Below are 72089 nucleotides of genomic sequence, written 5' to 3' on the forward strand. Positions count from 1 at the left end.
AATTTTTTTGCAATATCTAAAATAATGATAATTAGCTAAGTTAACCAATTCTATAAAATTGTTACCCAAATCTATAAAGCAGCATACTTCTTTATAATTTTAGATATAGGTCATAATCATCTTTGAATCAGAAATACATGGAATTATCCTAATTAGCATCTTAAGTGGAAGTTAAGAAAATTGCAAAAATTATGAAGGCAACACTTATTAGCTTGGGTTTTTCATAAGACTAATGAGTGATATTAAAGCAGCCCTGATCTATATCTGACACTGATATCTATTAACATTGCTGAGCGTGGAAATTTGAGTGTCTCTGTCAGCAGTACCGTTACAAACACCAGTTCAGTTACAATAGTTTTTCACATTTGTCCTTGAAATCTGCAGTGTGTTGAAGCAGATGAATCACACTTGAGGCCACTTGAGTGAAGAGTGAAAGCTGGGAGTGTCCCATTAAATGCTAAAGAAACAACTTAAGGCAACTGGACTTAGAGCAGTGACAAGGATAAAAACATATTAGAGTAAGCATTCAACTGATCTTTTCAGTTTACTCTTTATATTTTTACAGACATGAAATATATTGCATTATTTGTGCAATATTTTGAATTTAGTTTAAAAAATAGTTTTTAGATTAAATATCAGAAATCCAATCCATTTGTACTATTGTTCATTGCTGTGTCCCTTTGACTGAAGAAATATAATTGAATTATTACTGATTCTTACTTATGTGATTATGTCGTCCTTATTTCAATGGAGTTGAAAAGCCACATAGAACATTAATATAAACACCTTTATTAGAATTATTTTGCAGTTTTTATTTAAATAAAACCTGACACTATATAACATCTTTCCTAACCATGGGACATGCCAAACTAGTAAGCTACCTTTGAAGTCCAGTAAATGTGGTAATGCACATGAACAACATAAGGCAAGGCAATTTCATGCAGCATGTGAACGTGTTTGATGTTAATACCAACAGCAACAGATTCTCATTCTGTAAGGTCTCCTTTCTGCACAAATGCCGATTGACCAAGTATTTCATGGATTTGGATTTGGTTTCAGTTTTCCCAAGTTTACCATTAGTGTTTAGTTCTCAGCTTCAACTGACAAATTGACAATCTGCAAGTTGACAGGCTGATAAAGTAGCAATCATCAGCTATCGTAGAGACATGATATTAATACAATATGCAATGTAAGTAGCCTATTTCCTGCATTTTGTGTGCGGTTGTAAAACCATTCCTGCTTCTTTCTTCTCAGTATTCTCTATTTAAAGTCTTTGCTCCTAGTTTGTCACTAGTTTTATTGTCATTTGTACCAAAATAGAACAATGAAATACTTACTTGCAGCAGCACAACAAGGTTGTAAACCTAGAACTTAATAGAAACCAAAAAAAAGCTCAATAAATAAAAAGCTCAATACAGTAAACCCTCATTATAATGGACCATAGGGGGGAGATGGTGTTCCATTTGCCGACTGTCCACTATAACTGAGTAAGGGATTATCATTGTATAAGTAGTAGAAGCAAACAACTACAGTTACTGGTTAGTACACAAAAGGACACAAAGTGCTGGAGAAACACAGCAGGTCAGGCAGCATCTCTGGAGAACAATGTCTCTGATCCAGACGCTGCCACAGACTATCGGGCTGGAATTGGAACAATTACCATTTCTCAGACACTATGATTAACGCTCAGTGCTCAGTCAGTACCAGAAATGCATCCATTTGTCATATTGAGTCAGGTCCCCTGCCATCAGCCAAAACACCTTCCTGAGGTTGGCCTTAGGCCATGGGGTTTTTTTTAGTTAAGGTCTCATTTGGTTGGCGACTGATCACAGGAAGTCTGTGGTGCACTGCTTTCGTATTTATCAGGAACACAGCAGCCACTCCCGAGTTCCTTGAAGTGGGCCAATGGCACACAATCAAATTGATGGCAACAGTTATTTATCTACATGTGGGTGGAGCTGCAACCTGCAACTATTCCCTGACTCTAGTTCACTTTGGGCCTGCTTCAGTCATAGAAACATAGAAAATAGGTGCAGGAGGAGGCCATTCGGCCCTTCGAGCCAGCACCGCCATTCATTGTGATCATGGCTGATCATCCACTATCAATAACCCGTGCCTGCCTTTTCCCCATATCCCTTGACTCCACTAGCCCCTAGAGCTCTATCTAACTCTCTCTTAAATCCATCCAGTGACTTGGCCTCCACTGCCCTCTGTGGCAGGGAATTCCATAAATTCACAACTCTCTGGGTGAAAACGTTTTTTCTCACCTCAGTCTTAAATGACCTCCCCTTTATTCTAAGACTGTGGCCCCTGGTTCTGGACTTGCCCAACATTGGGAACATTTTTCCTGCATCTAGCTTGTCCAGTCCTTTTATAACCTATAAGTCTATAGGATTTCAAGCATATACAGAACACACATTTAATACCAGAAACCTTCATTAACCTTCCTTGGGCTACATGGTCATTCTACGGACATGTTTAGGGTCTATAGATACATACCTGGGCTGTCAAGGATGTCCTATGCTCTGATTTCATTAGCTATTGAAGTTTTTGGGATCTAACCCAGTTTCACTGCTGATGAAAACAAAAAATAAAAAGCTTTGTCACCTGGACCTTTGGCAGATTCCTGCTCTATCTTTCACTCTTGCTGCTCACTATTCTTCCACTCAGATTTTAATGGGCCTGTCCCACTTAGGCAATTTTTCAGCCGTCTGCCGGCGACTGACGAGTTGCCGGCAGTCACCTGAAAAACTGACAATTGGAACGGTGACTGTCAGAGTGGAACACACACACACAAACACATCGTTTCCTTCACCAGCCTGTTATCCAGGCGGGGGACAGGGCAAGCGTTGGGGGGCGCTGTCTAAAAAATTCACACGGTGCAAAGCCAAGGTGAAACAGACACACACCGTGATGAACAGAAAGGCTGGCGCTGTAAAAAGACAGCTAACGCACAGTTTACGGTAAGTCCTTTAAAAAGAGAGGGGGAGAGGGGGGGAGAATGGGGGAGAAGGAGTGGAGACAACTTTTAAGAAGCCAGGGATACACGGCTGTGAAGCTCGGCGGACGTAAACTTAACCGGTCGGTTATCCTTGGTTCTAAAAACTACTGTTTACCTTTTTTTTCCCCAATGAGTCAATGAAATTCACGGGTCAGCACCAGCTACAACCTACGAGAACCTTAGATCTCCTGGTAACCCATTAGGACCTCCTGGTAACCCAGCTACGACTCGAAAATTCTCGCTACTCTCCATGGCGGCTTCATTCTGGTCGCCGCTAATTTTTCAACATGTTGAAAAGGTCATGGTGACCATAATGAGGCCATGACTAGTTCCCGGAACGCGGGAACTCCTCACGACCATGAAGGCGACTTCCCGGCAACCGCCCACGAACACATGGCGACCATGTGGCGATGACTAGAATTAAGTCGCCAGTTAGAGTAGCGAGAATTCTCGTGCCATTGGTGGGTCGCCATGAGGTCATAGTGGGTTGCCAGGAGGTCGAAGGCTGTGGCAGGTTCTCATAGGTTGTAGCCGTCATGACCGGTGAATTTCATTGGGGGAAAAAAAATGTAAGCAGTAGTTTTCAGAACCAAGGATAACCAACCATTAATGTCTGCCGAGCTTCACCACCATGTACATCTGGCTTCTGAAAAGTCGTCTCCACTCCTTCTCCCCCCCTCTCCCCCCTCTCCCCCCCTTAAAGGACTTACCGTACACTGTGCTTTAGCCATCTTAATTACAGCGCTAACCTTCCTGCTCATCGCGGTGTGTGTCTGTATCACCTTGGCTTTGCACCGTGTGAATTTCACTCAGACAGCACTCCCCCCACTTGCCCAGTCCCGCGCCTGCATAACGGGCTGGTGAAAGAAGTGATGTGTGTGTGTTTGTGTGTTCCACTCTGACAGTCGTCGTTCCAGTTGCCCGTTTTTCAGATGGCTGCCGGCAATTTGCTAGTCGCCTGAAAAATCGCCAAAGTGGGACAGGCCCATTAGTCTACGATCAAAATAATTAAAGATCAAATAGATGGCAAATATATAATGTTCAGAATCTCCTGGGATCCTGCTTATAATTAGCCAGAAAAATTGCTGATCTTTTAGCAGTGCTTGTTGTAACAGGCCAATATGATGGGTGAACAAAGCCATTCCTGCAAAGTTGTCATGGGAGATGGGAGGACTGTGTGGCAGAACTTTTGATTAGTTATCAAAACTAATGCAAACATATTGTTTACCATTAGTCTCTCAGCATCTCTCCTAGAATTTGCCAATATCATGTTGTCAACAAAGGAAGGTTATAACTAACTGGAAGCCTCATGAATTTTAACACACAATTGACGTATCTTCATGATATGAGTAGTTGAATGCTACTGGGGAAGGTATTTACAGTCCTGGAAGTACCTCGTCAAAAATGATGGATAGCGATTACATCTTATTTCACAAGTGTGTTTATGACCAATGCGTATTAAATTCAGATATCTTATCCTAATGATAGAATCAGAAACTCATTTTTCTTTGCGAGTCAGGTTTTTATACCTCTGCTCGTCAGAAGAGAGAGATGGATTGGGCAGAATAAAGATGGAGAGCTGCTGTATTTGATCTGCTCTCCTTCAATCCAAGCTAAACTATAGCAGTGGTGTGAAAGCTGCTTGAGGTTTCATTCTGAACTTCAGTGAAAATGGAAGCACTATCCAGAATCATGAAAAGAAAAGGAAGCTATGAAAAATAATGTGACACTTGGTAAGTAATACAAGTGACCTATAATTGACACTAGTGCGTATTTTTCCAGTAAATAACTAAGCTCAGCATTTGTAATAGCACCGCTGACTGATTCACTCTGGCTGCTGCAAGCAGCAACATTATCAAGCATCAGTGTCAGACATAACCAATTGTTCTTACATTAGGAACAGCTTAGAACTGTCTTTTGAAATCAGTGTGCTTGAGAAAAGGGCAGTGACATCAATGGGACTGGGGTTTATTTTTTCCATTTCAGTACTGTTTTAAGATTTTGCTCCCCCTCACCCCCAACCCCCCACCCCACTTTCCCCCCACTCCCCCCCCCCCCCCCCCCCCCCAACCTCTAACCTCTTTGCTCCACTGACAGGTACACTATATTATTGTATCTGACCTGAAGCATTAACTCTGTTTCACTTTCCACAGATGCTCCCCGACCTGCTGAGTGTTTCCAGCATTTTCTACTTTTATATGTTCCCTTGAATTGTAACCCTATAATAGAAACTGCACTGAAATCAGTCAAATTTAAAATATTTTACCTTTCACACATTTTTATGAAAATCATACTACAGCACAATATTTAAATACAGGCTTTTGTGCAACTAAATATATCTGGCTGGTAGTCATACCATCATACAACACATAAGCAGTCTCTTGCAGAGTCATGTAGCCATGGGCCTATACAGCACAGAACCAGACCTTTCAGCCCAACTCATCCATGCAAACATAGTTGCATAACCAAGCGGGTCCACTTATCTGCATCTGGCCCATAACCCTCCAAACCTTTCCTATCCATGTACCTGTCTAATATCTTTTGTAGGTTGTAATTTTAACTGCCTCTATCACTTCCTCTATCTGCTCAGTCCATGTATGCACCACCCCCTGTGCCCTTAGATCCCTTTTAAATCTTTTCCCTCTCATCTTAAACTTATGCCCTCTAATTTTTGGCTCCCCTATTTTCGGAAAAAGACATGGCTGCTCACCCTGTCTATGTTCCTCGTGATTTTATAAACCTCTATAAGGTCACCCCTCAGCCTTCTATGCTCAAGGGAGAAAAAGACCCAGCTGCTTCTCGTCGCTCAAACTCTCCAGATTCAGTACCATCCTCATAAATCTTATTTGTACCATTTCAAGTTTAATGGCAGCCATCTTATAGCAGAGTGAGCAATACACAGTCCTCCAAATGAGGCCTTACCAACTACTTGAACAGCTACAACATGACATATCCAAATCATTGGTATAAATATAAATATAAATCACATATGAAATAAACAGATCCCTACGGCACACCACTTGTTACAGGCCTCCAGTCTGAAAAACAAACATCTACCATTACTCTCTGTTTCTTACCTCCATGCCAATTTTGTATCCAATTGGTTAGGTCACCATTTCAGACCAGTCTACCTTGCTGTACCTTGACCAAGGTCTTGATAAACATCTACCGCACTGCCTTCATCAACCCTCTTGAGCATCTCTTCAGTCAAATTGGTTTGACATGATTTCCCATGCACAAAGCCATGTTGACTATCTCCAACCAGTCCTTGCCTTCCAAATGCATGTAGATCCTATCTCACAGAATTTCCTCCAATAACCTACCATCATTCTCTCTGCCCTGTTGTTCCTGGGTTTTTCCTTGCATTTTTCTTAAATAGAGACACAACATTAGCCACCCCCCAGCCATGGTTATCGATGATACAAAAATCTCTGCTGGAGAACCTTCAGTTTCATCCTAACTTCCCACAATGTCCTTGGATATACTTGAGTAGGTCCTGGAATTATGTTTCACAATGCAGTTTAAGTCTACCAACACCTCCTCTTCTTAATTGGGGAATGTCTTCAAGACATCACTATTACCTTTCTTAAGTTTACTAACATCCATGTCTTTCCCCATGGTAAATACAGGTGAGATAATTCATGTCATATATCGTCCATCTCCTGTGCCTCCACCCATAGACAATCTCATTGATCTTTAAGGGCCCCTGCTCTCTCCTTAGTTATCTGTTTGCTCTTAATATTAGGAAAAACTTTGCCTATCAAGTCCATATGAACATCAAGCATCCACTTACACCAATCCCAGTTTCCTTTTAATTCTCCCCACATTCGTATTAACTCCCCTCTCAACTCTACCACTCACCAATCAGCGGCCAATTAACCTGCCAACAGATATGTTGATGTGATGTGGGATGGGAGCAAAGCACTTGGGAGAAACTCATGCGGTCACAGGTTAACATGCAAACTTCACCCAGGCCACACCAGAGGTCAGGATTTAACCTGGGTCGCTCAAGCTCTAAGGCAGCACCACTAATGCACCAGTCTACTCCAGTCTGCTACTGTTAATCCACTGTCAAATGTGCCTTAGGAGTGTGATCCCTTTGTGTAGTGTAATTACTTATTATGTACATTTTTTCTTCCTACAAAGTGTTTCCTGGGGTTTGCATTTAAACATAATATAATTAGTTAAATCAAATGCGTTGCTAACATTTCCCTGATGCTTTATTTACCTTAGTGTACAACAAATAACCTTGATTGAAGTGTACATTAACAGACTGGTTCTGCCTTTGTGTGAAATAGACTGTTAGTTCAGTACAGATTGCCATGTCAAACTTTGAAGAGGCCGTTCATAAAATTTCTATAAGAACAATATTTATAAAGCAGTTGGAGAGATTGGGTCAAAATAACGGTTCAACTTTGACGTTTGTTCGAGTGTAATCATGAAGCAAACCTGAACCTTTCCAGACCTGATTCGAACTGACCTCAAGGATTAAATTTTATTTTTTAAAAAGCTATGCTGGAAAATATGGAAGACCACAGGACCAAGAGAAACATTGGCCACTTTTCAGATCAATCAGCTTTCTGAGGAAACATTGACTTTGTTTCTCTCTCCTCGGATGCTGCTGGACATGCAGGGTATAACCAACATTTTCAGATTTTATTTCAGATTTCCAGCATCTGCTGATAGCTGATCTGACCTAAACATGTCAAACATATTTGGGCGCTGTGATGTCAGTTTGGGCTGTGGGGTCAGGTTAGGTGTGGGAGTGATGATGTCTTTTGGGGTGACATTAGGGGGTGAGGTCAGGTTGAGCTATGGGGGTCAGATTGCGGGATGATGTCTGGTTGAGTTCTCAGGCTCCAGTGTCAAGCATTACCTTGGGAAATAGGAACTGCCTGCTGCACTATCCGACCTCTCGTGGCTATTTGTGGGCAGTCCACCCGAGCACGTCACAACATCCTGGGCCTTTTGTCCAAAAGAGTCAGCCCGGCCTGATTCAACTCGAGCCTGAGGATTTAGAATTTGCTTCTGAAGACAGCTGGGTGGCACGCTGTTGCAGCGGCAGAGTTGCTGCCTCAAAGCGCCAGAGACTCAGGTTCGATCCTGACTGCAGGTGTGTCTACACAGAGTTTGTACGTTCTTCTTGTTACCGCGTGGGTTTTCTCCGGCTTCTCCGGATCCCACACACCTAAAATGTATCTGTTTGTAGATTAATTGGATTCTGTAAACTATAAATTGTCCCGAGTGTGCAGGATAGTGCTAGTGTGTAGTACAGGGTGATCACTGGTTAGCGAGGACTCGGTGGGCTAAAGGGTCTGTTTCCATACTGCGTCTCTTAAGTCTAAAGTCTGAAGTGGAACCTGATGCAAAAAGGCTGATCCCATAGGCTCAGGTTAATGACCAGGACTGAAGAAGGGTCCCAACCCGAAACGTCACCTATCCTGACATGCTGCCTGACCCGTTGAGTTACTCCAGCACTTTGTGTTCTTTCACGCGATAGACCAGGTGGCTAAAAGAAAGCCCTGTGCATGAGCAGGGGGTTTAGCTTCTGTTCTTCTCGGTGCACCTACTTCTGGCCACTAGAGGGGGGATTGGATTGAAAGCAGGACGTTGCCTTTCTGCGGGAGTGTGACCTGAGAGACCAATCACATCCTGCAAGGCATGCTTCCTATCAACTGGTGAAGGATCGTTAAAGGCAGCGTGTCCCACTTTTAAAGCTGAGACAAGAAGCAGAATGCTGGAAGGTTACAATAAATTAACATAATAAAAATGACTCAACAAATGCAAGCAAGCACTCCATTGACTGTGGCTGCTCTGACTTTTTCAAGTAGAACTCATCTTTTAATTGTACTTTATAATGTAAATCGCATGAGGAATTATCAGCAACCCTTTGAACTAAAAATGTGCTGATTATTAAGTTAATTGACCATTCACAATACTCACAAATCAACCGGGATTCAGTGAAAAAACTAGCTCAATATACATGAGCTGAAGTATTCGACATTACCAAGCATATAATTGTGAAGGAGATCAGTGGGATGTGTGGATGTAAGATCTGATTGACTAGCACAAAGGAATACAACTAAAGAAAAAAACACACGCATTGACTTTGAATCCCAGTGCAAGTATTGCAAAGTGAAAGAGTAGATTTATGTGTTAAATTGAGCTGCGACATGTATGTGAAGTGCAGAACTTTAACTCCCTTAAGTGACCTCCTTTAAGGTTAAAAAATGATTTATACATGATTTCACAGAAATATGTCCCTGGGCCTCTTATTAGGACTTGAAACAAGTCAGTCTGTGCCATTCCCCAACTCCTTTTATTTCCACATGAAAGTGATTAGAGATGTTTATCTGAGCCAGAAAGCTGGGGGCTGGAGTTGCTTTCATCACAGAAACCATGGAGATGTCAAATACATCAGAAACTACCAGAGACTCAAGTCATTAACCTGCCTCCATTTTCCCCAACCATGTCACTTGCTGCAATTGCATATATTTGCAGGACAGGAAATAAAACTTCCAGATTAAAATATTATAGAGAACAGAAAAGTTGCTTTCCCATGATTTGTAGCTCCAAGCCAAAATATGAATGTGTTTTCATACTTTTATCCTGTATGTTGTTATCTGAGTTGACAGTCGTATATTAAAATCTTACCATGATGGCTCACAGTTGCAAAGGCTATGTGCAAGAATGCCTTCAAAAGAACATATGTAGGAAACCCCTTGGGTAATTCAATCAATGAAATCCCTTTATCTGACCTTTAGAACTGTTTTCAACTTTCCAAAGCATTCAAATCAGAAGAGACCATTCTGGATCATGCTTCTTTCTAAAGCATAAAGAATAAACAAGCACGGGCTTGTAAATCACTTTTAAAAACAAACACAGACTGCGACTCAGAAATGTTCTTAATGTAAATCAAGCTACATTGTCCTTTGTCTTTAAATCACTCTTTTGGAACATTCACACAATAAAATGCCCTCATATTCAGTCAGCAATATCTCTTTCAATGTTCATTCTGGCTGCTACTCCACACACGAGGGAAACCTGAAAACCCTGTGGTCTCAAGTCATCAGCAGGGATCTAAGGATGATCAATTGCTCTCTGGAAGATGCTGTGATTCTTTCTAGCGTCTTTGCAACCAAGAAATTAGATGCAATTTGTTTTCACAACCCGCCCCACCTCCTACTTTGTACGCTGAGTATATAAACCTTAAATCTAAAATGATGGAGCATCCATTCATAGTAAAATATGAATTCCTATTAAATTCCTCAAATGAAGTTGAAGCACAGTCCAGCAGTCTAATAGTGTTATATAATAGATTATTAAGTTTCATTGCAATTAACCAAATTTAACAAATGTAGCATCATGATGAATTTGATTTGATAAACCCTTCTAATTTATATGTATAAAAAATTATTATCATTTATATAAATGTTTAAAATAAACAGCATTATATGAAGCATGCACACATAAGCTCATAGAGTGCTTCATTTTCCAATTAAAGAAAGTGATGTGATAGGAATAATGGATGAACTTCCACATACTGCATATCTTGGCAGTGACATGAGTGAAAATCTGGTTTAAAATACAAATCAGATGAAAATCACAAGAGTAATATCTTTATCTTTGGTGCAATCAAAACAATATATTTATCTGGACAGACATACTTGAAGTAACAGAATTATGTATCTGTTGTTGGAGTGGCAGGATAGGGTCCAACACTGAGGCTCGTACAGTCTGTAAGGAAATGGCAAAAGGGCAAATCTCCTGCCTCAGATCACCAATGGCAGACACATTGCTGAATGAATCTGATGTTTTCAGCCTCTCAGCCTCTGAATTTAATGAAGACTCGTGTTATGCAATTATACAAATGTTACAACTGTTGTAGTCAGGCTGCATTTGGAGTATTATGAGCATTTCTGGGCACCCAACTATAAAAAGGATATCATTCATATGAAAAGGGTGCAGAATTGACATGAGGATTAACCAGCACTGGAGAGCTTGAGTTATAAGGAAAGATTGAATGTTGGGATTCTTTTCCCCAAAACGTAGGAGGTTGAGTTGTGACTTTGCAGAGGTGTACAAAATCATGAGATGTATACATAGGATGAATGGTCACACTCTTTTTCCCAGTCAAGGGAAGGGTAAAACAAGAGCGCATAGATTCCATGTGAGAGGGGAGAAATTTAAAAGGTAGCGACTTTTCCACACAAAGGGTGATGGGTATATGGAAAGAGTTGCCGGAGACAACTGTAGAGGTGGGTACTATAATAATGTTCAAAGACATTTGGGTAGTTACATGGATATGAAAGATGCTAAATGCATTTTGTTGTCTCTGTACTGTACACTGACAATGACAATTAAAATTGAATCTGAATCTGAATCTGAATCTTTGGAGGGATATGGATATACTGCATTGTTGGCAAATAGGCCGAGCTCAGGTAGATGTCTTAGTTGCCATGGATGTTGATGTTTAAATAATTAATTGAAAGATACATTGTGCAAATGGGCCCTTCAGCCCACTGAATCCACACTGACCATCGATCACCCATTCACAATAGTCCTATGTTATCCCACTTCCTACACACTAGGGGCAAATTACAAAGGCCAATTAATCTATAAACTCGCATATCTTTGGGGTCATGGGAGAAAGCCGGAGCTCCTGGAGGAAAACCGTGTGGAAGAGAACGCACAAACTGCGAACCCAGATCTCAGGTGCTGTGAGGCATCAGCTTTACCAGCTGCCCTTTTTGTGCTGTGAATGACATGCTATTCATGATCTCTGCCACAATTTGCAGTGACTTTATTGCTGTTTTATACATGCCATAACTTAAAAAATCGACCAGCTAATTATTATGACTTTGCCCACCCAATAAAATCAATAGTGAGGTCAAGTTTGATGAATTAACCACATTGGATCACCTTAACCACTTAGGCCATTACAGAATCGAAGCAGAGGACTCTGAATCAGTGAAATATTCAATCGTTCATCAGGTTGCCTGAGGGGAACATTTTTACTGACTTGTAGGAACTTCACTGAAACCTCAACCTTAATTAAGTAATAAATTTACATGATGTGGCAACCAAGCATGTTCTAATATCCCCAACTGATATTATTTTTATGTTTTTTTTATTGAGCTTATGCATTATGCACAAATTTTACTCATTGCTAAAATATGGCTACGGATCAGATGTACCTATGGTTTCCAATTTAAGATCAATTTTATATAATTAAATGTTTGGTTTTGTGTAACCACGTCATTTGAAGTAAGCCTGATCTGCATATACTTGGCACACAAACTGTGACCTATACCCTGTTTTTCAGTAGCTTGTTGGTCCTGCTACCTTGGATCTATATAAACTATTGGCCAGGCTGCTCCCACTCCAAAACTGGAGTCACTGCAGTGAATTGAAATAGTAAGATTAAACAAGAACTTACCAGTTTGAAGTTTGATCTTGATTTTATGAGGAGTTACGATGAGCGATTACGTGAAGAAGGGCCGGCCGTCTGCGTGCGCGTCAATCTTCAAAGCAGCGTTGTTAAATCACAGATAAAAAGAATACCTGAGAATAGTAAGATTGAAGAAACTAGAACTTCCATGTGACCTTGATAATATGAGGGTGGGAGCGGTGGGCACGTAATCGCTCATCGTAACTCCTCATAAAATCAAGATCAAACTTCAAACTGGTAAGTTCTCGTTTAATCTTACTATTTTACTTCGGAGTCACGTGAGTGACTACGTGAAGATTTCAAAGCTCTGTGATTTTACGCCGGTTACGAATCCAGGCATCACACACTGAATGGATTGACCATGGATGCGTGTAATCATTAAAGCATTCAGACATTACGTAGTTAAGTAAGGACACTGATGCTTTAAATGAAAGAAAAGTTAAAAAAAAATAGTTACCACTCCCAACATTGGGGGGAAACTAAGGGACAGAACTTAAAATGGTACGTGCAAACACCCCCAGTCCGGTAATGGGTTTGTTATAAAACCGGTGGACCGTTATTTCATTCGTCCATCCTGCAGCCACTAGGATGTTATCAAGAGGCACGTCCATTGCTCTTGCTGCCGACGTAGATGCAGCCCTGGTGGAATGAGATTTAACCATATGAATGTTCACTCTGTTACCGCCATTACCCCCTTTGACCATCTGGAGATGGTTTGTGTTGGCACCTTCTGGTCTGTTCTGAGCCTCTGTGGTTCTCCGTACTCTCAGATAGTGGTGTTAGTATGTTACCACACACACAACCGTAGGTCCTCTGGATATGCCAAGAACTGGATCTCCATCCCTGGCATTCCTGGCCTGCTCTGTTTTATCAGGTTCCTGATTAGGAATGTTATGTTGTTCATATTGGTGGTCATGTGGCCCAACCGTAGCTTGCAGTGTCTGGACTCTTTGTCAGCATACCACCTTCAGGGTTAGTTATAGGCGGTCACCACTGTCAAAGTAGGGTTAGTACCACGCTCACATCCCATGTGTCCGTGTACCTTGGTCTTAGAGGTATTAGATTGTAAATTCGCTTCATGAATTTTGTTGTAAAGGGGTGCGTTCCTATCGACCCGTGCCCTGCTTGCAGCATCAGATAGGAGGAAAGTACGCCTCTGGCACTATTGATTGCACTATAACTTTGTTTATAGTTATAGTACAGAGTTGATAGGAAACTCCAAGACATCTGTTATCCAAACTGTGTTGTATTTGTTCGGACAGTCCTATGCCTTGAAAAAGCCTCCTCAGAATCTGCAGACCAACAAGTTAATACGTTCGTGTAGTGGATGGTTACTCCCTGTAACTGGGTTCACTAGGAGGTCCCTGCTCTTGGTTACAGCCATAACTGGCTGGACTATAGTTCCCAAAATTTTTGGGGACCAGGCTTGAGTAGGCCAACCTGGCACTACCAATATGCATGTGGCTTGGTCTTGCTTGATTTTGGTCAAGCATCTGTTTGTGAGACAAATTTGCGGAAAGTATGCATAAACAATCCTCCCCTGTTGAGGGAGAAAGCATCCACTGCCTTACCCCTGGATCCAGCTCGCAGGACACATATCTGGGTAACTGATGGTTTAGTCTAGATACAAATAGATCAAAATATGGTATGCCAAATCGTGTAGTTATTTCGTTAAATACTGTCTGATTCAACATCCATTCTGTGTTGTTATTAAACATTCGTGATCCAGCATCTGTCACCGTGTTATATCTACCTTGTAGATTTCCCAAATATTCCTCTTGATACACCAGTGCCAAATGAGGTTCGACAATCTATCGTAAGGTACAGATTTTACACCACCCTTGTTAGTGGATATGTGCCACCGCAGTGGTGTTATCAATCTGCATATCGCTACAGAATCCCTTGAGTCCAAATTGTGCCCCCAACAATTCTGGGTAATTGATTCCATGTGTTGGGGAATTACAGACTCCTGCTCATTCCATCTGCCCCCACAGCTCTAGACTGTGTTGGTGGCTCCCCATCCTTAGCCGCTAGCATTTGTCTGAAGAACCCTCGATGGCTTTCAAGCAAATTTACTTTGAGCTTTCTCACGTTCGTTATCCACCGTTGTTATTCAACAAAGGCCTCTGCTGGCAATCCATAGTTTTGCCAATTTTGCCTGCATGGAATCTGAGTGTCCGTTCCTTTGCTCGCTGTAATTCTGGTAATGCAAAGGCCCGTACGTACTGCTGGAAATGCAGCTACTATTTGCCAATTACACTCGCTGTTTGCCTGATAGATGGCTAGTATTTGACTATCAGGTCATAGCAGGCTTGATTAATATAGTCGTTTGCCCCTGGGCAAAGTCACCAACATATTTACTGTTTTTGATAGTAAATTCTAGGTAATCAATTACCCTTGTAGGTGTCAATTTTGATTTAACTGGATGGATGAGGTAACCAATTCTATCAAACAGGGTTTTGGTTTGCTTTGACTGATGCTTCTGCCAATTCTTGGCGACTCCAAAATGAAATTGTCCAAATATGCCCTTGCTATGTGGCTCTGAGACCTTTGTAGACCCAGAATTGGTTTCCGTAGTTTTGTCAATAGTCTAGGAGCTGATGTCAACCCATTTGGCAGATCCATACCATCCAGTTAAACTTCAAATATCTCCTGTTCTTAGTGAATAGACACCGAATAGTATGCATCTTTGAGGTCGATGCATGCCATGTGACCGTTTTATAGGTAGCTCCTATAAAACAGTAGTTAACTCGTAACAAATTTACTGTTTCTAAAAGTCTATACTGCACAAATGAGTTACACCTGGATGAAGTGACATCCTCCATCTGTCCTGAATGGCAATCCTGCCCAAGAATACTGGGCCTGCCTCGTAGACAATTCCAGTCCGAGTTCCAAGTCTGCTTGGAACCTGTGTATGTTGTGGAGTAAAATTATCACGTTATTATATGTTTTTAAAAAAACAGTTCTGAAATGTCATGTTATTGTCATTTTGAACAAGAACACAAGAGTAAATTACCAACGTGTAACTGGTCCACAATCCCTTGTTTCAGTAAACCCAGACCCACCTACCTCCATGGCTACCGGTGGTCTTGTGGTAAGCCCAAAGGCCCCTGATGCAGGTTCCTTTTCTCTCCTTGATTGGGAGTAGGACTGGTAGGAAGTGTGGATTCCATGTTTCTCCCGACCTCTGCTTGGGTCTGGTCTGAAACCTCATCATACTGAGCCTGCCTTGTAGGACAATTCTGGCCATTATTTTGAGTCTGCCTGAAAGACGACGCTGATCATATTTCCGTGCCCAGCTTTCAAGCTACCACCGGATTCAGTGAACCGCTTACCCCTTATGGAGATGTGGGGTGTGTTGTCACCTACTGATGATTTGCTTATCGTCATGTGGATATTCTGCCAACTGCTGGCTCTTGAGGCCATATGCATGTGCTTCAGTATATTCATACTTTAAATTCAAGATCAGTTACCTACTGATCATTCACACTCCCCTCCACTGAGGTTTGTAGGCAGTCCTGAAAACAGGTGCTGCCGCAGGCCCCTGAGGATACCTGTGCTAATATGGCCCTTCCAGTGGACCTAAATGAGATTCTAGCTTTGGTCAGACTGAAGTGGGCCATGAATGCTCCTCTCTTTAGAGCAGGAGACATTTGTGCAGCCCTGAAAACAGGTGCTGCTGCCTGCGGGTTCTCCATAATACCCGGGCTGTCAAGAGCTAGATTCCATCCAGGGAAGCACCTAGTGGAACCTAGCTGATTGCAGAAGCACTTATTTTCTGTTTGTTTGTATGGAAGCTTATTATTCCTTTTATGTAAGGCATTTTGGTGTTGACTTAAACAATGCAATATAAGTAAAACTTACTTACTTACTTCCTTTCTTCTGCTTGTCCCTGGGAAGGTTCCCCCCCCCCCTCTTCTTTGTACTCTGGTTCAGAGTGGTTTCTTCCACATGTGGTTCTCCCTCCAATGGGGAAGACATTGGGCTGTCCCATGTGCGAGGCTCCCGGCACCAGCACTGCTGTAGGCCGTGGTGATACTGCTCCCTCCTTTGGAGCAGATCATTGTTGGAGCAACTTCTCCATAAGTTGCTCCATGTGGGAGAAGTTGTCCTCAGATGCTCTCCATTGAGAGAAGATATCCCTCTTCCCCGGACTCATCTGAGTCAACGGGTTCGTTTGGACTTGCGGGTGGCATTACGTCCCGCAGGACAACCATGGAGCTCCTGCTCCCGCGCAAAGTCTCCTGCCGATTCTGCTGTTGGCGCTAATGTCGGGAACAAGACCGTCGCCCGCTATTTGGAAAGCTGCGGTCTTCGGCAGCCGACATCCCCGCGGGCCGTCTCCTCGACATCTGGGCTCTGAAAAGAAAACTTCAAGCCTGAAAAAAACGCAGGTAAGTGATTCAACTTTCCTTACCTGCTCATCCCGACGGCCTGGGAGGCTCAGTGCCTGCCAGTCCGTCGTGCGTGTTGCGTTCAGACTAATGACGTGCATGCAGACGGATGGCCCTTCTTCACGTAGTCACTCACGTGACTCCGAAGTAAAATTAACTTTGCAACAGAGGATTGTCATAGAGACATAGAGTCATAGAGTGAAACAGTGTGGAAACAGGCCCATTGGCCCAACTTGCCCACACCGGCCAATATGTCCATCTACACTAGTCCCACCTGCCTGCATTTGGCCCATATCCCTCTAAATGTGGCCTATCCATATGTACCTGCCTAAATGTACCTGAGCATTTATTGCCTACCCCTGATTCCTGTGAGAAGGCGACGGGGAAATGCGACCTTGAATCACTGCGGTCCTTCTTGTAAATACTGGAGGGTGTGGAGTTCCAGCATTTAGGCCCATTGCTATGACAGGAATGGCGATAGGTATCCAAGTTAGGATGATGTTTAACTCAAAGGTGGTGATGGTCCAGTTCAGACCGTGGCCTGTGGACTTTACCATTAAGGGCTCGCAGTCGCAGGAAACTAGACGGGAGCTCCAACGATGCAGAGGGTGGACCTGCCCCTACGTGGGATCCGATCACCGGCGCGGGGGAGCTGACATCCCCCCCGATGCGGGAGCTGATCCCCCCGATGCGGAGGGCCCGACCGCTGGCTACAGGAGTCAAGATCATCCCATCAATGGAGGGATCGAGGCCCCCGAACCACGGGAGAGCATAGAAGGGAAGAGATTTGAACTTTTTTCACATCCCACCACAGTGAGGAATGTGGAGGAGTCACTGTGGTGGATGTTTATGTTAAATGTATTTTGTGGGTTCCGTTGCTTTTTATTTGCAAAACATATGGATAATAAAGTATTCGTGTGATTGTGATTGTTACTGCCTTTGTCCTTTTCAATGATAGGAGTCACAAGTTTCAGATAAACTATTAGCAAACAAATTTGTCCATTGAAGCAACACAGTATGATTTCTAGGGTGAGCATTTAGTTGTAAGTCATTTTCTTTCTTGCAAATATGCTAAGTGAATCTGCTTTGCTGGTTCCGTGCACCAGCTCTTCTTATTTAATGCTGCACATGTTCAAACTGCTTGATTTGAGTAGCCGTTAAATCTTATTAATTCCCACAAATGAAGCTTGGAGGATATCATTAAATTCTTCCAGCCTTCAAACAGCCTCAAGCGGAGAGAGATGTGAGAAGAAGAAGAATCGAGAGGGTCTGTGGTGTCGTGAACTTATGGGAAACTAGCAAGAAGCCCCAGTCAGAGATCAGCAGGAGTTGGCCAACAAATTCAGAGGTAGTAAAGAGTAGGGAGATGGTGTAAAGCAGGTGATAGAAAATTTGTTTCACTTCTTTCCCTATTTTTACTAATGTCTGAAAAATTAAAATTCAGAAACACAAGGAACTGCAGATGCTGGATCATAAAATAATACACAAAGTGCTGTGGGAACTCAATGGGTCAGGCAGCATCTCTGGAGAACATGAATGGGCGATGTTTCGGGTCGGACCATTCCTCAGACTGATTGTGGTGGGGGGAGGGGAGAAAGTTGGAAGAGAGGTGGGGGCAGGATAAAGCCTGGCAAGTGATAGATGAATACAGGTAAGGGGGGGATTTTGATTGGCACATGATTGGACAAAGGCCAGAGATGAAAGGCAAAAAGGTGGGAGGTGTACAGAAGAAGTGCAAATTGTGAAGCTAGAGGACTGAACCCAACTTGGATTTGCACCCATTTCTCTCCTTCTCCCTCCAACCTGCCCCCTTCTATCTATATTCCTTCCTCTGGCTTTATAATTCGCCCCGCTTCTATGCTGTCAATTGGGCCATATACATCAAATTTACGCAGAACTTCAAAACCTCCTGAAGTTACTTCCCACCTCCCATGCAAAACTCTTTCATAAATGGGTAAAACTATTAAGACCTGTTCCCTTGATCTTCTGGTGTTGCCACTTCTTATGAAGCCCCGCTAGAGAAATAAACCCTTTACTGTGTGTTCCATTTCACTGCAGAGATTACCCCTAAGTAAGTTCATTAAAAAAAGCAAGCACATCTTCCTAATAGATACGTGGATTTATGAGTACATAGTGAGCAACAAAGCAAACTAATTCTCTGCAGTAACATTTCTAATTGAGTTAAAGAAGCAGAAATAAAATAATTGTTGATTTATGTTTCCCATAAAAGCCCCCTGTCACTCCAGTTGCATGACGCTATTATGCTTGCTCTCTGCTTTTATTTATTTCACAATGTTTTGCTTGTTTGTTCTGATCCAAACTAATGCGAGCTGCTCAGGTGGATTCCCCTCTGCCTGGACAGGGAGCTCCATGTGGGCTTCAGCTTTGCAGAACATTCACAAAAAGAGGCGCGAACTGATAACCGCAACTTCAGACTCCACCCATCCTACAGAAATCCATTCATTGGCAATTAATATGATCCAAGACCATTTCCCCACAAATCCAGACGCAATGACTCAAGCACAGGATTAATTCTATGTTAAGGGAGCAAAAAGGCCATTCTTCCATGATCTGTATGTGATATTCCTCAATAAAATGAATATATGAGGTTTGAATCTTCATGTTTAACATCACAATCACAATCGCAATAATACTTTATTAGCCAAGTATGTTTTGCAACACATGAGGAATTTCATTTGCCAAGTCAGTCTTACAAATAAAAGGCAACGGAACGCACAAAACACATTTTAACATAAACATCCATCACAGTGACTCCTCCAAATTCCTCTCTGTAATGGAAGGCAAAAAAAAGTTAAATCTCTTCCCTTTGCTCTCCCGCCGTCAGGGGCCTTGAGCCCTCGTTGATGGGATGATCTTGACTCCCATAGCTGGCGTTGGGCCCTCCGCGTTGAGGCGATCTGCTCCCGCATCAGGGGGGGGGATGTCAGCACCCCCTGTGCCGGACTATCGAACCTCGCATCGGGGCTGGTCGAACCTTCCACGACGTTGGAGCTCCCGACATCCACGGCTTCTCCCGAGACTGCGAGCTCCCGATGCAAAGGATATTCAATTTGTACTCTCAACAAGAATGCAATAATATTAAAACTAAATTTGTCATTGTCCAGATAAGCCAGGTCTCAGACTCAAGAAACAAATTATGGATGGGGTTGCTGAGAGAAAAACTCCACCCCTAATCCCCTAGAAATCGCGGTCACAGTGAAGAAGTTCCAGAAACTGTTTTCTTCACCAGGGTTTCTCCCTATATTCCTGTATACTCATGGATGCCTGGTGTAGATTCCAGCATTGGTAGAAGTGGGACCCACCTGTAGTTTAAGTCTTGGTCTAGCTTGGATCTTTCTCAATATTATTCTGTTTTTGTGCCATTATAAAGGGCAGCTTGTGATGTTAATTGGCCAGCATCAAAATGTGCTTTTTCCCATCATCTTCAACAGGCACCCAGAATGCACCCATGGTCCAGCAGGTGCCCTTCACTGCCATTTACATTAAGTGACTCCTGTTAGCAAATTTGGAATGTCTCCAAGCATCTCCTCTGCTTCACTTCTATTATTGGAGCATGTCCAAGGATTCCCAACTCCTTTGCTGTAATACTTTGTAAATTCCAGCCAATGTTTTGTCATAACCTGAATACAGAAGTTATCCTGCAGAGCAGGTATTTCAGAGGTTTGTTTGTACTAGCAAGCACCATCCATTCACTCATTTGTGTACTTCCCAACTCTTTGGAATACATAGTTCCTCAATCACTTCTAAGCAAGTATTAAGCCTTTTCCAAATATAAATTATTTGATTAAGAATGAGGTTTTGGCTCTGTCTGTTTCAATTTTTAAGCATAATTAGACATTTCAAAGGAACAAGTTTGCTGCCAGACATCTGGGTCTTTCATAAACCTGGATATCATAAATCTATGTCAGAAACACAAAATGCACTTGCCAGTTGCTACAGGAACACATTCACTGAGAATATTGAGGTGATTTAACAACAAACTTCAGGAAGGTTAATTTTCATGGGAATGTCCCTCTTGTGGAAGAGCCATGGAAACCCTTGGAAAAACAAGGTTAAAATCATATTTCTAATGATTTTCAAGGTTTTTTGGCAGTTTATCGCATATGTTGGAAAATCTCTGTGAGAAGTCATCCACATGGCCTGAATATTTAAGCAAGATTTGAATTCTGAAGATCTAAAATTATAGACTTTGTCCTAAAAAGTCCTAAAAAAAAGTAGATAAGAAAATAATGAATAAGTTTATTGGCCAAGTATGTACACATACAAGGAATTTGCCTTGGAACAAGTGAACGTCGAAAAGAAAGATTATTCATCCGACTAGATGTATTCCCCACCCAGTTATAAGCATTGTGGCTATTTTTCTTTTCCAGTATTTAAAAATATCTGAGTCCCCATTCAGTCATTCACTGTTAATAATATCCAAATCCTGCAACCTTTTCTAATAATACAAAGGCACCAGTTAGATAAGGGATTTCCAGTTTATTTTTATGCTTTTAAGAGCTCATGCCTGGCTTTCAAAACTACACATCAACGATGGAAATATTGAACATTGAATTCTCCAGTTTATGAATGACCCCCCTATCCCTCGCTCTCTTTCCTGTCGAATCCCTCCCCCCCCCCTCCCCACGCACACCCATTTCTCCCACCATCTCCACCCTCCTAATCTCCTTGCTCTTTTTCCTTCCTTCGTACACTCAGCTCCCATCCCTGGGTTTTGTTTCCTTTCTACACCCCCCTTTCCCCTCCTCCTGTCCCTTTCCACCTGTAAACCTCACTCAGTCTTTACAGTACTTATTACTCATCTTCACTCCTTATCTAACACCATTTTACTTCTAGCCTTTGTTGCTTACTCCATCCATCTGATAATCAAAACCCCACTCACCTATAGCCTATCCATGATTGCTATGGACTCTCTGCTTACCTCTTTTCGTCTTCCTGGCAGTTACCCATCTACTTTCTATCTGCACCTTAGGTGTGACCACCTCACGATAGCTCCTATTTATGAGGCCCTCATTCTCATGGACGATCCTGAGGTCGTCCATCTGCAGCAGCAGTTCCCTCATGTGGCCTGACAGGAGCTGCAGCCATTTGCATTTCCCACAGGTGACACTGTATGGTTCCCACATCCTGCAGCAGGAGCATACCAGTGCCCGATCTGCCACCCCACCGCACAAAGACCAAAGGGAAAAAAAATCACAAAGCAAGGGATTCCCTTATCTTGCCATCACCCTCCCTCGCTGAAGCTTCTTGAGTTAAAGCCTCAACATCTTCCCTCTCACAAACTGCACTTTACGTTAGTCCAGCCTTTCCCAAAATGAACATGCCCAATAGGCTAGAAAAAAAATAGTGAAGGTGCTGATTAATACACAATAGGACACAAAGTGCTAGAGTACTCAGCAAGTCTCCGACTATTCTGGACAGCATCTCCAGGAATCATCTCTGGAGAACATGGATAGGTGATGTTGTAGGTCGAGACCCTTCTTCAGCCCAATTAACTTCTCTGTCACACCTTCTCTTCTTATTTGCTTTTGTGCCTGTCAATAAGCCAATTAATTGGTGCCCGTTTGAACTTCCCGCTGCTGCCCTGCTCTGCCTCCTGGCTAGGAGCCGGCCCTTTGGTCAAACATTCTGCACGACCCTTCCACCCACCTGTGCATGATCCATGGTGATGGACAATGTACCCATCCGAGCTGTGGTCTTTAACTGAGTGATGAACTGTCACCAGCCTGCTTTTGACTGACCAGGCTTCCCTCCCTGTCTGCAGTGTTGTGTGTGTGCAGTATTCCCTACCTGTTCATGTGTTTGTCAAAATGCCTCTTTAACATTTATATCTGTATCTACCACCTCCCCTGGCAGCACTTTCCAGGCACCTATCATTCGGTGCAAACAAACATGCCTTGCATATCTTCTTGAACCTCCCTCCGCCCCCCTTCCCCCTCTCCTCTCTCACCTTAAACCTATGCTCTCTAGTTATTGATATTTACACCCTAGGTTTTTCTGTATATTAATGCTCCTGGGAATCCTGCCTTTTGTCATGTACTTTATTCTTGCATTAAACATACAAAATGCACTACCTCACACAAATCTAGATTTAACTTTATCTGCCATTTGCAAGCCCAAATTTCCAACTAATCCATTTCCTGCTGCATCCGTCCATGTTATTATCAATTTCACCAATTTTTGTGCCATCTGCAGGTACCAATTAGACCATTCATCCAAATCATTTATTTATATTACAAACAACAGAGATTCCTTGCAGAACACCTCGAGTCAGACAATGACCTCTCCACCACTAACCTCTGTCATCAGTGAACAAGCCAATTCTGAATCCAATTTACCAAATCGTCATGAATCCCATTTGGCTTAATTTTCTAGACAAGCTTACCATAAGGGATCGTGTCAAATGTTTTACTGAAGTCCACATAGACCAACATTAACTGTCCTTCTCACATCAATCATCTTCGTAATTTCTTCAAAAAACAATCAAATTTATAAGACAGAACCAGCAGCACAAAGCCATGCTGAGTAACAATATAAGTCCATGTTTTCTCAAATCCTGTTTCTAATGGCCTTCTTCATTAATTTTCTTACCAATTTAATTAAATTAATTAATTAATATTTTGTAGTAATTACATTTATTTTAATTGTTTATAAATGTCGCTGTTGGACCTGTTAGCATGAGCTGGAGGTGAGGCCCACTGAGGCCTCCTCTCTGGCTCACTGGATACATGAAGGATACAGATGGTCAGCTTGTCTAGCCCCCCTTCCCCCCACCCCCCCGCACCTGGGTGAGTCAGGATGGCAGGTAATGATTGGGCATTGGGATGGTACCAATATGAATCAGCCCATCGTTTTCCTATGTGAGTATGATGTTGGCACTATACTGTTTTACCATGCTCTCTCACCCTCTGTTCAGTCACTGCATTCCCTTTGATTCATCGTGGACTATTGTTTTTGTTTGTTTAGATAATGACTGGATGTGTAATTCTTCTAAATCACAGCATTATGTGCCCTGGCCCAGCTGACAAGATGGAGGCTTGAATTACCTCCACTCCAATGCTGCAGGCTGCTACCTGGAGAGTGTCAGTTCCCATAGCCACAGCATACCATGCCCATTACTCAAGTGAAGGACCTTTAGACCAACTGTTCCAGATTGTTATGATTAATTATTCTTGCATCACAATCATTTTGTTTGAATTGAACTGTTTAAAATAGGTTCCAGCTGTTCTCCTTGGCCATTGTTGTGATGGAGATGATTAATTGTGGTGTGATTCAGGCCGTGTGTGTGCGTAATTTTAAATGCTATACCAAAAATAAAAATACAGTTTTTAGGTCAGGATATAATTGAGGCTTTTTGACCAAATGAGGAAGGAATTGTAAACTAACATTTAGCATATTCAGGTATGATTAACTCTCATCTGGAAGAGCAATAAGTTTGCCCTATGTGTAAGATCATGTCGTTTGATGTCTTTCAGTGTGCAGTTTATATAGAACCCACTCCAAATAAATGTACGCTGCTGCTAAGCACAATCAAGCCTTTCTTGTTAGAGTGTGTGCTTGTCATTAATTATTTCTGTCTGTGCTTAGCGCCCTTTGGATATTAATACAGCTGGTTTAACATGGATAAATAGAAATGTTACTTAAGATTTCAGCTATTTTAATAGAAAATCCAATATGTAATGTTTGTGTATTTATTTGTGATATAAATTACATTCTATATCTGCCAATTTTTTTACCATTAAAAGATTTGCTAACAGAGAATAATAAGTAAATTGACTAACTGTATACTATATCCAAAATATAGCTACTAGATTTATTCTCCTAAATCTCTTCTGAAACTCTGCATATATTAAATTCTAATAGATGTCACAGAAAGCCAAAATCAATTAGCAGATGTTGTAGCAGTGAATGGTTGAAGTGGAGCAACAAATGTCAATGTGCAGAATCAGGAAGCCACTGGTAATTCAGTGCTGTATAACAGAGTTATTAATGTCTAATGTAACATGGCAGTAGCACATAGCACAACTCTGATCTTGTACATTTTCCTTAAAAGATTTGTGGTAGGTTTGATCGGCCCAAAACCATTAGGATTATTTATGCAGTAAAATTCAAAATAAGGCAAGCGACATTTTTTTCATTTATTAATTTGCAGTCAGTGCTTGGCTGAGCCATTGAGTGCAATATTAGATGTAATTATGCAAATTGCACACCATATCACCCGGAAATGAATTATTTGACCTTTGCTAACAAGCAATATTTATTTTCCACTGGATGGAAGTAGCACACAAGTAACATGGGTATGTTCTTTTAATGCAACTTTTATTACAAGGTCAAAAAAGTAAATGTATCTATCACTAAACATGTACTCATATGCCTGAGATTACATAGTCCTAAAGTAAAAAGACATTTTCAAAACAAAGAGATTGCTAAAGTACTGATGTTTTGGCTTCTTGACATTATCAATTAGGGAATTCTATTTATTGATTGGAGAATTCTATTTATTGATTGGTGACAATCATCCATGATCATAGTGAATGGCAGTGCTGGCTCGAAGGGCCGAATGGCCTCCTCCTGCACCTATTTTCTATGTTTCATTATGGGACACAAGGTGTGACCCTGTGTAAAGGTGATGAAACAAGAGCATTATTGGGGCTTGGAAGAAACCTTCACTTAATGTTTGAAAAAGGATTAAGCATTGTATTGGCCATGTACTATTGTTGAAGCATATGTCAAGTGGGCAGTGTTACTTTTGGTCAAAGCAATATTATGTGCTTTATGCTAATGCTTCGGATGGTTTTCTAGCTACACTATCTCTGAATCTTATCCACATCAACCAGAAATGGACCACATGTATAGACTCTTTGACCTAGAAATTAGTTTGCATAGCACAGTGGTTTTATGCTTCGCATGAAAGAATTCTGTTATAAACCCAACTTAATGCAGAGATCTCATATGACAGCAGTTGGTTCCAAGTCCATCTTACATTTGACTTGCTTACTCACAGTGACATGTAAATAATGTTACACTGCATCTTTTTAGTGACGAGTCTAGAGTGTTCTACTGTTATATGTACCAAAACAGAACAATGAAATCCTTATTTGCCACAGCAGCTTTGTTAACACAGTCTTCTTCGTAGGCTCCCTTCGGTCATGGCTCACCATGGGTGTCTCCAGGGTTGGAGGACGCCTGTGCATGACTTTATTTAATGTGGGGAGACTGGTGCACAGGCAGCCACCCCACGTTCCTTGACGGATCTGGGTCAGGATCCGTTGGCATGGAGTCCAAGACGACCGGAGACCCTTTTCTGCTGCAGCCTTCATCTGCCTTCCCAATCATTGTGACGCTCCACTAAGGTTAGCCATCATCCTCCGCCTGTTCCACCGTTGAGGTCTTGATTGGATTGCCCTTTGTCAGAGACCTTCTCCTCGATCTTACCGCCATGGGTGGCCCTACCAGGAGCATAACTCCAGACGGCATCGCTCTCAGGATCTCAGGTCCACATAAACTTCTCAACCACGACAAGGTGACAATCCATGGAGAAGATGTTGTTAACACAGTACTCAATGGATAATAAGGGGTGGGAGATTGCAACCTTCACTTAGTCCGCCCTGTTCAACAAATGGAATCAACCTAGTGTGCACAATCAAATAAGATCAAATAGAACAAGTTGTCCTACAACTTTAGGCTGCGGACGCCATATGCAAGAAGAAGAAGAATGGATAATATAATAGACAAACATTTTTAAAGTTTTTTATTAATATAGTGTAAAAATTCAAAGCCCATAGTCCCTAGTGCAACCAAGGCAGTTTGTAGTTCGGAGTTTAGTTGGAGTTGGTAGTGCTCAATAGCATGATCAACATTGTGAAGACCGCTAATCGAGAAAGTAGATTAAGTCTACTTCAATGCAACCTAAAGAGAAGCAACCTCACTAGGTTTAATAGCGTGAAGTTCAGTACATAGAGTTTCCTATATGAAAGTATCCTTTAAGTTTTCTACTAATTCCATGTCCCCGCTACAGCTTAGTGTCAGTCATTCCCAGTCATTCCACGTAATAGCCAATGGCGTCTCTTAATACACCCATCTAATTATGACCACCATCACTCCCTACCAATGCCCAAATAACTCCAATCTTTAATCAAGTTAGAGGAAGAAAGAACTTTGGTCACACAAAGTCTGTATGACCAATTCTATTGCTGATTGAGTGAGACCTGGTGCATAATGTAACTATAGTCTGAAGGGTCCAGATACAAAACTTGCATTGAGCCACCATGCATTATAGACTTATTGAAAACCTCTGAAATTCAGAACCTTTGGATAATGTTAATTCTTTTCGTACGTGGATTCTATCAGGTAATTCACTATATTCATATTTGTTCCTGCAAAGCTAATACAATGCAACTGTCTACAATATATAATAGATTATGTAAGTTTATATTAGTAGTAGACACATAAATGTGAATTATGTGGCATGGGATGCTTTAGGCAAAGGTCTTTGTAGAGGAAGGTCAACTCTGCAGATGATCTGGCATCTGATGTCACATTTTGGTAAATCACACTTCACCAAAAATGCCTCGTGCAAATCCCAAAGCATCTACAAGACAAAAGAACACCACGGCACGACAGAATGAAACGTTTTATCACTTGGGCTGGAAAACCTGAATAAAGCATGGGCAACGTGGGTCATTTCATCCTGTCCACCATCACCATTTGGTCCAGCACAACTAAACAACATACAGCAATAACAAAATATTTATTGTACACAGATTACTGTCAATCATCTGCCTTGGACGCTGCATGTTTACATGTCTTCAGGTCAAAAGACATATAATAGAACAGGGAAATATACAAAATGCTGGAGTAACTCAGCGGGTCAAGCAACATCCCTGGACAACGTGAACTAGCATCCGCTGTTCCTTTTTTCTACCAATAACAGAGCAGATTGTCTTCTTTGTCAATGTATTCTCTGTCCTTTTGGTGGCTGATCCCATGGGTGTTATCTCTATCACGTAAAAATCAAATGTCATATAAGTTTATAATAAATTGCGGCACAGTGGCGCAGCGGTAGATTTGCTGCCTTACAGCGCCGGAGACCCGGGTTCGATCTTGACTACAGGTACTTTTCTGCATGGAGTTTGTATGTTCTCCTCTTGACCTCCGTGGGGTTTCTCCGAGATCTTCAATTTCCTCCCATACTGCAAAGACATACAGGTTTGTAGGTGAATTGGCATGGTATAAATGCCATGGTATAAAATTGTCCCTAGTGTGTGTAGGGTAGCTAATGTGCGGGGGTCGCTGGTTGGTGCGGACTCGGTGGAGCCACCGGCCCGATTCCGCGTAGTGTCTGTAAACTAATACTAAAACTAAAACTAAACTAAATAAATGCTGGCAACAATACCCCCTTGAGAGTTAATTTATCACAATTGTCTCTAAGTGTTGAAGATTTATAACAAGCTGCACATATTGTAGTATTTTGTGCAAATCTGTAATTTGGAGATAATCTGAAAAAAACTGGCACAGATCAAATGGTGTAGTAGCTTATTTCAGTGCCAAGCAATTGAAAATCCATTTACCATGGAGTGAAACATAAGAACAGTAGCCAATCTATGCATCTATATATCATTGTATATTCTGCTACAGGTATTTGTCCTTGTGGCAACACTGGCTCAATTAATAGCACTCTCAACCTGAGTCAGAAGAACTATCGTTCAAGTTTCATTTTAGGCTACGTTTAAGTATCGAGGGAATGGTGCAATGCTGGAGGTGATCTATTAATTCAGATTTTAAGCCAAGGCCTGTTTGTTCCCTCAGATGGTGGTCACGGTGGCGCAGCAGCAGAGTTGCTGCCTTGCAGCGAATGGAGTGCCGGAGACCTGGGTTCAATCCCGACTACTGGTGCTGCCTGTACGGAGTTTGTGTGTTTTCTTCGAGATCTTCGGTTTCCTCCCACACTCCAAAGAAATACAGGTTTGTAGGTTAATTGGCATGATAAATGTAAAAATTGTCCCTAGTCGGTGTAGTAGGGTAATGTGCGGGGATCACTTGTCTGTGCGTACCTGGGTGGGCCAAAGGGCCTGTATCTCTAAACTAAACTAAAAACTAAATTAATGATCCTAAATCGAAACGTGAAAGAACGGGGCCTAAGCCTGTGTCCTGACCAAATGTATCCCTGACTAACAACTACTAAACGCAGGATACCTGGTCATATTGATGACCATGGATATTTGCTGGGTTCAACCATCCTGGCCCATCTTTCTACAATATAATTAACTGCATTTCAAAGTTTCTTCATCGTGGTACTCAGAATCCTTGAAAGGCATCATAGAAATGCAAATATTAGAAACATTAAAAAAAACATAGAAAAAATAGGTGCAGGAGTAGTACATTCGGCCCTTCGAGCCAGCACTTCCATTCAATATAATCATCCAAAATCAGTATCCCCTTCCTGCTTTTTCCCTATATCCCTTGATTCCATTAGCCCTAAGAGCTAAAGCTAACTTTAAATATTGTTTTACCCTGTGTCTTACTTTTTTTAACCTTTCACTAAGTAAATTGTTTTGGAGTTGAAGGAGTTTTATATTTTAAATTGCTTTATATACTCTGTTGTTTACTTGTTTCTAAGTGGCTGACCTAGAGAAATATTGAATGGGGCGTACTATACATTTGTGAGAGAGTGCGTTGAATTTACTGCCTCACTTCTGTGTGCTCTTCACGCAATGCAAAATCCCCAGGTAGTGCTGGAACAAAGTGGGCTGTTAAAATGGAGTTGATGTTCCATTTGCCCCTTGGCCAATGGTTGCTGAAACAGCAGCATCTCACATTTGGATGAGAAATATGACAACATTCTGGACTCACTATCTCTTCCCTGTCCGGGAGACCCGACCTTTTCCCTGTCGGGTCTCGGCTGTCGTTGGGGCCTAGCACCGTGGAGCAGCCTCCAACCTGAACGACCCGGGGGCTCCAGTCCCGGAGACTGCGGATCTGCGGACTCACCATCGTGGGGGTGGCCGGCCTCGGAGCGTGGGGAGCGGTGGTGACTCGCTGCTGCGACTCGACTCCTGGGGCTCGGAGGCTCCAGCAACGCAGCCGCAGGTCCGGTGGACTGGGACATCGGGAGCTCGCGGGTCCGGGGGGAGAGAGAGAGAGACCGCTTCCCGGAGCTCCCGCAACGCGACTTCTCCAGCCGGTGTCACGGGGTTGGAACGACCCGGACCGGGACAGTACATCACCCGGCACGGCTTCATGGCCGTGGGACTCACCATCGCCCGTGGGGGTTCCAACCTTGGACTTTCAGACCGGGAGCGGGGCCGTAAATCGCCCCGCGCGGCCTAAAATGGCCGTGGGACTCATCATCGCCCGCCTGGGGCTTGGACATCGGGAGAGACATGGAGAACAGGGGAGAGAAAAGACTTGCCTTCCATCACAGTGGCTTCACTGTGATGGATGTTTGTGTGAATTTAATTATGTGTATGTCTGTAAGACAGTGTCTTTGTTTGTATGGCTGTGGAAACAACATTTCGTTTGAGTCTCACTGGGGCTCAAATGATAATAAATTTGTATTGTATTGTATTGTATTGTATTGTTTCAACAATTGCAGATAATCAGCAAATACAACCTTTGCATCTCACGTTTCCAGCATTCAGCTATTTTCCCCTCTTTTTTTCAGCTGGTAGTTTTGCATTTATAGTTGTCTTCTCCTATGTACACCTCCTTCAGACCTAGCTTTTAACATCAGAAATAGTAGAATACACTTCCTCATGACCCATTGTTTGTTCCCCTTATCCTTTGATTCCTCTACTATGCAGAATGCAATCAAGAACTGAGCCTCCACAAACCTCAAGCATCCTCCAACCTCACTTTAGTTATTCACTCTCCCCTGCCTTCTACCCCAGCACGTCTTCATTCAGGCTCTTTCTTTTCCTTCCATCTCCACCCCAAACCAGCCTTATTTCTTTGCAACCTGAAACTTGGTTTCTCTCCTAAAATAAGTCCTATTTCCCAAAATGGCCACGGATTTGGTGTCACTCTCAGATGCCCCCCTCTGCAGCTATTTCCAGTAAATTAGTGTTGCATTTCAAATGCCCAGTATCATCCCATCAGTAGTATATGTTTTTTGAAAATGTTTTGAACTTTTGTTCTTGATGATATTACTTTCAAAAATAAATTAAGGAAGTAAATTGCTGACAGACACACTTACAGTCTGATTTAATCCTGCATAACCGAGTAGGATAATGTCCGTGATAGTTTAAATACCCTTGAATTTGCTTCACCTTGGCTGTCCAGCTGAATTTGGACAGGAACATCTAATGTTTAACATATCAAAGAGCATCCCTACCTACTGTAGGAATTGTTTTGAACCACAGACTAATCTGAAACAATCTTTCTTCTTTCTGTTGCACACCTTTTCATATTGAATAGAAATAATCACTGTAGAGAAGCGAAAAGTGTGTTCTATTTGGCTTTCTAGGCCTTGCATAAACTAGTTCAGTCTGGATTGTATTCTTCATTTGGAGTTTCTATCTATTCAACTAAGTCTGAAGCCAGCCTATCACTGTGTTTCTCAACATAGTCAATGGAGAACTGATCTTCTGATTCCAAACTCAATAATATAGATTAGATTTTACGTTTAATGAGAAATTAAGTCTGACCTCACTACCATTTGTATGGATAAAATGGACGTTACATGTTGCCTAAAAAATGTTATCTGACTGCAAGGTTAGATTGTCAGCATTTCCAAATAGTGAATCTTTCGCACCGTTTTATCTGTATTGCATTTTGTTCTGTAATTTAAAATATTTTTGTTATTCTCTCCAGGTTATAGATCACCCCAATCCACAGGTGAAAATAATACCTTGCCCATTCTATTATGATAGCCCAGAGGCACTGCGTCAGAGGAGCTGAGAACAATTAGACCTTCCTTTTTTTGCTCCTTGCCTCGTCTAAACATCACAACACAATGGGTCGGTTGGGAATCTCATTGTCTGAAGGATCCAGTATAAATGTATGACCTACAATGTGTACATTTGTATAACATTCTACTACATGTTTAAACAAGTGACTTTTCCAACTGATAGATAAATAATAGGAGGTTGATGATTGTAGAATAAAAGAAGGACCAATTATTTCACTCTCAACAATGTCATATTTGATATAATCTGCCTTTGCACCGTAGTGTAATTTGTTTAATTTTGTTACTTTTCCCAGTGGGTTATTTGCAGAAGACTAATTTACACATAATATTTACTTTGACTGCACATATTTCACAATACTCCACGTCATACATTTATTGTAGAATATATACTCCGTACCTTTCAATATAAAACTGTTGAAATAATTAAATATTATATATGATATGGTCTATTAGCCATGAGAGAGGCCAGGCTCATTGTAAGAAGCAGCATTTGCTCTCTCTGCTGCTTTCACCAACAATTGGAAGAAGCTTGAAGGAGGGGAATGGGGCTCTGGAAAGTAGATAGAGATAAGCAAAATAACAAAAGAACAACCCAGGACTTTGAGAGATTGGCTTTCTCTCTGAAATGTACTGCAGTGTAATGAACTGTATGCAAGGCAACTTGCAATCATTTGTATTGTGCAAATACAAGGTACTGCAAATGCTGGTTTACAAAAAAAAAGACACATAGTGCTGATGTAACTGAGTGTGTCAGGCAGCATCTGTGGATAATATAAATTGTTTCGCATCTCGAGCTTTTTTTCTCACCCCCAATTCTTTTCCAGCTTTCTCCCCTCCAACTACAATCAGCCTGAAGAAGGGTCTCGACACAAAATGTCATCTATCCATATTCCCTGGGGATGCTGCTTGAACCACTGAGTTACTCCAGTACTTTATGTGTTTATCAGTTGTATCATCATTTATATTACATGCCCTGCAAACAAAATGTTGTGACTGGTGTTCTGGAGATGTGAATTCAAATCCCAATTACAATGTAAGTCCAATTCTAATTTCAATTACAATTACAATGCATGTGCAATTCTGCACAAGGTCCACTATTTGTTTAGAAGCGATGCACTGAAAGTCAAATTTGAATATTGCAGTATTCTATTGAAATTCACTCTTCACCAATAAATTATAACTGCCTTATATGTTGATAAGAAATACATTTTCTGCTATTTGCCAAGTTGCCTTGTAAACCAGTGTGCACAATAGCTCTACACAACAGAATGCACTGCAGTAAAAGCAATATTAAACTGTTTTAATTTTCTGTCAACTTAACTAAATACCTTTTGTTTACAGTATTCTATACATTGTTTACTATTTTATTATGAAAACTAAGAAAACAGAATGCTTTATTCACATTGGTTTTATCCCACTATCAGAACAACCAGCATCCTTACATCCTTCATTATTCCCTTTATTCCCTAAAAACACAAAGCTTGAAATTATTATCAGCTATTTTTATTGACTTCCCTTGACTTCTCTCCTACTGTTTTCAATCTAGGTGGCGCTTTGTGCTTCAAGCATTGTTCCTTCAACCAGGTTCCTTAATTTGAAGGAAAACGTAGATTGACTGCCAGGATGGTTGAACACATGGCATAAATAAAATATACAAGAGGGCTATGGTTTAGGGTAAAATAAACCATCAGCAAGTCAGGCCTGCACAAAACAACTTACTCTCACCCTTCCAGCTTTTTAGTTATGTTCCTGACATTGCCCACTGATTTATTTTTCAGAATCCCGTTGCAACCCATAATGAAGTTCTTATTTAAAATATTCATTGAAACCTTGAAGCAAAATAAGAAATGAGTTGCAAGCAGAGGAGAGAAAGACGAAAAACAGATAAATAAATCTAAACCCAAAATCAATGTTATTTTTGATTTTTTCTTGGAAGTATCACAGAAAGTTGAACTTCTGCTATATATTAAAAGATTGTCAGTAAATGGCCAGGAAATATCACAGTGTCTAGTTGCAGAAAGCTCTTTCAGTCCTGCTGTAAAGAAAATTGCCCCAGGTAATGCAGCATATGTCAACCACTTCTTGCACAAATCCTTCTTACTATTACCAAAGGAAATGAGAACGAATGAAAGTATGTGTAATCCATTACAACATAATTTTGGCAGCTGCTATGTCAGGTCAAAGGCCACCATTGAACTTGGAGACGCAAGGCTGAAAATATACCCTTAACAACTTGATTCTCTAGTTCTTATATTAATTCTCTGAATGCCAATACCAGATTTAGTTGTTTAAATTTTTGGACACCAAAATAAAATGTTAAATTAAATGTTATTGCCAACAATAATTGACCAGAAAATGTACTGTTAAGAGCTCTGAATGACGGGTAGCGTTATTAAATATAACATATTGAAACAGTGGTTCACCTGGTATATATAAAATGTCAAACTGAGCGAGATTTTTTCTGCGGCTGAGTAAGTGAACTTTATTTTTCAATTTATTTTTGAGTGAGATTGTACAGACTTTTGTAGCAGGCCAACTGTTTCTGGGTCAATTTACACGATGAACAGAAATGTGCAATGAGATGCCTGCAAACTTTGTTTATTGTTGATGGGATAAATCAGGTCCAATTTATTGACAGTAAGCATATCAATTTTTTAGTTCATTCAACAACTTGACACGATCTGTAAGTTTTCAAAATGAATTCCCAAAGGGGAATTCCCCATTGATTACTTCTGCAGAACTGCAGATTCACTGTATGACATGGTTTCCACAAGATTTCCATTTCTGTTCCTGATTAGGGCAACGTGCAGCACCAGGAGAGAAAATCTACATTGCTGATCATGAGAAAGGCAAGCAGAAACAATCAGAAGGAACTGTGGAGCGGATCGAGAGAACCCATGGGCCAGATCAGGGAAATGCTTGGTACCAATTGGGAAAATATTTGCTGTCAATGCATAGGGCTCATCAAGACGATCTATCGAGGCTGCTCAGGAAAATCCACGGAGCTCAACAGGAGAGTCCTTGAGACTAAGGGGGAGAATCCAATGGGCTGATAAGGAAAACCCATAGACCTGAGTGAGATCATCCATGGGGTGCGAGGGGGATCAATGGGGCCCACTGATAGTAATGATGGAGCCTTTAAGAAGAAACCATGTGGATTCCTATGCACAGTTGCCGCCTGACCTGCTGAATATATCCAGCAGTTTCTGTTTGTATTTCAGATTTCTAACATTTGTAGAATATTTTTGCTTTACGTGCTTTTATGCAGCAACCCTGGCTTACACATCTTTCATGCAAATTCATATTACAAATATAAGATCTCCAACAAATCCATGTAACTGTGCAGCCTATAAAAAAAACTGATTGTTTCCTTTAAATTAATTTCATTAAGAAATATCCCTTCACATGTTCATGAATATCAATGAAAATAGGCAGGGAAGAAATATTTCAAATAACAGTGTCCATTCCACTAATCCTCCACCAGAGGTAAGTTACCGAAAATGAAAAATAAACTAAACTGGACCTTTTGCTCTGCTGTTTTCATCAAGTTAGTATTTTTCTTATGTGTATAATAGTCAACCGCTTGTGTGCTTTAAACAAATAGTACAAAATGAAGAAATTCATAAATCAGCAGAATCTTGCAATGTTGACCTCCAGTGTTACTGATTTGTGGGCTGGGTCTAACCTGGACAAATTGAATCTTAAGCCAACATAAAAATGGTGATAAACAGAAAAATAATGCAAAGTAAGCTACTGCACTGGTGGAAATCTGTAACGAAACCTAAGAATACCAGAAACACCCTAAAGGTTGAGCAGGATCTGTGGACGAAGAAAGAGATAATATATCAAATTGATGACCTTTCATCAATTTTGAAATGGGGTTGGATGTTACTCAAGTGGATTTGAAATTTTCCGATCTTTTGCACTGAACTCTTCCGTGAATAGCTCCCAGAATATACTTTTACAAATAAGTCAAGAAAGTGGAAACTTGACCTCCTCATATGTCACCAATATTATACAAAAGGTATGAACACAGTACAATTAAAATGGAGAAATCTGCAATATATCTGCAGAGTACTTTTAACAGTCCTTTGCTCAATGTGAAAGATCAGTGTACTACAGTATACAGGTAGTTGCCCTCGTGTTCTCTATAATTGAAGCCACAAGCAGGCTCACAGGCTACACCCCAGCATAACTTAAAATAAATTTAAGAATCAGAAGTGGGATAAACTGAACTACTCAGTTGTAGTGTATCAACTGCCGCATATGTTGCATATCAATCGCATGCAACCTATGGCCTGTGGAACCTTTTTAGCTTACAGTGTCTCATAATTTGGCCCAATGAAAGGTTTCATTGAGAGGGCATTATTGAATAGGATTGGGCCTTGTAGGAGTGCATGCAATCAGACACATGACAGGTAACCGGGAGGGTATGGATCAAGTGGAAGATGATGCGGGAATGGATCTCAATAAGATAATTGGTACTGTCAGGCAGAAGGGTGAGAGAGGCAAATTATGAGGATTAGTCTGCTCATTGACATGGGGCAGGTTCAGACAGGGTGATGATTCAGGGCTGTGAGCAGCAGTGGGGGATATCAAGGATATCTTCCCTTTTGTGTTCTGGTCTGAAAATGTCCCTCCGTCCACAAGTCTACGTGGATAGGAGACTTGTATACATCCAATGTAAGAAAGAACTGCAGATGCTGGTTTAAATTGAAGGTAGACACAAAATGCTGGAGTAACTCAGCGTGACAGGCAACATCTCTGGAGAGAAGGAATTAGTGACATTTCAGGTCGAGACCCTTCTTCATACTGATGTCAGGGGAGTGGGCGGGACAAAGATAGAATGTAGTCGGAGACAGTAAGACTGGTGGGAGAACTGGGAAGGGGGAAGGGATAGAGAGGGAAAGCAAGGGCTATTTGAAGTTAGAGAAATCAAGAAAGGGGTGGAGATGGCAAGCTGTGACCAGTAATGGGATCATGTTGGAGGTGGTGAAAATGTTGGAGGATTATATGCTCTTTACATCTAGTGTCTCTCAGAACAAGATCTGATGATTATCTTGAATTATGCTTGACTCCTTGTGTCACAGTCTGCCCTCTCCTCATTCTCATCCACTTCAGCTCCCAGTACTTTTCCACCGGTCCCTCCTTCTCCTCACCTGCCTGCCTGCCACTCCCCTCTCATCAGCCCAACTCTCCTCACCTTTTGCACTCAGTTGCCTCTGATCACCTATTAACCCGGTATATAGACTCTCCTCACCGTTCACACAGTGCCAGATTGTTCTCAGCATTCATGCAAGACTCTCCAGCGATTACCCGACTGACTACACGGATTCGAACCTGCTTGCCCCTGACCATTCCGTCCTGTCGTCTTCCCGGATATCACCTCAGCCTTCTGTCCACGGCCTTCGTCCCGTACCTCCTGGTTTCTGTCTGCCTCTCTCCTGGGCTGTTTGGTGTATCCCTGCAACGGCTCCTCGACTTCCTGCCTGGCTTCGACTCTCCTTTCGCCTGTCCCTCGCTGGTTTGTTTGCATCGTGTGTTGGATCTCCTGGTTACCGGACCTTCCGCTACCCCGACTACGTCTCCTGCCTGCCCCTCTTCGGAACCCTCGCTCAATCCTGAGCCTCTGTGTGAGTACGGTGTACCCATTCCTGTGTTACTACTCTGTGTTACAGTATCGTAATAAAGTTCATTACCAATTACACCTGCCTGATTCTGTGCTGCTATTGGGTCCAAGCTATACCCGTTACACCTTGCCTAATGCAGTTACAAAAATTTAGTACTCTCAAGAAATTGGCCATTTTAACCCACAGAAATAAAATTGTAAAGTTGCGATCAGTTAGAACATTAACTGTAGTGCACTGACTGTTCTGTACTAAGCCTAAAGTGATGAGTTTCCCTCAGTTTTACCTGCTAGTCTGTGAGGATGTGATCCAAACTCTTTACAGGATTTTCTCAGAGAATGTCTGTCTACTTTGATCTCGTGTTACCTTGAAGTAAAAGTTAATACTAGCCTACATTCCTCCTAACTGCTATTGTATGTGCACGTGAATACCGCCACTGACTATGACATTTTGTTTTGCATTTTAATAAAGAATAAACACCAACTTGATCTCTTTATGCACTGACCTAACACTCTGCAAGTGTTGCACAGTACTCGGTTGTCCTGTAAGCCTTGAGAACAAAGATCTAGGCTTGTGTTCCGGTTCTGAAAGTTTACAGGAGGTAGTTTTGGGTTCAAATGTTCAAGTTATTGTGTGGTACAGCACGGAAATGACCCTTCGGCCCACCACATTCATGCCAGACTTTTTTATCCATATACACGAATCCCATTTGGCTGCATTAGGACCATACCCTTCTGTGCCATGTCTATTTCAGTGTTTATCTATATGCCTCATCTATCTATTAATATATAAAACTCAAATCCGTCCGCCTGCAGTACGGATCCCTTCCTGCCTTTTGACTTGATCTCTATTTACTTGCACTGACCTAACACTCTGCAAGTGTTGCACAGTACAAGACAGGAACACTGAACTTTCACTGTCCTGTGAGGGAGGCTTGGAAACTTACATTTGGCAACAAAGATCTACGGGGCTGGTAGAATGTTGGGTTGGGGGAATTTTACAGGAGGTAGTATTTTAAAACTCTGGGGGGTTCAAATGTTCAAGTCAGATGTTCGGAATGGATTATTGTGTGCCGGTAATTGGCACGCCCAATCCAACGCTGATCTCCGAGATATTTTCCTTCGAGATTTCGCTTTTCTTTCCACTCCCACATTCGTGCCAGCCGTTTTTAATCAAATTTTTTCCCCCCCCCCCCCCAACACCCAAGTATTTCAAAATAACTGGCCATCCATTTGGCTGCATTAGGACTATACCCTTCTGTGCAGGGGAGCTGCAATCTTACTTTTGGGAACGGCTTCAGTTCCATTGGAGGAGACGGGTGCATGGTGGAATATTGGGTTGGGGGATCACACCATTGGGGGAGCAGACCCAACGGGTCTGCACTTGGTCTAGTAAACATTATAATTGTATCTGATTCCAGCATCCTCTCTGGCAGTGCTCTTCATATATCATCCATTCTATGTGTACATTTTGTTCTCGTCAAATTCCCATTAAAGCTCCTTCCTCCCACCTTTTCTTACACCCTGGCCATGATCATATTGAATGGCAGTGCAGGCTCGAAGGGCCGAATGGCCTACTCCTGCACCTATTGCCTATGTTTCTATGTTTCTAAAAGATTCTGGCTATTTCCCCAATCTATAGTTTTTATATATGCTTCTATCTACCTCCTCTGTTCTAGGGAAAACAAGCCTATCCAATCTCTCCCCATAACCAAAGTCCTCTAACGCAGGCAACATCCAGATGAATCTCTTCCACAATGTTGCATCCTATCTATAATGTGGTGACCAGAACTGCAGACAGTACTCCAAATGTAACCGAACCAGTGTTTTATATGTCTGGTCTTGTCTGTCCTCTCAGCTAGATGGTAACATCCTATGACACTGATTTAATGAAGAGCAGGGAAGTTATATTCAGTGTTCTGGCCACGATTCATTCAATTCAATGATACTTTACCCGGGGACAGTGAAATGCGTTATTTTGCATACTACCTGGCAATATTATATAGCAGACCTCACATAGTACATGTGTCACCATGTTTTAACAGAACATTACTGAAATAGATTCTCTATCATCATTTAACTGTTGTTTATTCCACATTACAAAAGAGGACAATAGGATAAAAGGGTCTTTAAGGCAACATGAGTTTCTAAAAGGCACAATATGAATTAAAATATTTATTTTTGAGAAATATTGGTAAGCTGTTACAGCTTCTGATGTAGGAGGTTCTAACACATTTTACGTACACCCTTTAACAGCAGTAAGAGAGAGAGCCTTTGCCTTGTCAAGCTGAGCAGACTGGTACAAATCTTCTTTTACTCCCAGCAGCTAACAAGGTCAGCTTTGTGATTTGCTGTTCCACTGTTGTTAATTATAATAGATCCACCCGAGCTGGAAGTCTGATTTTCTTTTTTTCACCCATTGTGCTACCTAATCCCAATTTTCCAGTTGCTTTCACTGCTGCTTGTGCAGGTAGAGCCATCGTTGTTCCTGACACATGGGGAACTGATTTACAATTTGCACATATGCTTTGTTTTAATTAATCCTTAATCAATCAAATTGTGATGCACTTCGTTTTTTTTCCCCTCAAGAAACCTACAATCGAACATCGCTAAAATACATTGTTAGAGTTTAAGAGAATGCTTTTGTTTCTTACAACTTTACTGAATTAGGTTGCTGTAGATGCAATTCAAATCTACCACAAGGTAAGTGTGTACAAAGGAACTGCAGAAGCTGATATATCAACATAATCAGAAGAAGGGTCCTGACCCATAACGTCACCCATCCTTTTTATCTGGAGATGCTGCCTGACCCACTGAGTTACTCCAGCACTTTGTGTCTATCTTCTACCACAGGGCAAACTCCATTTACCAGATATACTCTTTTGACATTTTTAATTCCAATGTCATTCAGGACCATGATTTACAAGAACTGGACTCAAAAACTTATCCCCAACTAACTTTTAGCCTATAGTTCCAATAGTTTCATCTTTTAAAAGGGTTGGGAGCTGGATTTACCTCGCTGAGAGTTAAAATAATGTTGATTTTCACAAGCAAAAAATAATTTTATTTAATTAGAACCTCCTGAAAGACTGCAAACCCAAAAGTGAAGAATCATATAATTCAGCTTCCAGCCGAGTTATAGTCGAGGTCACAAGTTGCAGCCTAGAATCGCTAGGAGACCTGTGAGCTGGGAGAGCTGTGGCTGAGCATTCTAGTGAGGCATTAATGACATTTTCAGGTTTGTGGCACAAGCTGCAAACTCCAGTTGACCGTGAAGTCCGAGGCCCTGGTACATTGGAACGGGTGTTGTTTATCTTCAGGATAAACACTATAAATACTGGGTCCAGCTATGCGGGTTCAAGGCCAGGTTCAGAGATTGTGAGTGCTAATGGCTAGTGCCATGAAGATGGTAGGGGCAGAGATGGGAGACTGTGCTTTGGATCATAGGGAAGAAAAGCCAGGCAGATGCGAGGCATTACACTTCGGGAGGAAAGGCAAGACGCTTAACAGCATTGAAGTACAGAGGGATCGTGAGGTACAAGTCCTTAGCTCCTTGAGAGTGGCAACACAAGTAGATAGTGGTAAAGAAGGTGGATGGTATGCTTCCTCTCATCGGTCAGGGCATTGAGAATAAAAGTCCGGAAGGCCTGTTGCAGCTTTATAAGACCTTGGTTAGGCTGCTTTTGGATTAATGCATGCAATTCCAGTCACTCCATTACAGCAATAAAGTGGAAGCTTTGGAGAGAATGCAGAAGAGATTTACCAGGATGCTGCCCTAAATTAGAGGGTTTTAGCTATAAGGTTGGACAAGTGTGGATTGTTTGCTCTGGAGCACCGGAGGTAAAGGGCGAACCTGATAGAAGTTTATAAAATTATGGGAGGAATAGATAGAGTTGACAGTCATAATCTTTCTCGCAGGGTAAAAATGTCAAAGACAAGGTAGCATAGGTTAAAAGTAAGAAGAGGAAGTTTGAAGGATATTTTGGAACACAGAGATAGTTAGATGCCTGAAACACACTGCCAGTGGTGGTGGTGAAGCAAGTATGGGGGTAGTTTTTAAAAGGTTATTAGAACAGCAGGTTAATTTACAGGGAATGGAGTGATGTGGATCATATGCAGGGAGAATGGATTAGTTTAACTTGGCATCATGTTTGGCACAGACATTGTGTGCTGAAGGGCCTGTCCCGGCACTGCATTGTTCTTTCTTCCATGTTTAAGTTGGGGGGAATGGTGGTTAGAGGATAGAAGCCTGGACCTTGGGAAGTAGCAGGACTGGAGGGGGGTGGGGTCAGATACTTGGCTGATGTGGGATTCAGGAGAGTTGGTGCAGTCTTGAGGAAGGGTTGATGTAAGAAGTGAAATAATGGCAAATAACAGTACTACTTGGCTGGAGTCCCTGTCCAAATTAGCAAGCATCGCCAGCATTTCTTGCTTTTGTCCTGATCCAGTGTAGCTTTGGCAACACCTAGTTGGCTCCATATAGGTGAATTGTAGGAGGACGTTTTGTGAGTTTGCCCGCAATGCTCCACAGGAATGCTGCACAGTCATTGAGATCATCTAACGTGGAATATCATATCCGGGTACAAGGATGACTCGCACGTACTTTCATCATCAACCTTGAATTTCCAATTTCCATCATCAACCCTGATATTAGTTTTTTTTTTAACCTTTGTTACGACCAAAAAGTAGTGATTTTCAATTGCTTTTTAAAATGTGTTAAAAATTGAATTTCCAGGCACATGAATTTTAAATGACTTGCAGAGGATAAATGAATTCTAATCTGTGCTTTCTATCAACACAATCCACAGAGGGAAAGCCCGCAAAATTTGTATTGGTTCTCTACTTAAGTACACTACAAAGCGCTCTTTTTGGATTTCTTTTATTCTTTAGCTGGGAGGTCAATATCTGATAATAATTTTAATAGAATAAAATATCTTCTGAATTGTAGTCCCTACAGATGATGCTGATGAATGGCTGGTAAGACTGGCCAATCAATCTGCTGTGCCATCCATCAGCGGTGACAGACAATGGCAAACGAGTGCCGTTTGCATCAATAGGACACCCTCTACAAGGTGTTTGAGCTTCATTTTTCTTGACAAAGACAAAACTCAGTGACAGGCCAAAGCCCAGCCATTAATCAAGTCATTCAGTAGAATCGGTATCCTATACCCACTACAATAAACAAGCTACCCCCTCCTCTTTTACTGGACAGCTGGTGTTTGCACCTTCCTTACAGATGCTACATGCACCTAATTTTAGTTAAAGCGCCACTGTCTGCCTTGTGTGACATTTTTACTTAATTCTGCATGGTTCGATTGAAGATGACATGTACAATATTTACAAAAAGGGGTTGATTCGGGCACATTGTCTAAATATTGCCTTACCCACTTGCTCTTTTCTCCTCTGGCTAAACTTAATGTCGTATCATCCTTTCTGGCCCGCAGTACCAAGAAAATACTTATTATTAAAGCTGTTTTCTTTGCAGTTGTAAATGTTTTCCCCAAAGAACTTGTGAAATCAATTATAATAATTTATTTACATAACAGAAACAAAGCAGAATTCACCAGAAGTTGAAATAGTGTGGAGTTGAGTTGCACTATCAATGTTAAACAGCAGACCTGCAGAGAGAGATTGTTCTGTACTTAATGCCAATCATGGTTGACATTGGAAGCCCCAATAGGTGATGGTATGAGTGTGATTAAACTAACCATTCATAATCATGGTACAACCTCCAACATGTTGTATTCTCTTTTATCGCTGATTCCAGGAACGCTTTACCTAACAGAGGTGTTTAATCAAAGGCAAACAAAATAAGGATTTAAAGTCCCTTTCAGCAGGACTATACCACTTGACAATTACAGAGCACCAGATGCCAAATTGAAGAATTACTGGCACTTCCATTGCACAAGGGCAGCTCCACAGGGGCTGTCAGCCTCAGCAATACTGACAGCCTCCCTTGTGCTTCCTCACAGCCGTCATCCTTAGTGTGGGATTACTTTTATCTTATGGACACAGGAGCTGCTTCTAATCACTTTACATCTCTGCTCGGAGGGTCAAATGCGAGCCCAATACTGCCGAGAGAGACCTGTACAAACTGTCACCTTCACTAGATAGATAAGCTGTTGGTAGGACATGGTGAACTGGAGCAAACAGCCAGCCATCAGCAAACACCATAAATATGTCAAAGTGCCAGCAGGAAGATGAGGCTTTGCACAGATCCCCAGCCCTATGCTTAATGAACTGTCAAGGCTTCAGTGTGGTGTTCATTTTCTAAAGCAGGCGAATCAGCATCATTAAGAATCTTCTTAATGTCTTTCTCATTTTTAATAATGTAGCTAAAGGCTACATTGTCATCCAATATATTGCTTTATCCTTGAATATTCTAAACCCTATCAAATGGTTTATGAGATCTTACGAATGACTCTGAAAAATAAGTTATCTGAATAACCAAATATTGCAAACTTGTATTTTTCATTTTTCAAAATTATTTTGATGAAGATCATTTATTTTTGCTTTAATATCTCTTTATAAAGTATAGTGACAAATCCATCCAATTCTGTTTGCTTCCATTTAGAGTATTAGTGTCAGGATGCCATAAACAACATTGAGAGCATGAGTTAGCAATCTCCATTATATAGAAGATAAACATCAAGAGGTTAGACCATGAATTGCTTTATAACAATATGTGCTGTAGTTTAAGTTGGCGAATCTTTACCAGTGGTGCCACAATAAGTTTGCTTAATTGTAAGATACCCACTCAGTGTAGCTCAGTACAAAAACACATTACACCATCCTCTTGCAAACTGGGAAGAATTTTGTGATTCAAACAAAAGGTCAAGTTAGAATTACGGCGGCAAAACAGAGTACATATGCTGGAACCTTGAATGATGATCAAACTGCTAGACAGGTCGGGCAGCGTCTGTGAAGGGAAATGGGCAGGCAATGTTTTAGATTAAGAACCTTCTCCAGACTGGAATGAGAACTTCTTCAAAGCGGGCCTACTTTGAGATTTCTCAGTAGAGCAGTCAAATGGAAAAACAAGAGACTCCAGATGCCGGATTCAGGAGTAAAAAATACCTTGTTGGAGGAACTCTACGGGTCTGGAAACATTGGAGGAGTGAAATAGACTGAGAACATTTCTGGTCATGATCCATCTTCAGGCCAGATCCACTGATTTCTACCAGCTCTTTGGTTTTTACACAATTTAGTGGTGCCTCTTGTTCCCCCTCTTTGATCACCTTTTATTTTTTCCTATTTTCGTGTTTATTTCGAGAGACTTTCTCTAGATTTCTACATTGCAGTTCTGTAGCATGATACAGCATCTATAGTTCCTTCCTACACAGTTCTGTAGCTTGTTTGTTTTTATTAACTTCAGTTGGTAATATTGAGATGTGTTGGATCAGGGATACAAATAGTGGATTGGAATTAAGCAAATAAATTATTGTTGAAATTGTTCAGTAATTCTCCTCCAAAATTTCTGATTAATGGAGTGCCCACAGATCATGTGGAGTAAAGGTTCAGACTCTGACCTTCAGCATAAACATAAAACATTGGAGCATTAGTGCCAGTAATGCACTGAATTCTGCTTCTGAAATTTGTTTCCATTGATTTTGGTGTAGAGTTCAAATTGCATGCATTACTGCAATCACATATTTAGCACATACAGCAAGTGTCAAAGGACAGTTCTGATGAAAGGTCATCAACTTGAAATGAAGACAGTGCTGGATTAACTCAGCGGATCAGGCAGCATCTCAGGAAAACATGGATTGGCACCATTTTGGGTCGGGACCTTTCTTCAGTCAGACCAATCAGTCTGAAGAAGAGTCCCCGACTCAGAACGTTGCCTATTCATGTTCTCCCGAGATGCTGCCTGACCCGCTGAGCTGCTCCAGCACTTTGTGTCTTTTTTTGTAAACCAGCATCTGCAGTTCTTTATTTCTACATCAATCCAAAATGGTACAGTGGTTTTATATGAGCCACAAGAAGATTTGAGCTACAAATGTAAAAAAATCTTTATTCAGCACTAGCAGATAATCATTAAGAACATCTTGTAAAATCTCTGTTTCAAAAGAATCTCTTAAATCTCAACCTACATCTTTTTTTTTCTATACTCTTTAAGCACAAAGATAAGGGTAAGTAATTAAAGTTTAGGCAGAACTTCAAGACCCAATGTTTGAAAAAAACATATCAACTTTCTGAATCAAGGAGGGAGAGAAATTTCAACTAAACTAGTAATTAATAAAAAGTCATTTGTATCAAGATTTCTGATGTTCAGGATGAAATATTCCCAGTACAAATTCAAATGTATACTTCTCAAATACCTGCTGAATATGCAAAATCCATCATCCAAATCTCAGTGAGGAACAAGTTGCTTTGGTGGAGAGTGATTCATTGTCTCATTTCACAGCATTCATTTAAAGGAGAAATGGTTGTACAAAGGTGGCTCTTAGACCACATTCTCAATGACCTAGCACAGCAAACTGAAACCCCTCCACTCTGTGACAACGTAGATAGTTTGAGATGTCAAAGATTTGAGTCCCAGTGAAGTGTACATTTATTTTGGTCTCCTCATGACTCGTATCCTAGCCAATTCATTCAATGACACAAGAATTTCATGGTCACGGCATTATTCATACCTGTCAATTGTTCTCTTAGAATTTCGATCTATTACGCGTGAATAAGTATTATTAACTTTCTCCTCAAAGGCATTACACTGGCAAAGGAATAATAATCTCCGACTCAGAATATTATATCGATTTGATTCTGAGGCTTAACTTTTATTGGTATTATCCCACAAAGACTATTCTGAATTCATTTGACAGGTATTATTAGAATTCTTGAAATCAGCAGAAAATGAAATGTGTGCTATTGTTCTGAGCCCTTTAGACCAGAGGGGTCCCAGGATAATCTTTGCATTACACAGTGTAACCTGATCACAGCTGTGGAAGCTACAATGGGTGAAGTATTGTGCTTACCAATTTATGTAAATTTTTTTCACAGAGTTCATAAAATTTAATGTTTTCAGGTTGTGTAGGCTTCTTTGGAACGTGTGCCACATCTTTGAAGAACAGAAGTTTCAGTGCAAAAGAGTAGCACCACAATTCAGATGAGACACTAAATGTTGGCCTCTCAAGGTAGATGTAAAAGTGCCTAGGTATTATTTGATGACATATTCACAATAGCTTGCCCCAACATTCATCAAAAACAAAATGATCTGATCATTTTCTTTCACATGCTTATGAAGCCCTGTTGTTTGCAAATTAGTTCATGCACTTCCAGCAACATAAGAAACATGATAGATCAGAAACTACCACATGGAATTGTTTTGAAATGTCCTGGGGCAGCAAAAGGAGTTACATAAAAGCATTTTTTTTTTTTTTAAAGGGTTTCTTTGGGAAATTTCCTAATTTCCTGCTGTTGTTCTGCAAAGGGATTGAATCAATGTGACAGCACTTCAGAGCCAAGATGGCTTCTTAAAGAATTAAATTAAAATAAAATATTTTATCGTACAAGTGTGATTTGATTACTTGCATATTGTTAAATATATTTGGTTAATAGTTTTAAATTTAAAATAGAATCTGAATTCAAGATCCTCTGATGATTATCTAACACACAAAGGTAAGTGTGAAAAAAATTATATTTAATTGTGCTGAACGGACTACCACAAACGTTTTACATCTCAAGACTAGAAATGCATGGTGATAAGTTTTGTAAGTATTATTTAATACACACCATCAGTAAAAGGCAGTGTGAGGTAATTGAAACACGAAAGAAATAAGAGTTAACAGAAATCCTCTTAAAGAAAAAAACTTAAATTTGTACTTATTTGCAAATTAATTATTAATTACAATTTCTGCTGTTAATGAAGTAACTCTGACTGCAATTTTAGCCAACTCAAAGCAAGCCTTTTCAGGAACAAATGTCTTCTGGTTGCCTTGTTTTGTTAGGTTTTAGCACCATCTGAATAACTGGCTCCGTAGGGACTTCTCTTTCCCCAAAAAATAGATGTTGGCCAGATGTAAACCAGGCCTGTCACCCTGCTTTATTTCAACAACTACAGCAATGCTGTGTTTAACACACTACAGGCACATTGTACACTTCCACGGGGATTAGGGTTTACAGCTTCAGTTTTGCATCTTCTTGGAGATGCAATCATGTGATCCCTGGCATATGACACCTGCTCACATGACATGAGCACATGGCATCTGTCTGAAGCATGCAAATGTAATTGCATCATTGCTCGGTAAGATTATGGGCCATCTTCCCTAGCAGATAATGCAAAATTAAAAATGTGGATTAAGATTTATTTCTTATTTTAATGTTAATTAATATGTGAAACTATATTTGTTTTACGATGCTTAACTTATTTCCTATCATTTGTAATGGAATGAATATGTCCAATGTTTAAATAATTACATGGCCAACAGGGCAATTGAAGTATAGATTTGAGAGATATTATACTTGAGGACAGTATTTCTTTGAGTAAGGCTAAAGCAATTTGACATTCTTGACCAAACATTTGACGAAGCCAAACTTTCTTCCCAGAAACTGGACAATGACATTTATTAATCTTTAACATAGATTTGGCCTTAATCTCCTGGTACAAATGACTTATGCCCTTCAGCTCAGGAATTTTGAGACCACTTGGCATTCTGGTTTATTTAATTAGTTTTCTCTGAGCAAGGCTGGATTAATTTAGCTGTTTTTGGACACTTGAAAATGGTTTTGCTCTCTTTCAGAAGTTTCAAACTGAATGATTCCTCGGTTCAAAGAGTTCGAAAGTCCACGCTTGCTCCAGACAAGAGAAAGGTCTCGACCCGAAACATCACCCATTCCTTCGTTTTTGTTTAACTCTGGGGAAAAAGGAGCTGGATTTTCTAGGATTTCAATACATGACCATGCAAATTTAAAAAGAGGTTGTTCTTCATGAACGGTGTTTTGTTTTTGTGACAGTACGTGCTGATACAGAATCCGGCAACCTCTAAAAGGTTAAATGTCATTATCTCATTTTCCGGCCAGTTGACAGGTATGTTTATAAATCGTATGCATCGACGCCTTTTTGTCTGCCAAAAAAAAGCACTGGTCACGTATAGCTCAACTAAACACACCATGTTATTTAAGTTGCCCTTCTGTTCCACCTGTAGCTAATGTTGTTAGCTACATTCAATTAGGCCAGGCCTGGTGCAGAAATCTGAACTGAACTTAGTTTTAAATTGACAATGTGCTGTGACTGGACCGTAAGAGAGAGCTGCTAAATTGAAACGTGATAAAACACTTATTATTTTCCATAATCACATATGAACAATGAATATCAATACCACAAATCTGTCTCATAAGAACTGTTTTCTACCTTTACTGCACAGCATGTTAGAAGTACTTCTCCTTCCCCTAGGTCATGCCAAGTAATTAGCAGGGCCACAACCTCCTAACCTATTCACTAAACATTCACTGCAGGGATTTTGGTGAGGACATTCCAAGGAAACATTCCCAAGATGAAGTTTCAAGGCAGTTTTAACATAAGAGTGTCCAGAGTCAACAGTATGGTCTGATGGAGTGACAGGTAAAGATAACTGATAGACATCGAGAAGATAGATATTTGCTGGCGATCACCTGCATTAAATGCAGATGTGATGGTGTGTGTATTCCACCTCTGCAATTCAGCTTTATTAACTTCAGAGGAACCATTTTTGGAAGTGCATTGCAATGGGTATTTAAAGATTTCTTGCATGACGAGAAGCAAGTCTGCAAAGAAATATATTTAGTTTAGTTTTAGATTAATTTAGTTTAGAGATACAGCGTGGAAATAGGCTTTTCAGTACAAGAAATCCGCAACGACCAGCGATCCCACACACTAAAGGACCCGTCCCACACGTGTCCTTGGCTCGCAAGTTACGCGACCACGTGGTCGTGTTGTGGTGCATGGGCATCGTATGGCCGCGTGGGGCCGGTCCCACTGAGAAGCGCGGAGAGGTATGGAGTTGTGCGCGACATTGCACGGGGCTCCGAAATTTTTGTAGCGGACAAAATCTTCGCGCGCCAACGGTCTGTCGCGTAACTGCTGGCCAAAGTGGGACAGGCCCAAGACCCTGGAGCGGCGCAACACTTCACCTCCAACAGCAGCAGAAGCAGACAAACGATCGCCGAGCTCAGCCTGGGGCTCACGGCCGTTGCGGTCCGGATCCGCCCACTTCTACTCCCAGAGACTTTCGGGTCAAGACCCTTCTTTCAGACTTAAGAAGAGTCTCGACACGAAAGATCACCCATTCCTTCTCTCCGGAGATGCTGCTGGTCCCACTGAGTTACTCCTGCATTTTGTGTCCATCTTCAAATGACGTCACACGCTCCAGATGACTGTGCAGTCGAATGAAGTCACATCAACATTCCAAGGATGCTAGATTATCACAGTAATATTGCAGCGATTCAATAATCATCTTTAAAAAAATGCCATATGCTGAAAATAGGTCGGGCAGCATCTCTGCAGCACATGGATAGGTGTCATATGAGGACTGAAGTCTAAAGAATCACTTTGTCCTTTATTTTTGCAAATTTAAAGACATTAAACACAAGGAGAAAAAAAATCTTCTTTGGATAGTGTCACAGATCTAAGTATCCAGCGATAACATCAAGGTTATATTTTGAAATTCAGGGAAATTAAGGGATATGGGTTTAGGCAGGAAAATGAGTTGCGTTAGAAGACTAACCATGATCTTACTGAAGGGAAAGAGGTTACTGAAGGTTCATGTGCTCTAGTTATGCTCCTTTTTCCTACATAATTAAAATCTTTTGCATCAATGACTGATATATCTTAAACATTGCGACATTCATTTCCTGGGAATATTATTGATGTAATGACAACCAATTTACTAGAGCATGATCCTGTGCCCAACTTTTGATGTAGAAACAATGGTCCTTAAGGGAACAGTTGGGGGATGTTCGATAAAGGACTCTAAGAGATTCTTCCCCCACAACACAACTGAGGAGTGTTGCGACCATCAGTTTCCATTCGAAATTCCACACCTTAGAGTCATAGAGTGATATAGCGTGGCAAAAGGCCCTTCGGCCCAACTTGCCCACACAGGCTGACATGTCCCAACTACACTAATCCCACCTGCCCCCATTTGGCGCATATCCCTCCAAACCTGTCCTATCCATGTACCTGTCTAACTGTTTCTTAAACATTGCGATAGTCCCTGCCTCAACTACATCCCCTGGCAGCTTGTTCCATACATCCACCACCCTCCCAACTCTCCCAAAATACTTAATTGTGAGACTCGGTGCTGACCAATATATTTTTGGTCTCTGTGGAGACCTCAAGGGTGTTTTTCACAGAGGGGATCTTATAGAAACTTACAAAATTCTTAAGGGGTTGGACAGGCTAGATGCAGGAAGATTGCTCCCGATGTTGGGGAAGTCCAGGACAAGGGGTCACAGCTTAAGGATAAGAGGAAAATCCTTTAAAACCGAGATGAGAAGAACTTTTTTCACACAGAGAGTGGTGAGTCTCTGGAACTCTCTGCCGCAGAGGGTAATCGAGGCCAGTTCATTGGCTATATTTAAGAGGGAGTTAGATGTGGCCCTTGTGGCTAAGGGGATCAGAGGGTATGGAGAGCAGGCAGGTACGGGATACTAAGTTGGATGATCAGCCATGATCATATTGAATGGCGGTGCAGGCTCGAAGGGCCGAATGGCCTACTCCTGCACCTAATTTCCATGTTTCTATGTTTCATTTTAAATGAACTACAGCAATGGTTAGCGTGCTTGGTGGGCTGAAGGCCCTGTTACTACACTGTATCTCTAAACTAAACTAAATAACATTGTGGCTTGGTATATTTCGGTTGTCATGGTCTCAGTTCTGGTGTGCCTTAAAATACGCCACCACAGTGTGGCCCGGCTTGCGGTAGTAACAACTGTAGATTGAACAAAGTGTCTTGGACAATTCAGCACATCCTCAACATGTGGAGTTAGATTGGGAGTGTGGTCCGTAAAACCCTGAACAGGCTGAATTTTGGTTGACCTTGTTTACATCTGATCCAAGTTAACATGAATGGGTTATAAAGAGATCCCCGGAAATATATTTCAACAAATAACCTAATCTTGTCTCGATTCAATTACATGAGAAGATGTGACTGCTTTCTAATGATGGTACATGCATTCAAAGCGATGAAATATGATCCTAGAAGGCAAAAAAATGTTACATTTATTCTTTTCACAATTGCTTAGTAAGTTGTTCCTATATTCCAAGCAAATTAAAGAACTGCACGATGATGTTACTTGTCAGCTTAGATAAGTGAATTTTTTTAAACACAGCCGGAGGATGGTGAAAAATGCTATCTTTAATTATTTATGAAGTTAATGTGATGAGTATAGAAATAAGATTAAATTAATGCATTACATTAGTTGCCACACTTCAGACATCTGCGAGGTTTTATATTTTAAATAGATTTACCATGAAAAATAAATCCGAAATGCTGTTGTGGTTTGCAAGGGAAGTACAGGTCAAGGCTGCCATTGTGGAACAGGGAGAACACTAGAGCAAAAATACCCATCAAACCAGATTTTCGAAAGGCTACTTGCTTCTTTAAATTAGCAAGAATCAGCAGTTCTTGATTACTGCATATTCAAAAGTAAAGAGAGTCAGAAGTCAAGAGTCAAGAGCGTTTGATAGTAAGATTAAACGAGAACTTACCAGTTTGATCTGTATTTTATGAGGAGTTACGATGAGGGATTATGTGAAGAACCCGTCCAGCACGCATGCGTGTATTACTTCAAAGCAGCGGTGTGGAATCATATGAAACACAATCATTGAAATAAACAGTAAAGAAAAGGAGAACTAAAAATACCAGTTGATCTCTATAATTGAGGGTGGGAACGGAGGGTATGTAATCCCTCATCGTAACTCCTCATAAAATACAGATCAAACTTCAAACTAGTAAGTTCTCGTTTAATCTTACTATTTTACTTCGGAGTCACGTGAGTGACTACGTGAAGATTTTAAAGCTCTGTGATTTCAAACCGTGTAACAGTTCATACTTCACTCGCTGCCAAAGTCATTCGAGGGAGGAAGTATGTTATCGTAATCGTAATCCTTCGCCATGAATGGACCCCCTGCACAAATACCCCGACCATTTCGACGATAAGCTGGGCAAGCTGCCCAGCTGCTACAAGATTGCTGTCAACCCCAGTGTTGAACCTGTGATCCGCACCGCGTCTCCTTTGCCATGAAGGACATGGTGGAATCGACGCTGCTCAACATGGTCACCATGGACATCCTGAAGGAGGTGAGCGAACCCACCCGGTGGGTCTCCACCATGGTTGTTGCCACGAAAAAGGACAAAAGTGAAATTCGCATTTGCATAAACCCCAAGGACCTGAACCTGTCCATCAAACGCCCGCACTACCCAATGCGAACAGTGGAGGACGTCGCTGCACAGGTTGGTCCGGCCACTGTCTTTTCGGTCCTCGATGCCAAGAGCTCTTTCTGGCAGATACCGCTGTACGAGCGATCCTCCTACCTGACTACCTTCAGCACGCCTTTCGGCAGGTTTCGATTCCTCCGCATGCCATTCGAGGTCAACTCTGCCAGCGAGGTCTTCCAGCGGACGATGGAGCAGCTGTTCGCCGGTCTGCCGTGTGCTATCATCGTTGACGACATCCTGGTCTACGGTAAGGACATCGCTGAGCATGACCTCCACCTCCGTCAAGTCCTAGATCGGGCCCGTGAAATCAACCTCAAGCTCAACCCAAAGAAGTGCCGTTTCCGCGTCCCGGAGGTCACTTACGTGGGCCACGTTTTTACTGCCTCGGGGCTGAAGCCTGACCCGCAAAAAAACGGCTGCTGTCTCCGGGATGTCCTCACCCACCGACGTGCCCAGCCTGCAGCGTTTCCTGGGCATGGTCAACTACCTGGGGAAGTTCATCCCCGACCACAGCGAGCTGAGTGAGCCCCTGAGGGAGCTAATCAAGAAGGACACTGCCTGGGCCTGGTTCCCGCAGCACCAGCAAGCTTTTGACCTCCTGAAGTCTAGACTAGGCAGTCCCCCTGCAGTCACTCCAAGCTTGCCACCGTTGTCGGTGATGCTGGTTCACCGCGGTCCTACCTGGTCGACCACGATGGTACCATCTACCGCCGCTCCCACCAACATCTGCGGCTTGTCAACGAGCCCCCACCACCGCCTGCCGACCCTTTCTCCCCTCCGTTGTCCGACACTCTGCCTGCCACCCCACGCATGCCTCGGTCCCTGCCATCTCAGCTCTTCCAGCCCCACTCTCCGCCTAGCAGCCCTCGTTACCCTGCCCGTCCACCGGCTGCTGCGCCTGCATCCTCTCCTCTGCATTACATACCCACTGACTTGCATGGCTATCTGGACTACACGTCTTCCCAACCTGCCCCCTGTAAAGACTCCATCCCCAATTCCTCCGCCTACGCCGCATCTGTTCCCAGGATGAGACATTCCATACCAGGGCATCAGAAATGTCCTCGTTCTTCAGGGAACGGGGATTCCCCTCCGCCACCATAGATGAAGCTCACACCAGGGTCTCATCCATACCCCGTAACACTGCTCTCTCTCCCCATCCCCGCACTCGCAACAAGGGCAGAGTCCCTCTGGTCCTCACCTTTCACCCCTTCAGCCGGAAAATACAACACATAATCCTCCGCCATTTCCGCCACCTCCAACGTGACCCCACCACTCGCCACAACTTCCCATCACCCCCCCCATGTCTGCCTTCCGCAAAGACCGCTCCCTCCGCAACTCCCTTGTCAATTCTTCCCTTCCCTCCCGCACCACCCCCTCCCCGGGCACTTTCCGTTGCAACCGCAAGAAATGCAACACCTGTCCCTTCACCTCCCCCCTCGACTCCATTCTAGGACCCAAGCAATCGTTCCAGGTGCGACAAAGGTTCACCTGCATCTCCTCCAACCTCATCTACTGCATCCACTGCTCTAGGTGTCAGCTGATTTACATCGGGGAGACTAAGCATAGGTTGGGCGATCGTTTCGCCGAACACCTCCGCTCAGTCCGCAATAACCAACCTGACCTCCCGGTGGATCAGCACTTCAACTCCCCCTCCCATTCCCAATCCGACCTCTCTGTCCTGGGTCTCCTCCATTGCCAGAGTGAGCAACAGCGGAAATTGGAGGAACAGCACCTCATAGTCTGCCTGGGGACCTTGCGTTCGGATGGCATTAACATTGAATTCTCCCAATTTTGCTAGCCCTTGCTGTCTCCTCCCCTTCCTTAACCCTCTAGCTGTCTCCTCCCACCCTCCCATCCGCCCGCCCTCGGCTCCTCCTCCTCCCCCTCCTTCCTTCCCCCCCCCCCCCCCCCCCCCCCCCCCCCTTCAGTCTGAAGAAGGGTTTCGGCCCAAAATGTCGCCTATTTCCTTCGCTCCACAGATGCTGCTGCACCCACTGAGTTTCTCCAGCAATTTTGTGTACCTTCCCCTCCTCTGCCTCCGCCTACTCTTTCTCCTCCAGGATCCCCGGTTTGGTCACCCGCTCCTGCTCTGGCCCCTGCTCTTCCTGCAGAGGGGGGAGATGGCGAGCTGCGTACCCGGTCCAGCCGGCTGGTTAAGCCGCCTGTCCGCTATGGTGAATTTGCTTAGCTGTTTGCTCATCTGTTTGTTTAACTGTTTGCTTACCTGCTCGTAGCGCATGAGACGTGGTCGCCCTGTCACTACTGTATTGCTTTTGTTTCCAAGGGGAAGGGTGTAGATGACATGTGCATGTACCTTTAATATAGTGACCTCACCACTACTAACCACTCCCCATATCAGAAGTATAATTGCAACCTCCCCACCCACTGATCTCTCTCTAGCTTCTGTGACAGACCACGTACAGCTAGGGCAGCAACGGTTGTGTATTATCACTAAAATAGTAGTAAAGACGCAGTGTGTTCAAGACTCATCTTTACAGTAATCAACCATGAATCTGTTTGTAAAACAATAATGGTGTTATTAACAATAACAAGACCAAAATGCTCCCCTGGGCTTAAATTATATATTTGCAGATTCAAATACTTTTTCTGCAAACGATACAGGTTCTGCCAGCGGCTTGTTATAAAAGTTTGGAACGTATACTCCCTAGGCCACCCCGCTGTAGCCAGGATGTGGTCCATAGGCACGTCCATCCTCTTAGTCACCGATGTGGATGCTGCCCTGGTGGAGTAAGATTTATACACGTTAGTATTTACTCCAGCAACTCCCAGTACCTGCTTGAGCCACTTGGGATAGTTTGGCTCGTCACCCGACCATGAGGTTTCTTGTGGCTGACCCATAAGGCTTTTTCTCTCCCTCGGAGATTTCTTATTGTGTCGATGTAATTCAATAAGTGGGTCATGACACATAACCATGGTTCAGGTGGGTGTGCCCAGAATTCCATGACTGGACCAGATGTTCCCTGGTTTGACCAGCCCCTGAATGGTAAATGTGACACGGTCTGGTGTTATAACCATATTGTCCAATAGTAAATGGAGGAACTGGACTCTTTGTGCTGAGACAAGGTCATCAGCATGACCGTCTTCAGGATAGGCTGTTCCAGGGTGAGGGACCTGGCTGGTGACCATCCCCTAAGGTACGTCAGAACCACACTGACATCCCAGATTTGGGTGTACCTAGGTCTGGGGATTAGAGTTGAATATGCCTTTCCTGAATTTGATCACCAGTGGGTGGTACCCTATGGCCTGTTGTCCTGGTGCCTGAGTTAAGTAGGCTGACAGAGCACTTCTGGCTGTATTGATGGCGCAGTAGCTGAGTCCTTCATTGTGGTGAAGACCTGTCAGGAACTCCAGTACAGGTTTTGTTGTAGTTGAATATGTAGTTCCTGTATTTGAACAGTATCTTCCCACTTCTTGATGTTCGCCAAGTATGTTCCCTTGTGGATATGCGATGGGATGCTGTGATAGTGCTGTCTGACAATCCAGGCCCAGCAGTGGTCTTCCCAATTCTGCAACCCAGACCCAGCAGTGGTCTTTTCAAATCTGTAACCTAGTAGTTTAATTTATCGTGGCATGGGTGGCTTATGCCTGAAACTGGGTGAGTTGATAAGTCTGGGCTACTGGGAAAATCATTAGGGTTTTAATGACCATGTCGAGGACCACTGGGAACCATGACTGTGGGTTTAGTCGGGTACTATCAAAATACCTGAAGCAGAGTCCATCTGTATTTTGCGTAGTACCCGACTGATGAGGTCGTAGTACCTGACCGATGAGGTAGAAAAGGGGAGAACATAGAGATTAGATTCCCCCTCAGTTCAGCGGGAATGTATCCGTTGCTGCTGCCTCAAAGTCTGGTTTCATGCGACATACATCGGTACGTGGTGATTCAATTGAAATACAGGGAAATCGATATCTGGTGTTCCATATTGCTTTGTATTTTCAGCAAATACTTTGGTTTAATATGTCTGTTTACAGTATTTAGTTCACCTGGTAGGTAAGTTGCTGATGGTCAAATATGTTTGACGACATACGGTTACCAATTGTTAAATAAATTGTCACATGATATCGATTTTATTCTGCCCAAGTGGTTTGATATATGCCACCACTGTGATGTTGTTAATTTATAAACGAACATGCAAAATGGTGCACTATTGAACAATATGCTTTTACCCATAGAACGTACTCAATATTTCCAACTAGGTTTTATGCCCAGTGTCTATAGTGATGACGACTCCAGATTAGTCCATTTGCCACCATGTTCTGGGTATGGGTTATTTTGTTTAAACACTAGCACCTTAGCTCTAATGGAAAGGTTCAAGTTAAGTAGCTGGTAATGCTGCTACTAACTCCCAATTACTCTTGCCACTTTGTTGAATGGTTGGTTGATTGTTACCATTAATTGTTACAGGTTGTGCCATACGCTGACTCTCTTATGGCAATGTTATAGATAAGTGGGTAGAGTTAATTGAATACCAGATAGTCAATAGTTGTGGATGGTGTCAACGTAGATTTATCTGGATATATGACAGAGCCCAGGCTAAATAAGTTTTAGTAGCTAATGCTCTTGATTTAGCTATTTCCATGGATTTGTCTGTCGTTAATATCATAGAGACATGCCATGACGATATGTTCCTTGATAGTGTCAGGGTTGGTTTGAATATCTGGAAACAGTTTTGGCTCATATTAGCCATTGTCAATAATTTATACTGCCATAGTTACCCCATCCAGGTAAATTGTGGTATCTCCGAAAATCTTTTATGAATAAATACTGAATAGTATGCATCTTTTAAGTCGATGTCTACCATAAAGTATCCTAGGAAATCCACGGTTAGCAGTTACAAGTTTCCATAAAGTGTGTAACCTGGTGAAAATACTCAAGTGGTTAAGTCAATGATGGTGCGACATTCACCATCTTTGGATTTTTTTGGTACTAAAGGTTCATATTAGACTTCTTTATGACCCCTTTGTATATCTTCTCCAGTTAGCTAGTCCCTCATGTTCTTTTTTTAGTGGGAGGGTAGACTGGTGGCAAGTTTCTTAATTCAATTTTTATCCTTGAATATTTTTGGTATGTAACTATCAAGTGTGATAGATCTTCATGCTTCCAACCCAGGTGTGATTCCCACCCCCCCCTGTTAGTACAAACCTTTCGCCTTTTATGTGATGGTAGGAACCATACTTATCTGTCTTCACTGTTGTTTAGTGGTGTGTTCATTTCTTCGGTTTCTGGTTCCTTGTCTGTAGGGATGGTGTTGTTGGGGGGCTGGCGCATTTTCCATGGGGCCCGCTCTGGACCCTGGCCTGAAAAGGCTTACGGGGGCTGGCATGCGGGCCCCGAGCTTTCACCAGTACCATTAAGTAGATGCCTACTGGTGGACGCGTGGAGGTACTGCTGTCTGGTTTTGTGTGGTTTGCTCATTCCAGGCCCTACCCTCTTGATGCCGAATATCTTGGACACTTCGTCCAGTTTTTAGACTTGGTTTGGTAACTTTGTCAGATAGCAGGATCTGTGGTTGTGAGGTCTGCGTTCTCACAGTCTTGTGAATTTTTTAGGTTGAGGGCAGGTTTTATGACTTCCTTCGAGAAGTTGCGGAGCATACTGTATTGAACAGAAGGGTCAAGTGTTTTGCCATCCTACCCTGCCCCTCTGGAATGAGCATGAGAAAATGATAGCCGACGTCAGGGGTATCAAATGCAATTTAAGATATTTGGGTTTTTAAATGCCCTGTTCAATGTACCCCCAATAATGGTAGGCACTTTGAGTAAATGCAATTTTGGGGAGGCGTGATAAAATCCAACGCCTCATGACTACCTGTCTTGGAGAGGTTTTTGGGGAAAAAACAGGTAGTAAGCTGGCAGTCAGTTGAGACTGAAAAGGCCATCTCGCTCGTAATGTAGCCACGTAGCGGCCACACCCAGCAGCTTTTCCTGATCCTGTACCTCAAGCATACTCCCGATGTTGTTCAGCCAGTGACCCCTCTTCTTGACCAGCCCAGCCCTGGTCACCATTGATCCCTCGATAAGGGAGATGGCCAGTGCTGTAGTGCACTGGAGCGGGAGTGTTATGCTCCATTGGCGAGCTCGCCCCTGCTCCCGAGGCAAGTCTCGCTGGAGTTTTTTTACTCCATGACCTTATTCTAGGCTTGGAGAACAGACACTTACTTGCTCTTGGGTGGTAGTTTGAAGTGCCGGTTCCATCTTCCGTGTCTGTCTCCAGCCCGAGGTTTGGTTGCTGACTTTGCTCTAGAGGCTGCTTGCCGTTTTCGGGCGGCATTTCTGCGGTTCTCGGGCGGCGAGTCTCCTTGTCGGGGGTATGCAGGGATTACCGGCCGGTTTGTGAGTTTCCCTCCAGTCCGCTGCTGTTGGTCAGACAGCTGTTAGCGGATTGGGCATCGACTCAGTACCCTGACTGTGGACCGCAGCGTGTGTGGTCCAGGTGCCGCCTCTCCCCCCTCCACTGACGGAACGCTTCTTCCCTGGAGTCAAACGGGGGCCGCTTCCCTCTGTTCTGCTTTGCTCTCTTCAGTTTCCCCTGGAGCAACAAAGAGGAGCAAAGTTGTAAAATTGAACCTGTGGGTAAGTACTTACCTAACGGTCCGTTCTTTCAGGCTTGTAGCGGGAACGCCCGTACTCCCGTTCATCGCTGTTGCATCTGCGTGAACGCTCATCTAGCGCATGCGTGCTAGACGGGTTCTTCATGTAGTCACTCACGTGACTCCGAAGTAAAATTGTACCACAAATGGAACTATGTAATTGTGACTTGCAGCAGCATGACAGGTCAGTAAACACAGTACTCATAGATAACATAATAAACAAAAGATAGTTCAATAAAAAAAACAATATTAATGCAAAAAAGGGCAACCAAGACAGTTTACAGTTCATACTGTAAATCATAGTTTAGTTTGTGTTCGTAGTGGTCAAGACCCTGATGGATGTTGGGTAGAAACTGTTCTTGAACACAACAGTCATGGTTTTCAGGCTCCTGCACTTTCTTCCTGATGGCTGGAGTGCAATATTGATGTGGTCATTGACTTTTTTGTATTTTCTCTGAATCTGGGCAATATTGTGCGTTTCTTTTTTTTACCCTGAACAGAATATTCAGTCAAGAATCAACTATGTTGGTAGGTCTGGACTGAAGTGGAGCCGGATTAAGTAATCTTTGAAAAATGACAGTGAACCAGATAAATGTTTACATTTTTTCATATTGACCATCACTGATGGGTATATTTTCTTATAATAATAATTTTATCAAACTATTTGCATTTAAAACACCTCAAAGAGCTTAGATGGGATTCAAACTCATGTTTCTGAAGCAATATCCAGATTTAGGGACAATTTTCAGTCAACCATAAGATTAACCACTTGACGTGAATGTCAAGATTAAGTTCAGTCGTATATGAAGGAACTGGTAACGTTTCAGGTCGAGACCCTTCTTCAGCCTGAAAAGGGGTCTTGACCCGAAATGTCGCTCATTCCTTCTCTCCAGAGATGCTGCCTCTCCCGCTGAGTTACTCTGACATTTTGTGTCTATCTTAAGTTCAGTCGTGTTTTCTATTTTTTTTAAGTGAATTATGGCTACTCTAAGAACTCGGCATTATGATCTCATCGCGATACAGATTGTGGAGCATTCCTATCCTCGAGGGAATGGGCATTTCCTTTATTGTTAATTCAAAGTCACGGTTTTAAAATGTGATTGCAGCTCCATGGATGACAAATGATCAGGATGTAATTCCTGATCCAGATTTAAACATCTATCTAGTTTCCTGACCACCTTGCACTCAGATTACAGCTGCTGGTCAGTAAAACAGCTGGGAGAGATTTTTGAAGTAAACACCAATCTTTAAGAGGCCATTTCATTCTTTAAGAGCTTACTTAATATAAGTTTGAAGGATGAACTATTCTTTACATGCAGTGGAGAGGATCTCATGTTGCCTATTGAACTTGTTAAAATGTGGAGTGATTCATCTGAAAAGTAAGTAGCATAATTTTTTTTATAAATGCTTGCTTTCTGTTTCCCAAGGGAATGGGCATTTATTTTATTGTTAATTCAAAGTAACAGCTTTAGAATGTGATGAAAGAGTTTGCAGTTCCACAGTGCAGATGTGATTCTCGATCCAGATGTACTGCACATCTGTGTGCCATAGTTCAATTCACCATGGAATTTCATGCAGCAAGTAATGTGGCTAACATATCTGTTTCACAAGTCAGTTGCTCAAAAGATCTCCACAGGGTATTGTGCTCCGTTGATTATCTGTGTGTCTGTGAAAGTTGGTTATTATCATGGAATGGGTAGTGGTACTACAGACATTTGCAGAAGGTATAATCATCTACTTTCAGTGGGTTTCACTTGCAAAGTACTGCCCATTAATCACGTATTAAGCAGTAATAGAGAAGCAAACGAATACCAACTAGATGGACAAATTGGCTACCATTTCCTGCATTGCAACAGAGGCTACGATTCCAAAAGTGTTTTGTTGGCTGTGAAGCTCTTTGGGGCATTCGTGGTTATGAAAGCCCTTTATAATTGCAGGTTCTTTCTTCTTTTACAATAATAGAGCAAGGTAAATCTAAGCTTTAAAATATCCCTAACATAATCTATAATTCATCCTTGATCTCTTTTTGTTTTCACAATGCTCTGAGTGTAGGAATATATAGTGTATTCAGACCCCTTCACCTTCTCCACATTTTGTTACGTTACAGCCTTATATTAAAATGGATTGAATTCATTTATTTTATCATCAATCTACACACAATACCCCAGAATTAAGGTGAAAACAGGTGTTTAGAATTTTTTGCAAAGTAATTAAATTTATCTATCTGTTTGTTTGTTTGTTTGTTTGTTTGTTTTATTTATTGTCATTTGATAAAAACATGCTTCCACATGAATCATGAACGAAATTTGTACTCTGGTCCGAGCAGTGTAATAGTGCAGTAAGACATCAATAAAGTGCAGTAAAGACATCAATAAATTCTAACATATAAAAATTAAAAATAAATAACTGAAATATCACATTTACAGAAGTATACAGACCCTTTGCAATGCCACTCAAAATTGAGCTGAGGTTCACCCAGTTTCCATTGATTATCCCTGTGATGTTTCTACAACTTGATTGGAGTCCACCAGTGGTAAATTAAATTTATTGGACATGATATTTGGAAAGGCACACACCTGTCTATATAAGGTCCCACAGTTGACAGTGCATGTCAGAGCAAAAACCAAGTCATGAAGACAAAGGAATTGTTTGTAGGCCTCCGAGACAGGTTTGTGTTGAAACACAAATCTGGGGAAGGGTATAAAACAATTTCTGCAGCATTGCAGGTCCCGAAGAGCACAGTGGCCTCCGTCATTCTTAAATGGAAGAACTTTGGAACCACCAGGACTCTTCATCGAGTTGGCCGCCCGGCCAACCTGAGCAATCGGGGGAAGAAAAGCCTTGGTCAGGGAGGTGACCAAGAACCCGATGGTCACACTGACAGAGCTCCAGAGTTCCTCTGTGTAGATGGGAGAACCTTTCAGAAGGGCAACTATATCTGCAGCACTCCACCAATCAGGCCTTTATGATAGTGTGGCCAGACGGAAGCCATTCCTCAGTAAAAAGGCACATGACAGCCGAGTTTGCTCAAAGGAATGAAAAACAGATTATCTCGTCTGATAAAACCAATATTGAACTCTTTGGCCTGAATGCCAAGTGTCATGTCTGGAGGAAACCAGGCACCTCTCATCACCTGGTCATCTCCTTCAGCGGCAGGAACTGGGAGACTAGTCAGGATCGAGGGGAAGATGAATGGAGCAAAGTACAGAGAGATCCTTGATGAAAACCTGCTCCAGAGCGTTCTGGACCTCAGACTGGGGCGGAGGTTCACCTTCCAACAAGACAACGACCTTAAGCACACAGCCAAGACAACACAGGAGTGGCTTTGTGACAAGTCTGTGAATGCCCTTGAGTGGCCCAGCCAGAGCCCAGACTTGAACCCAATCAAACATCTATGGAGGGACCTACAAATAGCTGTGTATCGATGCTCTCCATCCAACCCAACAGTTTGAGAGGATATACAGAGAAGAATGTGAGAAATTACACAAATACAGGTGTGCCAAGCTTGTAGTGTCTTCTTCTTCTTGTGTTTGTGGCAGCAGAAGTCTGCAGCAGGGTGATGCCATCCGGTGCGACATCCGTAGGTGCCCACCCTAAAAAGGGCACAGCTTGGCGCCAAGCTGCGGCACTGCTGCTGTCTCTGTTTGTTGTCGTTTGCCTGACTGACGTCGGATGATAGGGCTCACCACTGCAACATGAGCCCCAGCTTGTAGCATCATAACCCAGAAGACTTGAGGTTGTAATCGCTGCCAAAGCTGCCTCAACAAAGTACTGAGTAAAGGATCTGAATACTTATGTAAATGTGAAATTTCAGTTATTTATTTTTAATTACTTTGCAAAAAATTCTATACACCTGTTTTCACTTCTTCATTCTGGGGTATTGTATGTAGTTTGATGATAAAAAAAATTAATTTAATCCATTTAAAAATAAGGCTGTAACGTAACAAAATGTGGAAAAAAGTAAATGGGTCTGAGTACTTTCTGAATGCACTGTATTATCACCAGAGAAATTTTATATCGAAGTCACAAAATTATGTCAGCAAATCCAAAACTACTCTGGAGTCATTTTGGCCTTTTGCAGGAAATTGCATTATCACTTCTCTGTAATACACAGTTGGGGCCATTGCCTTCGCAAAAGGCTATAAGGCATGAGATAATTCCCAAAATGGCTCATTTTTACAGGGCCAGTAACGTACAGCCTGCATAGTATTTCTTCAGAGAGGACTTATGTAGCAAGTTGAAGACTTGCAGAGGGAATTTTAGGCGGCTGCGGGGGTGGAGTACCATTCTAGGCGGTTAAAGCTCCAGTATTCCGGTGGGTTTTCACCCTGTATTCAAGGAGCAGAAAGTGCCGTTGAAGCTCCGGAGAGGAGCAGTCGGGAGTCACTAGCTGGCCTCGCAAGAACAGCTTGTTGAACCAGGCTTGCAGCAATGACAGGCGTGACCTGTCTAGTGAGCCCCGCTGAGGCTCCGAAGGAGCAGCTGGCCAAAGGAGCAGCCTGTCTATCCAGGCTGGAAATATACTGACAGTATGGCCTGCACATTAAAAGCTCCAGCAAGGGTCTAAGAGGCTGTAGGTTGAAGAAGTAGTCTGTCCCATTTGGCTCCGGAATGCTGGCAAGCATGCCTTGCACAACAATATCGCTTTTGAGCTCCGGAAACGAGCTATTGGCAAGTGTGGGGCTGAAGATATGGTCAAACAGGGTCTGCAATGGTATTTCGCTGAAGCTCCAACAAGCAGGTTGACTGGGTTCAGAGACGCTGACAGGTAAGGTATCTTTATTAACCTCCGTAAAACTCCAAAATGGAGCAGTCTGTCGGTTCACATTTGGATTTACTGGCAGCATGGGCTGTATAGTATCTTTTCACTGTCTCTGGAGAAGATCAGGTTGATGCAGAGACATTGGCAGGGTGCCTTGCATAAGTTCCAAGTAGGAACAGCTTGGTTACCCTGGTTCAGGGTAGACCATCTTGGAACTGGCTGGCCATATGGGTCATATTGACCAGGGAAGCATTGCCTCAACATCTGTGATTGAGGTTATCGGGCTGCTCAGAAGTGTGAAGTGGTTGAAGTCTTCCTCTACACATGTTTAAAATTCTGCTCAGTTAGTGGAGTTGCCAGTTCATTTGAACCATCATTGCCATCCTCTCTGGGATAGGTAGCTACCAGCAGGAAGCCAGTCTGGCATGTAGTATTTTTTATCTGACCTGCAGGTTCATGTTGTGAATCAAAAATGTATATATAATAATCTGTAGGCTCTCAATACCAGTATTCCTGATTAAGTGGCTGGTCGAAGAGATTGTGTTGCACACACTGGAGACTCAGACAGGTGGTTTCAGTCAGAGGACTGTGAAGCAATTCCTGGTTCAGGCTTGCATTATGCTAATTTCCACTCTGATGAAGAACGCTGAGGATTCGCGGTGACTCTGACAGTCAAGAGTTGACAGGGAACTCGTATTCCCACATCAAGTGGATGCTGTGTTTCAGCTCTAGTTATAAGGTTCTGATTATATGATATCAGTGAAATAAATTAATAAATAGATAATGCATCTTCCGCGGCAATAAAGCCAAAAGATTTGCGTCCGTATGGTCAATAGAGGAAACGATGGTTCCAAGTGGAATCAGTGACATCTCACAAAGGATGAGTAGTCTGCCCAAGAACAAGAGGGGTATATTTCTGATATTTCTCAAGATTGCAGAAACGTGGAGCATGCCAAATCGGGTTAGGATTTGGCTAATCTGATCATGTGTTTGGTTACCCAGTTTGAGATGGATGATTGGCTTTCAGCAATTTAGCTGATTCAGATAATCTATCTTGAAGATGCATACTTTGCCATATCTATACACAAGAGGCACTGATATATCTGGTGTTTTGATAACAAAGCCAGTGGTGCAAGCTAATGCTGCCCTAATCGGATCACAAGGGCATTGGGTCATCGAGTTTTTAGATGACATGCAAAATTTGCAGCTGATAAGATTAGGGGTTCATCAGTAGATGCCTCTTACAATATTAAGGATGAGGCAACATGAAATGTAATAGTGCCAACTTCACCTATTCATTCAGGGTGTCCATGATAAGGCGGCTGAAAGAAGCTCCTATTTACTCAAAGTCACGAGTGATGGCTGGTGCAGCCTTTTTCTCGGGCAGCCTAGCGCTGCACGATTGTATGTGAAGTTTGCAAACAAGATGTGAGTTACTTTTAAACGGAAGTAACAGAGGTTTGTGTTGCTTTCAGTTTGGGCTTAGAGAAGCGATTATGTGATAGCACAATTGACACTGCTTGTGTTTTGTCATTCTTTATAGTCCCATTAGTGGGACAATAAATGATTGGTTATTCACCCGCTGTTCACTAACGTTATGCAAGGTGTATTTTATATGACTGCTCTATAAGCCTACACTCATAGTGGTGTGCAATGTATATCAGTAAATTATTATGCAGATATTCATCTACGGTATTCCTAATTGGAGCTGTATCTTTTAAGTTGATTATGCTTTTAGCAACTGATTTCAGCACAAGGAACACAGCGGTTACTCAATCTCTGGCTCGGTCTCTGGGTCATAACTGACATGAGGGTAGCTTATTATAGGAATGATCTCATAAAGCAAAATGGGCATGATTGCGTATATTTGTAGTTGACAGCATACCCACCAGATCGGGGATTGAGGGTGTTATTATGTATACAGGTACACTGAGCTTGCTAGTACCTATGAGATAAAGGATAGTTTCTTCATTATTATTTAATAGTCTCTCAAGAGATTGCTGATGGCTCATTAGCAGCCAATAGAATGGATATTTCCTTTTGATCGTACAGCAGAAGGCTTACATAGTGCACTTTCAGAAGTTATAAAATTTGGTTGAATATGCCTGGATGCTTGCAGATGGAATTCTGAAGTCTTGCATGAGTTATTGTCTAACTCAAAGCCAATTGGGACAGTGGTCTGATTAAGAGCAATGGCCATGTATGCAAGTTAGCATCATCGTATTAATAACCCATGTTTTCTACCATTTATGGTTTATCTGTTTAAGTGTTTCACACACAGATTATGTTACTGCATGAAACCACAGAGCTTTGAAGGTTTCACATAGTCACTCACATGACTTTATTGTAAAATAGAAAGATTAAAAAAACTTACCGTTTGAAGTTTGATCTTTATTTTATGAGAAGTTGAAGTGAGGGATTACGTGCCCTCCACTCCCAACCCTGATTCTCATAAAGATCATCCAGTAAGTCTAGGGTCATTAATCTTTCTATAGTTTAAATCCGTACAACTGGTCTGTGGCTTCATACAGTTGCTCTGAAGATTGACACACATGTGGGCTGGCGGGCTCTTCACGTAATGATTGTTACTTTTGACAAGATATCAATGGCATGGAAATTAATTCCCAATCTTTTGCACAAGATATGATGCAAGGAAGTAGCTATGAGTTTTTCTTCACTTCCAAGAACTTCACTTAAGTTCCACAACTACAGGCACTAAAGATTCCATGCAACATTTTTACTACTGACTTTTACAACACATGAAGGGAATCTCTTCTCTTTGCTATCTGCAGAAAAAGTAGAAAATATTCAAAATTATTATTATTTTTTAACAATTATATTCCCAATGCTGAAAAGAAGAAATCTAGCTCATCAAAATATTGACCTCTCACCTTACTCTATGCAGAGCAGTTACATAGAGTGAGTTTAAACAGAGTGCAACTGTAATGTTCTGAAGTCAGGAGTTTAATCAGTGTGGGAATTTGTTGCAGGGTGGAGTGGTGAATGATGTTTTGTGTCTCGAGTATTTGCTACTTGTAAAAGCTTCAGCAAGAAGCTGATTTTTAACATGAAAGAAAAATATTGTAGATATGGAAATCTGGAGCTCTGATGAAAGCTCATTAACCTGAAACTTTTACATTGTTTCTCTCTCCACAGATACTAGATAAATGCTAGATGCTAAATAAATTGAGTAGATTACAGGGATCGTGATGGATTTATTAAATCTTTGTGAGCCATAGGCATGGTACTAAATAATAAGTCAGGAAATGTGCGGTGCTCAAGGGGACAGTGGGGATAGTCCAAGTAATTATAAACCAACTATCCTTACTTCAGTTATAGAGAAATTATTGGAAAAATATCTAAAGTACAGTATTTATTTGTACAAAGATGGCAGGGATTAATTATGGATAGTCATCATGGAATATCCTTTCTGCCTAATTTAATCCAGATTTTTTTAAATAAATAAATATATTGATGAAATTAGTGCAATGAATGTAGTTTTCATGGCCTCCGTGAAATTGACAAGGGTCTACATAGAGCACTGGTCCCAAGGGTAGAATGCAAAGCAAGGTGGCAAATTGGATCCAAAATAGGCCTGGCAATAGGATGATAGAGAGTGATGGCAAGGATTTGCTTCTATGACTGGAAACCTGTGATCAATGTTATAGAGATCAAAGTTGTGATCCTTGCTATTAGTTATGTGCAATAATTCCTCAGATATGAATTTAGAAGATATGATTAGTAACTGTGCAGGATGAAGCAATCATGGGTCATGTTGCTGATAGTGAGTAGAGTAGTCCAGGATCAGCTGGTAAATTGGGCACTGCAATGGCAGATGGAATGTCATTCTGATTAGTGTGACATTATGCATTTTGGGCAGAACTATAAGGATAGGATATATACCATGTGTGGGAAGGGAATGCATATGCTGGTTTAAATCGAAGATAGACACAAAATCCTGGAGTAACTCGGTGGGACAGGCACGATCTATGGAGAGAAGAAATGGGCGACGTTTTGGGTCGAGATCCTTCTACAAACTCAATAGTCAGATCGAGATTGAGACCTTGTATCAGGACTGATGCTTGATTTCGTTAGGGAAAAGAAACTCTGGGTGGTTGGATAAAGGTATGTTAAGCTTGAAGATAGTAAGAAATATTTCCCCATGGGAGAGGTGTCTGACATCAGAGAGTATAGGTTAAAGGTAAGGAGTAGGCCTTTCTCCCAGAGGATGTTTGTAATCTGGCACCTGCTGACTGAGAAGATAGATGGTGGAGGCCAGCACTCTCACAACATTTATGAGGCACGTGGACAAGCACTTGAATTACCATAGCAGAGTAGACTGTGGACCTAGTGTTGGTAACGGGATTAACATCGATATTGAATTGAATCCTTTATTTGTCATTCAGACCTTTCAGTCTGAACGAAATGTCGTTGCCTGCAGCCATACATGTAATAATAAACAACACCCAATAAACACAAATTAACATCCACCACAGTGAGTTCACCAAGCACCTCCTTACTGTGATGGAGGCAAAAGTCTTAGAGTTACTGTCTCTTCCCTCCTCTTCTCCCTCTGCGCTGAGGTGATACCCCACCGGGCGATGGTAAGTCAGTCCCGCGGTTCAAGCTCCGCGGCCCAGGGGTGGTCGAAGCTGCCACCCTCCAGTCCAGCGGACGCAGCTGTTGCCACGGGAGCTCCGGAAAACAGGCACCAGCCTGTGACCTGCGAGCTCCCGACGATGTCGTCCACTGGCCCGCGGCCAGCCCCGGATTCAGGTCGCCACCGCAAGAACGCTGCCTCAGCCACCGGAGCACCGTCTCCGCCCCGCACAGGGCCGTCCACACGACAGCGTCTCAACCCCGCACCGTGCTGCCCACACGGGAGCGCCTTCCAGCCGGGACCCAGACCGCCCACACGGGAGCGCTTTGTAGCCAGGCCGCCCACACAGGAGTGTCTCAGCCCCGCGCCGTCCGCCCTCACCGAAGCGCCGAGTTGTGCCGCTGCCCGAACGTCGCCGCAGCTCGAAGACGGCCAGCCTCGCGTTGGTGAGTCCTGGCTGGCTCTACCTCCGGAGCCTCGAGGTCGGTCGCAGGTTGGAGGCCGCCAGCTCCGCCATTAGGCCTCAGCTCAGGCAGGGGAAGAGAAGGGGGATACGACAAAAAAGTCGCATTCCCCCGAAGGGAGAGACAGAAAGCCCTGTCCCCAAACACCCCCCCCCCCCCCCCCCCCCCCACCCCACCCCACCCCCCACCCCACCATACACACACACAAAGCACTACCTAAAGTTTAACTGAACTGGACAAAAAAAACAACACAAAAAAAGTAAAAACAGACAGACTGCAGGCGAGCCGCAGCCGTTTCACAGCGCCGCCACTTCCGGATGTAGTGTATGTATTGGTGGGCTGGAGATCCTGAAGCTGTGCTCCATGACTATGTCTCAATGATTTCCCTCAAGATAACTGTAAATGTGTTGTCCTGACATCAATCAATTCACTGCAGGCAAACATGTTTTCAGTTTCCAGGCCCTGGTTTGGAATTCCTGACCTATTCTGCTCGAGTATTGGCACCTACCTTGCTTTATACAAAAAATTAAGATTGAGGTCTCAGCCTCAATGCTCAGGTAACTTCAGGCACAAGGCGAAAAGGAGGGAGGTAGGTAAATGTGCAGACTTAACCATCCCACTTTTCATTTCACCTCATCATTAAAGTGCAGATACATACAAAATATTCAAGAACTGTTTACATACTGCGCCATTTAACAAGTAAGTTATGGAGATTTTTTCAATGGCTGAAATGGTTCTTCTAAACCTCCCTGGGTAGTTGAATTCCAACCTGAGATTTACACTAACATAATTCAGGATTAAAAACCATTCACAATGAATGGGGACCTGAGAGGTGTTTCATTACTCAATTTTACCAACATTATTTTACCAACAAAGTCACTCTTGGAAGAAAACTTTGCATTTCACGGTGGAACTAATTTAAACACAGTAATTAGTGTAGCATTAAATTCAAAAGCTTCTGTTTAAATGAAGGAAATCTTTGCTCTTTTCTTCTTTTTCCTGTATTCTATCTGTAACCTGAAGCTTTTGAATGAGGATAAATAACCTTGGCTGTTCAGCTGGTGTCAACCGATAAGGTTAAAAATGACTAAAGCAAGTCAGTGTGAACACTGATTTACTATATAGGAACATCTGGTACAGACTCTCCCTTTGTGAATAAATTATTAACAGAACTCAGTTTGACTGGGACTGGGACTCATTAACTTTGGAAAGATACTCTGAGACATTCATTATCAGGATTTAAAAGATTAAAAGCAGAAGATTAATTTATTGGCTAATAAATATCTGCTGTAATACATGATAGTCCTCAGTGCAGCGAGTTGTAGCCTAAGAACATTTTAGGTAGTGCGCGAGATTTAGGAGACCAGGAATATTTGACAAAAATATTCCTTGGCTGGAAAAATATTTACAAATCTGAAAAATATATTACTGATGAATGTCGTTTTAAATAATTGTTCTTAAGATACTGATTAAGCACACAAATCGTTCTGAAAGTAGATAGGGTGAATGCATAGTCTTTTCCCCAGAGTAGAGGGATCGAGAGGCAGAAGACATAGATTTAAAGTAAGAGGGTAAAGATTTAATAGGGAACTGAGAGGCAACCTTTTCACTCTACGGTGGTAGGTAAATGGAATGAGCTGCCAGAGGAGGTACTTAAGGCATGCACTATGACAGCATTTAAAAGACATTTGGACAGGTACATGGATAGGAAAGGTTTAGAGGGATCTGGGACAAAATTGAGTCAAATGGAACGACCTGATAGGAGACATTTTGGTTGGCATGGGTAAGTTAGGCCAATGGGCCTCTTTCCATGCTGTATGACTCTCTCTATATATAAATATTTTTAACATTATTAAGTTAACAGTCACTTAAAAATGTGCTTTTCTGAAAACATGATTATGGAATAGAATTCAACCCAATTTAGCATGGATTAACCAATTTCTGTATAGTCACATTTAGATTATGGTAAAGCATTACCATTTTGCAAAGACTTCTTCCCTGAGCTTGCAGACTGTTGGTTCTTGAGTAGCGAGCAACCAACGTAATCAAATTTGTAATGTAGGAAACTCAGCAGGCAATTTGTGCACAGGGCTCACAATCATCAATGTGACAATGACCTGCTCAAATCATAAATACTGGCCAGGGCGATAAAGATAGCTCCTATAATATCCTTTGATATAATGCCTCGGCAATTTTAAGCAATCTCGGCAATTAAAAGATGGGCAATGTCTGGATTCAACATCTTATCTGAAAGATAACATCTCTAACAATATTGGACTTCCACAGTACTGTACTGGAGGGTCCGTCTCGATTATCATACCCCAACCTTGAGAATGGAAATTAAACCCGCATCCTTCATGTTTAGAGATAATTGAATGAAAATTGGATGCTACATATTCTTTGTGCTTTGTAATACTTGGTATAGGTAGACAAATTATTTTTGCTCCTATGTTAAAATTAATTGATAAACACTAAAGGAAGACTAACTTTTACTTCTTAAGGAATAATAAAACCAGAGAACATGAAATTAGAAGCCAAAAAATACTTAGTGTTTACCAGGTGCCTGGAATTAGTACTGACCTGTCAAACAATACATCAACTGCTTCAGAAAACAATCAATGTCAATGTTTGCCTGGATCTAAAGTCAATTAGATATCGTAAGTATTCAATTCAACCTGTTTGAAGAAGGGCATGATGCATCGCCACACTGTGCCAAGCAAGAATTTTGTGATTAATTTGCAAGTCTACATTCAGATTGATCATTAAGCCCAATTAGTGAGATAAAACTAACCACCCGCCAGCTGCCACTGTGCAGTGGTCTATCAGTTAATCACA

At 42.1% G+C, this 72089-nt stretch overlaps 1 long non-coding RNA gene across 2 annotated transcripts; it reads left to right on the top strand.

The window, feature by feature from the left end:
- The first annotated feature begins 4172 nt into the window (after positions 1-4172).
- On the top strand, positions 4173-38183 carry LOC129711667 (uncharacterized). Of its 2 annotated transcripts, none has more exons than XR_008725891.1 (3): positions 4173-4734; positions 28676-28831; positions 34574-38183. It is a non-coding gene; the product is annotated as an uncharacterized LOC129711667 (long non-coding RNA). The 2 variants fall into 2 exon arrangements; XR_008725892.1 differs by lacking the exon at positions 34574-38183 and adding an exon at positions 31679-33036.
- Positions 38184-72089: the final 33906 nt, after the last annotated feature.

The sequence above is a fragment of the Leucoraja erinacea genome, chromosome 2 (genome assembly GCF_028641065.1).
Source record: "Leucoraja erinacea ecotype New England chromosome 2, Leri_hhj_1, whole genome shotgun sequence".
Taxonomy (NCBI): domain Eukaryota; kingdom Metazoa; phylum Chordata; class Chondrichthyes; order Rajiformes; family Rajidae; genus Leucoraja; species Leucoraja erinaceus.